The 72,089-nt window shown below is 40.5% G+C and overlaps 1 pseudogene; it reads right to left on the bottom strand.

Moving 5' to 3' along the window:
• Positions 1-60,645: 60,645 nt before the first annotated feature.
• LOC125831884 (uncharacterized) lies at positions 60,646-71,349 on the bottom strand (annotated as a pseudogene).
• Positions 71,350-72,089: the final 740 nt, after the last annotated feature.

Raw genomic sequence — 72,089 nt, 5'->3', positions numbered from 1 at the left:
ATTATCATACTAAAATGCACAATCATCATGAGGAACATATAAATCATGGAAAAACTCATTTTATACAAAACAAGAATCTTTCAAGAGCATGCATAACATGAGTAGATCATGGAAATTTTCTAAAACACACATGACTCCAAAACATAATACATGCCCAAAAAGGAACTTTTGGTCTCAAACTAGAATAGGAAGAGAAAGAAAGAGACAAGAATATCGGAACTCTCAATAACCTTACTATTCAACATACTATCTCCCCCGTAGGAGTAAATCCATACTAAGGCTAACATGAACATAACATAGGGACCTTAACAAGACTTTCAAAACTTATAAGAAACCATCAACATTCCGGTGCTTTTAAACTAGGAAGGTCCTCATTAAGCAAGTCTTGCTCAAAAACAACCTTACCAACACCACTCAAGGTCCCATATTAGTCTACCACCTTGGGTCTAAACTCCTCAAAATCACTACACCTCTTAAGGTGGAAATATCAAGCCAAACAAAATCATTGATATCTAGAACACCCAACTATTCATATCCATCACACAAGGTGACTCTAAACGATGGAGAATTACACTTCTATCCTCTTTTAAATGGGTCTACTCAGTCATCATCTCTAGGCATCATTCGAACACCACCATTCATCAAATCTGTATCACATCATAAAGCTCATTATGGCTAAGTTGGGTTATACTAACATACACACATAACCATAATCAAACCCAAATATACTAAGGACAGTATAAAAGCTCATCATGTCTAATTTATCAAGTCATAAAAGACAACTACTACCGGAATAGAAGTAAGCATGAAACACATACCAGGAGCAACATTAAAAGGACATTCTTGTTCCCCACTAGCTTGAAGATCATCAGACCTAATTTTCTTCCTCTCTCTTACCCTAGCCTTAAGTATCGGGCAATCTCTTATTTTGTGGCCACTTCATCCACAATCATAACAACCTTACATACTGGCTAGACACTAACTATAATGCTTCCTTCCACTTGTTTTACAAGTAGGCTTAAGAAACACCGATTCACTATTGCTTCCTCTTATGGGCTTAGGGTTAGAAACACTCTTTTGGCCAAACTTTGGAGAAGCCTTGGAAGAGCTTGGCCCAAAAAATCTTTATTGAGAGGAATTATGATCACCAATCCCATACCTCTTTGTTCCTCTAGACCGTTCTTCAAGTTTCTCCCTTTCCACCCATTGAGCATGGATCACAAGACAATCAATATCCATATCATTCTTAAGCATAACCATACTACATTCCTTTGCTATCAAGTCAGATACCCTCGACACAAACTTACTCATCTTCATCCTAGGGTTAGCCACTATGGATGGAGCATATCTTGATAACCTAGTGAACACCCGAGCATAATCTTTAACACTCATCCTACCTTTTCGAAGGTTAATAAACTCAATTATCTTAGCTTCTCTAATTTCTAAAGGGCAATACCTATTAATGAACCCATTTTTAAATATTTCCCATTCCATGGGGCTTGCTTCTATCAACCTCGCTCCTTTACATTGACTAAACCATATTAGACCAACATCCTTCAATTGGTAAGCGACCCATTCCGCCTTCTCTACAGGAGTTACTCCTACAATGTTCAACACCCTAGATATCTCATCTATAAACTCTACAGGATCTTCCTCTATCTTTGACCCATAGAATTCCGAAATCTCTATCCCAACTTGGGTCAAAATAGGAAATTATACCTAATCTTCTCATTAAACACATACTCCCCTATAGGGACAATTGGAACTTAGAGAGGAACCTCTTTCTCCAAATTGTCTTCCTCTTTACTTTCAACATGAGTCCTTGATATAGTCATATCCTGATAACCATACGACACACATTAGGAGAAAGATCTAATAAAGCTAAACTCTAGGGCACAACTTAGAGAATGAAGAAGTGAATATTTTCATAACATTCGATAGCCTCATATTCATAAAATGTGGCACGCTTTACATTTATGAACAAGACTATACTAGATGTGGTTTGAGACATCCTAAAATTATCCCAAAACCTTATTCTCTGATACCAAGTTTGTCATGATCCACGAGTACCCCTTAGACGTAACACGGCATACTTGACCCCAAATGGGTCTCGTACAAGCTCTTAGCGAATTATGACATAAGAACATACGGTAAAATGCAGAATATTTAAGACTTTTCTTTACACTCAAAGTCTTTTATAAAATGAGAGAGTCTACACACTATGTCTCAACCCATCTATAACATTTGGATTAAGAACTCTTGAATACAATCCTAGGGACACCGCCCTTTCAAAAAGGCTAAAACATAAAACAAAGACATAAAGGACATATGGTCAAGTCCTCCAATACTAAGAGGACTCACCAATCTTCTTTATGTCGATCTATGATGGTCCTAGCCACAAAGATGGAATCCAATATCTCCAAACCCTACACTTATAGTAAATATAAAAATATGGTGTTAGGACAAAAAGTAATAAGTATGGAAGCCATGCATGAATATCGTTAAAACATGCATAAAAAAGGATATTTTATTTGAAAGCATCCTATATGCCACTTCTGAACATCATCTTTGAAATAGTTGGAGAATTTAACTCATAAGACAACTCACATACAATTCATCATATCATAAGAGATATCATTATAAATACAAGCATAGTCTCCAACATAAGCATAACAGAAATCCCAATCTTCACAAGACATAGTTTATACACAGTCAAATACCAAGATCATTTCATCATAACAGAACCATCACATAAGTAACCCTAAGCTCTACTTGTGCAATCCACAGATAGGACCCCATAATTCTATCTATACTAAGTATCATTTCTAGGCTACCATGATCATCCATAACATACCATGACCTTATCCATATCAAACTACCATATACAAGGAGTCATTCATGCTCATGTCTTGTAGTAAATAAGGTCTCTAATAGCAATAATCCATATCATGCATACATAAGTTCATATATCTTCATAGCATAAGGAACACATACCATAACCCCTTTACCAATCTACTTGGGCAAGGTATAGGTGAAGTCCCATACCCCCACTCACACTAAGTAAAGCTCAGTAAGAAGTCATTAGTATAGTTCATGTTCATAATTCATAAAAAGCATATATTTAACTTATAATTGTCATATCATAAAAGAGACATACCATGCCCACTTTCAAAGCCTACTTGTGCAATGCATGAATGAAGTCCCATACCGCCATTCATAATTAAGTAGAACCTCGTGAGGAACCATAGTACACACTCATGTTCTTTTCATAATTCATATTTTTATCATATAGGGAAATTTAGCCTTTACTGACATAGACCATGTGAGTTACATGGAATCTGGTGTTCAACCCCCCACACCGAAAATAGGTGTCCTATTTGCCTAAGGTAGAACATACATTTTAGCTTTTAGGTGGATCCACTTGATAAAGAACTGTGTGGGCACCTAGTTATGGGATAAGGAGATTGCTACTAGAAACCCTAACTACTAACGTGGAGGTTTCCATCTCATGAGATAACCATATTGGGAACCCAACTACTAGAGTGAAGGAACCCATCTCATACTTATATCCACTCGGTGCTAAGTATAATTCCCTTTAAAAGTCATATTAACTCTTTACTTAAGTTCGTGTTCATGGAAAAATGCACTAGCCATTCAAGCCAACATAATATCATAATAGCTCATAGATTCATTAAGTGAAATGTCCTTTCAACTTTGGAATCATCAACATGTGAGTAAACCTTTCACATCAAATTCATAGTGTGTTCATGAGCATAGCCTTTCAATCAACACAACAACATAATCATAGTCCTAGAAAATTCATACATAATCATGTGTAAGGGTAATAGGAGATTGACCTACCAAGAATTACCTCAATTACACGATAGTCATACGATCTTCACTTTCTAAGTGAATTATGAGTTTATACACAATTCTAATGAACATGTACACACCCTCATAACTTTTCCCTTCAAGGGCCATGAACCACAAGCAAAACCTTAGTGACATCATAATCATATTCATGCATGGGTGTGTGTGTGTGATTGTCCTTCCAATGACACAACAACAACATTATCATAATAGACAATTTATCCTCAAAGTATTCATAAAAATTCATATAATATCATAATCACGCATACACCTCATATCTTGCATTCAAGGGTCATATTGAGTCAACACATCTAGCATTCAGTACATGAAATATAGGTACAACCATGACTCAAGTAATACATTCATGTCATGCGTACACTCATATGATCAGATTATGGGTCATGTGGGTGAAGTCCTTTCACAATAATATCATTTACAATTCAACACACATACTAGCTTCCTTCTTAAATCCTTAACATCCTTAGCTTATTCATTTTAGCTCTTTACCCTTAAGCCCTATGAGTTATCTTCATTCTATAAGCCTTACTCTCAAGCAATGCCTTGCATGATAATCTTGTATACCTAATTCTTAAGGTGACCTAACCACATGCCACATTCTTGATCAATTATAGTCATATAGGAAACATATAAACTCAATCTTAAATTTTACACAACCATGATCCATCATAAGAGACCTGATCAATTAGTTTATGTCCCCAAGATTTACTCATAACCAATTGATGTCTAGGTGATCTATTCTAAGGCAATTCATCAAGAAGTTCATCAATCTTATAAGGTCACATCTAAACTCTCAATTTGCCTCTTTCGTGACATAACCCTAGACTATATCAATTTCATTGTAGGATCTTAGATTAATCAATTATACATGTAGAATTAAACTAAAATCATGCAATCTCATCATAATTTAATCACATCTAATCAATTGGACGAACTTGCGACAATATTCATAATGTGATGAAGAAGCAAAACTAGGATTTGTGGACTCGTGGAATCTTTTAATAATTCTAGTTAAAATCAAATTAAATCATTTATCCATTCATAAACAATCATAATTCAACCTTTAGAAGCAACTTTAAAAGGAATCCATGGGGTTAAGTTGAAACCCTAGCTATTTGGGTTTCTAGATTTGAGATAAAAGCTTTTGAAGACACTCTTTGGGTGATAGCTACCCAAGAATGAGAACTTCCATACCTGAGGTGTAGAATCCAACCAAATTTGTATGAAAAAGACCCCTTCTTCAAGCTCTAACTTGGTCCTCTTCCTTGTTGTTCAATGGAGGTTGTAGAGAGAGAGAAATATTGGGAGGGAGAAGAACTTTTTATTTGATTTGGGTTTTGGAGAATAAAGGAGTAAATGAAGTGTTTTAAGACTTTAAACTATTTATATATGTGATATAAAACAATTAAAAATGACCCCACACAATAATTTATTAAAAGGAAATTACCTAATAACCCTTAACTTGGGTAGCACCCCATCAGGACCTACGACCAACTAAATGACCCTTCATGTGGACCATGGCCCATGGTGGTGTCCGTGGTCCCTTGACCAGTAGCTTCCCTTTGCAAGCCAACCTCCCAGCATGCTAAGGCATGACCACGAGCCTTTCTTTGTATCGTGGTCATGACCATGGGCCGTGAAGTGGCTCATGGTCCCTTAGGCAGTAGCTATGCTCCAAGAAATGACCTCCCAATAGACCAAATGGTCTCCATGGACCCCTTCACGGACCGTGGTCAAGACCAATGGTCGTGAACCCTTGCAGTGCTTGGTCAAGGGTTGGGTAGGCTTGGCTTTTGGCTAGGCTTTGCCCCCCTTGCCTTGGCACATGTCCTTGAAATCCTATAGAAAACCCTAAAAGGTCCTTCAACTACGGAGTCTAACGCGTACCTTGACGTTGACCCTCACGTTAAGGCTCTAGTTCACCTACTAGTTTTCCAGGTCATTACAATTTTCTTGAGTTGTGGGTGAGGATGCCCACAAGCTTTTCACAACTTTCTTGGAGTGACTTCTTAAATTAGGTCTACTGAAGTCCAGAAGAACCAACTTCATTACATATCAGTTTGATGGGCCAGCCATGTAATGGTGGTGTACCGTTACTGAGACCAGGCTAATTGAGCCTTCTCCGGTTACCTAGACCGAGATTTTCTAAGGCTTTCTTTGCAAGGTTCATCCCTCATAGTGGCAGAGTTAATCTCAAGAATTAGTTCTCTATATTAGACCCTATTTGCTTACTGTGTATTAGTATGAGGCAAGATTTCATGAGCTCTCTTGCCATGCTACTTTAATTCTACCTACTGAGCAGGCGAGAGTTTGATAATTTGTCTGTGGGTTAAGACTATAGTTACGGATTGAGACTCAGCCCATGGTTTCTATGGCTCACCTATTTTTAAGATGTTGTTGTCAACTCCTGCACTATTGAGCAGCTCCATCGTGAGGCCAAATGGGGCAATGACAAGAGAGGTAGATATGGTGGTAGATATAGTTTGTCCTATTCCAAGGCTAGAGATGCACTTGATAGGACTCAGCAACGCTTGTAGCCAGGTCTTCCTAATTGATCTGTTCATGCCCTATTAAAAAGTTCAAAGGTTGACTGGTATAGCCAGAGAAACAGTGGCTATAGTAAGAGTCATGAGCCCCAGTCTAGTCGTTCAGGCTGTGGTGGTTGTTATCTTGGGAGAAGATCATCATCGGGTAGTTTTGATTGTGCGGAGTTGGATAATTGGGCCAGATATTGCCCTTTGCATAGATGAATTGCTATAGCTAAACATACAACTCTACCAGCTCCACTAGCACCACCTCTAGTGTCACGACCCGAGAGCACCCCCTAGTTGTAACATGGCGTATTCGATCCCGAAGGGGTCTTATACCATCCACATAGTCATTCATTGCATTCAATAATGAAAATAGTGCAGAATTAAAAACTTATTCAAATCCAAAACATCAAAATACTCATTTAAACATCTTTCAAGGACACAACGGAAGACTAAGTCTCACATGGCCATCTTAACAATGTACTTGAAAACTAAAGTAGGGACACGGCCCATAAAAATCAAAAACACTTGAATTGTCTATTAATTGAATAAAAAAGACACTTGTCCTCGGGCAATGAGGACATACCACTCTTAGCATTGGAGAAGACTCAATCCAAGCTCTTTAATTTAGATGGAAGCAATCACTTGCCGGAACCTACACTTGTAGTTAAAAAGTTAGAAATATGGGTTAGTACAGATAAATATTCTATTAGAAACCATGCATTATGCCACTTTTTAGAAACATCATGTACAATAGCACCAAAGACATACAAGACAAGTAACAACATCATACAAGTCGTAATATCACACCTTGACAATATCAACATGGAAACATTTACCTTCACCTCAAACCTTAACTTTTGAATGACCCTTATGCTATACCTTGTGCAATGCATGGATGTCATCCCATACCACCATCCACACCAAGGCACCGCATTAAGGCCACCAAGAGTGAACTTACCATTCCTTCCTTTTCACCTTTGCACAATATCCATATAAAAGAGACATATCGTATCATAAGGCATGACAATGGAAAATAACTCATACTATAACCAAAGTATAGCATACATATCATATTAAGCATTTCTGAGCCCACATTCTTTAATAACTTCATTTAGGACACATTCATGTCATAGTCATTAGGATTTAGAGAAAATCACTATGACCTTCTCAAATCCTACTCATGCAATGTATAGGTAGCATCCCATACTACTACCTATAGTTTGTAGAACTTATCAAGGAACCACAATGAAATCTCACATGATGGGAAGTAAGCGTTAACCAGCATAGACCATTAGAGCTTCTTATAGAATCCGGTGTCATAAGTTCCCACACCGTAATGAGGTAGTCTACTTGCCTAAGAAAGAACAATTCAGATAGCTTAGGTGGATCTACTAGCTACACCTATGCAGGCACATAGTATATTGGATAAGATAGACGATCATTGAAACTCATGCCGAACTTTGGGGGATTTTCCATCTAAGCATATCCACTCGATGCTTAGCCTACATTTCAATACAATAGTTCATTACTTTGACATTATCACATATCAGAGGTTCCATTGGCCTACCGACTCTAATTCATTCATTAACACATGAAAGGGTGACTTAAGCCTACCGATTAAAGGTACATTTAGGAAAGCTCATTAACTCCTCTTGAAAGGGTTCCATAGGCCTACCGGTTCAAGGCTCATCGTTAACCTTCATTAGTGGAATGATGTCGTAGGCCTACCATTCCCAAGGTTCATTATTAACAGGTGTGGAAGGGTGCTACTAGCCTACCGATCCAAGGATTCAAAGATCAACAATACACTCTTTTATACAAGAAGATGATGCATAAGCTCTACCAATTCGAGATATACCATATATTGAATAACCCTTCATATTCTATAATCAACATTCATAAGTGTCACATTTCGAAAATATCCTTTCAATAATAACACATTTACATTCAAAAGATGACCACAATAGCTTAGTTGAACTCCCACCCATACATACATTATCATGATTACACTTCAACTTATCATACTATGCCTTCAAGGACATGATCACAAGGTAGATAATAAGAAAAAACCTCCACCTTTCAAGTGCTTCAATATACAAGGTAAGTAAACACCTCCCTTTTCAATTGGATCAACAATTCATAAACAATTCTACTTTAACTTGTAATTAGGGTCACAACTTGCCCCTTTCAAGGGAATGATTACAAATCATCAATACACCAACAATTTACCATAATTAAGATATATATAATGATACAATCCAATAACCCAAAACAATAAAGTATATTTCAATCATAAGCTTTCATAATCATCAAACCCACTTCATAAAAGCACAATTTAGGAATTTAGAGTAATAATGGGTTCATGGAGTATCTTCACCAAAAATCATCAATTAAATACAAATATAATCAATTGATGACATTAGAAACCATTTGAAATCATTTGGAAGAAGAACCCATGAGATTGAGTAAAACCCTTGGTTTTCATGAATTTGAAAAGCTTTGAAAACTTCTTTGAAATTGACTCTTGGGTGAAGACTAACCCTGGATGAAGGATCACCATACCTTTTACAAGTATTTAACCAATCAATTTGATGAAGAAATTGAAACGACCCCAAAAATGCCCGAAAATGTGCTTCGGAAACACCTATAATTGTAATTTCCATATATCTCAAAATCCGTGCATGATTTCGGAAATCCGACTTCATATTCTTGTTTAGGGGGTCAAATTGAGTGGGAAATGAGTCTAACCCGAATTTTAGAACAACCGTATCAAAATTCGAAAATCGCAAAAAATGCGATTTTGAGGGTCAACTTTAAAGGGGCATATCTCTCAGCACACAAGGAACTGGAAGGAGCTCAAACTATCAAAATTAAAGCTTTGTGAGTTAGCTTTCCAACGCAATTTGTTTCGCCTCATTCCGAGTTAGGATGAAGGAGTTATAACCATTTTCGTAAAACCTCGCCGGCAGAAAAGTGCCATTTCCAGTAAGCCGAAACACTGTTCACCCGCCCCATTCATTTTTCTAAGTGTTGGACAATTTTTTTTCCAAAAGGGCATATGATATTCCCTATATATCATTAGTTCATTCCAAGTCTCTAAAACATTTCTCAAACATCCAAAAACTCTCTCTAAACCCTCTCCAAAATTCCACCAAGATCATCAACCAAATTCAAGGATCCCAAGCTTTAATTCCGGATTCAAGATTCAATCTCAAGCAATTCTCCATTCCAATCTTCATCAAGAATTCTCCAAAGTTGAGGTATGTGGGTTGATTGTGGAAACCTTCCTTTCCACAAGTCCAACCATTTATCCTCTATTTTACTTCAAGTTTATGGGTCCTTATGATCATTTATGAACTCTTGAATTATGGAATTATTACTACACATCCTATTATGGTCTATTTTTGTATATTATCATGAAATGGAATGATTATATGATGTTTATGGTTTTCATGCCCCCATGATCAAATTATGAAGGTTGTTATATATGTATATATATATGTATGTTGTTGGTGGGCTGTTTTATATGGATTTTGAAATTGGTTGGACTTAGTACTCTTGAAACACATGATTTTATTTACATGAACAAGTAGCCCACCATATGTTTGATAAAATGCCATTTATAGAATTCTTATGAAATGGAAGGTCCAATGTACGTCCTATGAGTCGGATGATTATATAAGTATTGAAATGATGATGAAATGGATACATGTATATGATTTTCTCTATATAGTGTGTGAGTCGACCAAGCCTAGCTCGGGGGGTTGTAGGCCCGGGTAACCGTATCAAGGGGTTGGTACCTTGGTTGCCTAGTACGGGGGGTAGTAGGCCCGTATAACCGTATCGAGGGGTTTGTACCTTGGTTGCCTAGTACGGGGGGTAGTAGGCCCGTATAACCATATCGAGGGGTTGGTACCTTGGTCCCTAGCTCGGGGGGTGGTAGGCCCGGGTAACCACATTGAGGGGTTTGTACCTCTTTCGCCTCTCCAAGGGGGTGGTAGGCCTTGGAAATACTATATTGATGGTCACTCACCACACATGTACTACGTCCCACTAAATATGATTTTTATGTAAGCGTCATTATATACATCATTTCATTTATGTGCTATCTATCGGGTATGATTATGCATTTTTCCTATGATGTCCATCTATTGTAGCATTGCATTGCATCCCACATACTTAGTACATTCAAACGTACTAACACATACTCTATGCCTACATGATGTCACCATGTAGGGACCGGAGCACCGCTTGACCATCCTCCTCCGCGTGGCTAATACGATTTCCTATCAAGGTTATTGGTGAGTCCTCCATTCCGGGGACGTTGCTCATGATCTTTTGCTATGTATAAGACTTTTCTTTTTAGTTATGTTTTGACTATGAGGGTGAGCCCGGTAGTTTGTCTTGGCCCCCGCTAAGTACTCATGTTTAGAGGTGGTGTTGGACAAGTTGTGTATTATGCTTGAGCTTGACTCATCTATGGTATTTATGTACCATTTCTTCTTTTTTTCTCTTGCTCCCTTAGTCCCGATTTCCCCCTTTGATTATGCTTATTGCTTATGGTCATTTTAATTGCTTCCGCGACCAAGGATGTGTAATGATACGCTATGAGGCTTGTTTGGGGTTCCTTCGGGTTCCCCATTCGCCGGTCACGTCTAGGCCCTAGGCTTGGGTCGTGACAAACTTGGTATCAGAGCACTAGGTTGATAGATCCTCGGAGTCCAACACACCGCGTTGATTAGAGTCCGATTCATGGTTGTGTTGTGCACCACAACTATGAGTAGGAGGCTATGAGACGTTTTAGGAAATGTTTCACTTCTTCATTCTCTAAGTCGTGCCATAGATCTATAAGCTCTCTCTCTTATTCCTTGTCTTATGGTGTTTAAAGTTGGACCAGTTGAAGGGTTCTTGCTAGAAGGAGCGAGTGGTTGTAATGCCAATTATGGCTATGTGACTTGTGAGCTTTGATGGAATAGATTATGAAGTTGTATTTTGTGTGATTAATGCTTCATAATTGTCTTTGTGTTGGTTAGAAGAACTTGTGTAGGCTTACTCCAAAGGGGGAGATAGTGTGCCTACCTAGCAAGGTAATTGTGAGGTTATGTTTAGTTGATGGTAGAACCCATATGGTCAAATTGTTGATTCCCAAAGGAGCCTATCCGAGAGTGGGGATGGGAAAAGAAATTATATGCCCTAGGTCGGGATTATGTTGTGTTTTGAAGTTGACTTTGAGGGTTGCATGTACCATCTAGTTAAGGTGAAGAATAAGAAGTATAAGTGTTGACCAACTTCAAAGGGTTAGTTGTTGTATTTTAAGATTGATCTTAAGTATGGTCACTTAAGTAGGGTGCTTAGATAATACCTAGGCATAGTTGGTTGGTAGACCCCACCAAAAGTGGTGATAAGGGTTGACATGGTCTAGAGTTGTCTTAATCCAACTTTAGTGAAAAAGAGAAAGGTTTCTTGGTCAAAATTCCTCTAAGTTCCTCTAAGGTTTAACCAAGAAAGGATGTCTACCCGTAAGTCTCAAAGAGTGAGTGGTAGTGGATCTTAAGGGTTCCGGTATGTGTTTTATGTTTTATTGAATTGCGGAAATTCCATGGGCCAAAGATAGAGGAAGATCCTCTAGAGTTTATAAAGGAGTTATCTAAGGTGATGAACCTTGTAGGAGTAATCTTAGTAATACTTGTCTTTCGTGACTTGATAAAGAGAATATCGTGATTTTTTTTTTTTTTTTGTGTCGTCCTTAATATTCATGGGTTTAGTTATGGCCATATGTGAGTGATTAGTATAACTCAACTTAGTCCTTATGAGTTTTATGATGTGTTGGATTTTGACGAATAGTGATTCTTAAGTGGTACCTAGAGATGTTGAGTGATTAAGCTCCTTTAAAAGAGGGTAGGAGTGAGATCCTCATTGGTTTGAGAATCATGTTGTGTAATGAGATAGTTTAGGCTTACCCCAATGCGGGATAATATGCTTAGATGGTAAGGTTATTGAGTGTCCTTGATGTTTATGAGATAGGTTTGCTTGAATTCTCACCTTATGTGGTTTAGTGAATTGGAGCAATCTAGACCCGAATTGGTAGATTCATATGAGATCTTGAGTGATATCCTAGTGACGGCCTTAGAAAAGGATGCTACTAGGGTTGACTTGGAAGAATTTTTGGGATGAAGGTACCGGTATGTGGTAATTTCATATGAGAGTAAGTGTTATGTTGATTTCCGGTACTACCTTATCTTGTATGATGCCTTATGAGGCTATGAGGCTTAGAGTTCTCCGGATGAGTTAATAGAACCTTTTTCGGATTTTACCCCGGTTAGTGGTTTAAAGTTAGAAAAAAAAAGGAGTTTGTGAAGAATATCTCTTACCTTGTTCCCCTAGGAATACTCTTGTTGACTTAGTGAAACTTGGCATGTTAAGCCTTGATGTGACTCTTAGTATGGATGGGTTGCATACTTGGTGTGTTTTTATTGATGATAGGGCTCGGATGGTTAGAAGAATATGGGGCCCTTGAGTGTGTACTAGTTATCACCTTGTTGAGTAGGATGACATTTGGGTACAATTTCTTCCTATTATGGATTTGGTGTTTGATTGTGTCATATAAGGGTGGTATGGCTAGATGTTGAGGACCATAGACTTTTGCAAAAATGGCAAAATGTGAGTTTGGTTATGTCTTTAGGAGTGCTTGGAAAAAGTTTTCTTGAGGGTTGTAGTGAGGGCTTCCTCCTAAGGAGGGGATGGTGTGCTTAAAAAGCATGATTTGTTGAAATCCCAACATCCTCATCTCTTTCTTCCATTCCTATTCTAGCTTGAGACCAAGAGTTCCTAGATGGGCCTATGTTATGTTTTAGAAGTCATATGTGATTTTTATATTCTGATGATTTCCTTATGAAAGGTATGTTTTTGAGAATTCATGTTTTGAGATAAAAATGAGTTTTCATGTTTCATGCCCCTCATGTTGATAGGCAATTAGAGTAAGTAACCTATGTGATTCATGAGGTGAATGGTTTAAATGTGCTTTTAAGAAGTAATTGCATAATTGGCCGAAGATCATATGATAAGCATGATTTGAGTTGAAGGAGGAAATTCCTCCAATGAAACGGAATATGTCTAAGTTGCATGCATATTGAGTTCGTAGAAGTAGTCCTATTCTCTCATGTTGTATGATGTGTGTTTTAAATGGAGATTTTTTTTCTCCTAAGTTGTGCATTGTGTGTAATATGGCATACTTGACTTGATGATGTGAATTAAATGAACATGCTTGAATGTGTTCTTATGAAATGGAATGTTAGCTCCTTATGTGGTGGAAACTTTCCTAAAGAGTAGAGCAGGTAGTTCCTCCCATGTTTATGTGAATTAATGAGGTTTGCGCATTTCCATAAAAACTTGTGTTTTTGAAGAAAGATGAGTTGTTTCCCTCATGTTGTAGTGCATTGGTTATAAGTGATCTATTGTACTTCATGAAAATAAGGTATGAGCATGTCTTAGTAAGGAGTTGAGAAGTTCCTCCTTGAAAGAGTGCTATTGAACATGGAAACTTGCATATGTGCTTAATGCTGTATGGACTATGTAATGACTAGGAGAAGGTAGTTCCTCCTATGAACATGAGAAATGTTGATGTTGGTGTGTTATGACTAGGAGAAGGTAGTTTCTCCTTGAACATCACTAAACATGATAATGTCATTGCATACATTCATGTTTAAGTTGACAATTGGTTCATTGTGGTTTTACAATTATGTTGAGGTTTTTGAAATAAGGTGTAAGTGCATTGTTGCATCCTTATGTGGGCTGAAATTTCCATGTTTGTGTCTCTCATGTATGTTTCTTTAACATTCGGGGACGAATGTTCCCAAGGGGGAGATATTGAAACGACCCCAAAAATGCCCGAAAATGTGCTTCGGAAACACCTATAATTGTAATTTCCATATATCTCAAAATCCGTGCATGATTTCGGAAATCCGACTTCATATTCTTGTTTAGGGGGTCAAATTGAGTGGGAAATGAGTCTAACCCGAATTTTAGAACAACCGTATCAAAATTCGAAAATCGCAAAAAATGCGATTTTGAGGGTCAACTTTAAAGGGGCATATCTCTCAGCACACAAGGAACTGGAAGGAGCTCAAACTATCAAAATTAAAGCTTTGTGAGTTAGCTTTCCAACGCAATTTGTTTCGCCTCATTCCGAGTTAGGATGAAGGAGTTATAACCATTTTCGTAAAACCTCGCCGGCAGAAAAGTGCCATTTCCAGTAAGCCGAAACACTGTTCACCCGCCCCATTATTTTTCTAAGTGTTGGACAATTTTTTTTCCAAAAGGGCATATGATATTCCCTATATATCATTAGTTCATTCCAAGTCTCTAAAACATTTCTCAAACATCCAAAAACTCTCTCTAAACCCTCTCCAAAATTCCACCAAGATCATCAACCAAATTCAAGGATCCCAAGCTTTAATTCCGGATTCAAGATTCAATCTCAAGCAATTCTCCATTCCAATCTTCATCAAGAATTCTCCAAAGTTGAGGTATGTGGGTTGATTGTGGAAACCTTCCTTTCCACAAGTCCAACCATTTATCCTCTATTTTACTTCAAGTTTATGGGTCCTTATGATCATTTATGAACTCTTGAATTATGGAATTATTACTACACATCCTATTATGGTCTATTTTTGTATATTATCATGAAATGGAATGATTATATGATGTTTATGGTTTTCATGCCCCCATGATCAAATTATGAAGGTTGTTATATATGTATATATATATGTATGTTGTTGGTGGGCTGTTTTATATGGATTTTGAAATTGGTTGGACTTAGTACTCTTGAAACACATGATTTTATTTACATGAACAAGTAGCCCACCATATGTTTGATAAAATGCCATTTATAGAATTCTTATGAAATGGAAGGTCCAATGTACGTCCTATGAGTCGGATGATTATATAAGTATTGAAATGATGATGAAATGGATACATGTATATGATTTTCTCTATATAGTGTGTGAGTCGACCAAGCCTAGCTCGGGGGGTTGTAGGCCCGGGTAACCGTATCAAGGGGTTGGTACCTTGGTTGCCTAGTACGGGGGGTAGTAGGCCCGTATAACCGTATCGAGGGGTTTGTACCTTGGTTGCCTAGTACGGGGGGTAGTAGGCCCGTATAACCATATCGAGGGGTTGGTACCTTGGTCCCTAGCTCGGGGGGTGGTAGGCCCGGGTAACCACATTGAGGGGTTTGTACCTCTTTCGCCTCTCCAAGGGGGTGGTAGGCCTTGGAAATACTATATTGATGGTCACTCACCACACATGTACTACGTCCCACTAAATATGATTTTTATGTAAGCGTCATTATATACATCATTTCATTTATGTGCTATCTATCGGGTATGATTATGCATTTTTCCTATGATGTCCATCTATTGTAGCATTGCATTGCATCCCACATACTTAGTACATTCAAACGTACTAACGCATACTCTATGCCTACATGATGTCACCATGTAGGGACCGGAGCACCGCTTGACCATCCTCCTCCGCGTGGCTAATACGATTTCCTATCAAGGTTATTGGTGAGTCCTCCATTCCGGGGACGTTGCTCATGATCTTTTGCTATGTATAAGACTTTTATTTTTAGTTATGTTTTGACTATGAGGGTGAGCCCGGTAGTTTGTCTTGGCCCCCGCTAAGTACTCATGTTTAGAGGTGGTGTTGGACAAGTTGTGTATTATGCTTGAGCTTGACTCATCTATGGTATTTATGTACCATTTCTTCTTTTTTTCTCTTGCTCCCTTAGTCCCGATTTCCCCCTTTGATTATGCTTATTGCTTATGGTCATTTTAATTGCTTCCGCGACCAAGGATGTGTAATGATACGCTATGAGGCTTGTTTGGGGTTCCTTCGGGTTCCCCATTCGCCGGTCACGTCTAGGCCCTAGGCTTGGGTCGTGACAAACTTGGTATCAGAGCACTAGGTTGATAGATCCTCGGAGTCCAACACACCGCGTTGATTAGAGTCCGATTCATGGTTGTGTTGTGCACCACAACTATGAGTAGGAGGCTATGAGACGTTTTAGGAAATGTTTCACTTCTTCATTCTCTAAGTCGTGCCATAGATCTATAAGCTCTCTCTCTTATTCCTTGTCTTATGGTGTTTAAAGTTGGACCAGTTGAAGGGTTCTTGCTAGAAGGAGCGAGTGGTTGTAATGCCAATTATGGCTATGTGACTTGTGAGCTTTGATGGAATAGATTATGAAGTTGTATTTTGTGTGATTAATGCTTCATAATTGTCTTTGTGTTGGTTAGAAGAACTTGTGTAGGCTTACTCCAAAGGGGGAGATAGTGTGCCTACCTAGCAAGGTAATTGTGAGGTTATGTTTAGTTGATGGTAGAACCCATATGGTCAAATTGTTGATTCCCAAAGGAGCCTATCCGAGAGTGGGGATGGGAAAAGAAATTATATGCCCTAGGTCGGGATTATGTTGTGTTTTGAAGTTGACTTTGAGGGTTGCATGTACCATCTAGTTAAGGTGAAGAATAAGAAGTATAAGTGTTGACCAACTTCAAAGGGTTAGTTGTTGTATTTTAAGATTGATCTTAAGTATGGTCACTTAAGTAGGGTGCTTAGATAATACCTAGGCATAGTTGGTTGGTAGACCCCACCAAAAGTGGTGATAAGGGTTGACATGGTCTAGAGTTGTCTTAATCCAACTTTAGTGAAAAAGAGAAAGGTTTCTTGGTCAAAATTCCTCTAAGTTCCTCTAAGGTTTAACCAAGAAAGGATGTCTACCCGTAAGTCTCAAAGAGTGAGTGGTAGTGGATCTTAAGGGTTCCGGTATGTGTTTTATGTTTTATTGAATTGCGGAAATTCCATGGGCCAAAGATAGAGGAAGATCCTCTAGAGTTTATAAAGGAGTTATCTAAGGTGATGAACCTTGTAGGAGTAATCTTAGTAATACTTGTCTTTCGTGACTTGATAAAGAGAATATCGTGATTTTTTTTTTTTTTTGTGTCGTCCTTAATATTCATGGGTTTAGTTATGGCCATATGTGAGTGATTAGTATAACTCAACTTAGTCCTTATGAGTTTTATGATGTGTTGGATTTTGACGAATAGTGATTCTTAAGTGGTACCTAGAGATGTTGAGTGATTAAGCTCCTTTAAAAGAGGGTAGGAGTGAGATCCTCATTGGTTTGAGAATCATGTTGTGTAATGAGATAGTTTAGGCTTACCCCAATGCGGGATAATATGCTTAGATGGTAAGGTTATTGAGTGTCCTTGATGTTTATGAGATAGGTTTGCTTGAATTCTCACCTTATGTGGTTTAGTGAATTGGAGAAATCTAGACCCGAATTGGTAGATTCATATGAGATCTTGAGTGATATCCTAGTGACGGCCTTAGAAAAGGATGCTACTAGGGTTGACTTGGAAGAATTTTTGGGATGAAGGTACCGGTATGTGGTAATTTCATATGAGAGTAAGTGTTATGTTGATTTCCGGTACTACCTTATCTTGTATGATGCCTTATGAGGCTATGAGGCTTAGAGTTCTCCGGATGAGTTAATAGAACCTTTTTCGGATTTTACCCCGGTTAGTGGTTTAAAGTTAGAAAAAAAAAGGAGTTTGTGAAGAATATCTCTTACCTTGTTCCCCTAGGAATACTCTTGTTGACTTAGTGAAACTTGGCATGTTAAGCCTTGATGTGACTCTTAGTATGGATGGGTTGCATACTTGGTGTGTTTTTATTGATGATAGGGCTCGGATGGTTAGAAGAATATGGGGCCCTTGAGTGTGTACTAGTTATCACCTTGTTGAGTAGGATGACATTTGGGTACAATTTCTTCCTATTATGGATTTGGTGTTTGATTGTGTCATATAAGGGTGGTATGGCTAGATGTTGAGGACCATAGACTTTTGCAAAAATGGCAAAATGTGAGTTTGGTTATGTCTTTAGGAGTGCTTGGAAAAAGTTTTCTTGAGGGTTGTAGTGAGGGCTTCCTCCTAAGGAGGGGATGGTGTGCTTAAAAAGCATGATTTGTTGAAATCCCAACATCCTCATCTCTTTCTTCCATTCCTATTCTAGCTTGAGACCAAGAGTTCCTAGATGGGCCTATGTTATGTTTTAGAAGTCATATGTGATTTTTATATTCTGATGATTTCCTTATGAAAGGTATGTTTTTGAGAATTCATGTTTTGAGATAAAAATGAGTTTTCATGTTTCATGCCCCTCATGTTGATAGGCAATTAGAGTAAGTAACCTATGTGATTCATGAGGTGAATGGTTTAAATGTGCTTTTAAGAAGTAATTGCATAATTGGCCGAAGATCATATGATAAGCATGATTTGAGTTGAAGGAGGAAATTCCTCCAATGAAACGGAATATGTCTAAGTTGCATGCATATTGAGTTCGTAGAAGTAGTCCTATTCTCTCATGTTGTATGATGTGTGTTTTAAATGGAGATTTTTTTTCTCCTAAGTTGTGCATTGTGTGTAATATGGCATACTTGACTTGATGATGTGAATTAAATGAACATGCTTGAATGTGTTCTTATGAAATGGAATGTTAGCTCCTTATGTGGTGGAAACTTTCCTAAAGAGTAGAGGAGGTAGTTCCTCCCATGTTTATGTGAATTAATGAGGTTTGCGCATTTCCATAAAAACTTGTGTTTTTGAAGAAAGATGAGTTGTTTCCCTCATGTTGTAGTGCATTGGTTATAAGTGATCTATTGTACTTCATGAAAATAAGGTATGAGCATGTCTTAGTAAGGAGTTGAGAAGTTCCTCCTTGAAAGAGTGCTATTGAACATGGAAACTTGCATATGTGCTTAATGCTGTATGGACTATGTAATGACTAGGAGAAGGTAGTTCCTCCTATGAACATGAGAAATGTTGATGTTGGTGTGTTATGACTAGGAGAAGGTAGTTTCTCCTTGAACATCACTAAACATGATAATGTCATTGCATACATTCATGTTTAAGTTGACAATTGGTTCATTGTGGTTTTACAATTATGTTGAGGTTTTTGAAATAAGGTGTAAGTGCATTGTTGCATCCTTATGTGGGCTGAAATTTCCATGTTTGTGTCTCTCATGTATGTTTCTTTAACATTCGGGGACGAATGTTCCCAAGGGGGAGATATTGAAACGACCCCAAAAATGCCCGAAAATGTGCTTCGGAAACACCTATAATTGTAATTTCCATATATCTCAAAATCCGTGCATGATTTCGGAAATCCGACTTCATATTCTTGTTTAGGGGGTCAAATTGAGTGGGAAATGAGTCTAACCCGAATTTTAGAACAACCGTATCAAAATTCGAAAATCGCAAAAAATGCGATTTTGAGGGTCAACTTTAAAGGGGCATATCTCTCAGCACACAAGGAACTGGAAGGAGCTCAAACTATCAAAATTAAAGCTTTGTGAGTTAGCTTTCCAACGCAATTTGTTTCGCCTCATTCCGAGTTAGGATGAAGGAGTTATAACCATTTTCGTAAAACCTCGCCGGCAGAAAAGTGCCATTTCCAGTAAGCCGAAACACTGTTCACCCGCCCCATTAATTTTTCTAAGTGTTGGACAATTTTTTTTCCAAAAGGGCATATGATATTCCCTATATATCATTAGTTCATTCCAAGTCTCTAAAACATTTCTCAAACATCCAAAAACTCTCTCTAAACCCTCTCCAAAATTCCACCAAGATCATCAACCAAATTCAAGGATCCCAAGCTTTAATTCCGGATTCAAGATTCAATCTCAAGCAATTCTCCATTCCAATCTTCATCAAGAATTCTCCAAAGTTGAGGTATGTGGGTTGATTGTGGAAACCTTCCTTTCCACAAGTCTAACCATTTATCCTCTATTTTACTTCAAGTTTATGGGTCCTTATGATCATTTATGAACTCTTGAATTATGGAATTATTACTACACATCCTATTATGGTCTATTTTTGTATATTATCATGAAATGGAATGATTATATGATGTTTATGGTTTTCATGCCCCCATGATCAAATTATGAAGGTTGTTATATATGTATATATATATGTATGTTGTTGGTGGGCTGTTTTATATGGATTTTGAAATTGGTTGGACTTAGTACTCTTGAAACACATGATTTTATTTACATGAACAAGTAGCCCACCATATGTTTGATAAAATGCCATTTATAGAATTCTTATGAAATGGAAGGTCCAATGTACGTCCTATGAGTCGGATGATTATATAAGTATTGAAATGATGATGAAATGGATACATGTATATGATTTTCTCTATATAGTGTGTGAGTCGACCAAGCCTAGCTCGGGGGGTTGTAGGCCCGGGTAACCGTATCAAGGGGTTGGTACCTTGGTTGCCTAGTACGGGGGGTAGTAGGCCCGTATAACCGTATCGAGGGGTTTGTACCTTGGTTGCCTAGTACGGGGGGTAGTAGGCCCGTATAACCATATCGAGGGGTTGGTACCTTGGTCCCTAGCTCGGGGGGTGGTAGGCCCGGGTAACCACATTGAGGGGTTTGTACCTCTTTCGCCTCTCCAAGGGGGTGGTAGGCCTTGGAAATACTATATTGATGGTCACTCACCACACATGTACTACGTCCCACTAAATATGATTTTTATGTAAGCGTCATTATATACATCATTTCATTTATGTGCTATCTATCGGGTATGATTATGCATTTTTCCTATGATGTCCATCTATTGTAGCATTGCATTGCATCCCACATACTTAGTACATTCAAACGTACTAACGCATACTCTATGCCTACATGATGTCACCATGTAGGGACCGGAGCACCGCTTGACCATCCTCCTCCGCGTGGCTAATACGATTTCCTATCAAGGTTATTGGTGAGTCCTCCATTCCGGGGACGTTGCTCATGATCTTTTGCTATGTATAAGACTTTTCTTTTTAGTTATGTTTTGACTATGAGGGTGAGCCCGGTAGTTTGTCTTGGCCCCCGCTAAGTACTCATGTTTAGAGGTGGTGTTGGACAAGTTGTGTATTATGCTTGAGCTTGACTCATCTATGGTATTTATGTACCATTTCTTCTTTTTTTCTCTTGCTCCCTTAGTCCCGATTTCCCCCTTTGATTATGCTTATTGCTTATGGTCATTTTAATTGCTTCCGCGACCAAGGATGTGTAATGATACGCTATGAGGCTTGTTTGGGGTTCCTTCGGGTTCCCCATTCGCCGGTCACGTCTAGGCCCTAGGCTTGGGTCGTGACAGAAATATTTGAATCCAAACCCTAGCTCTCACTTCTTCTTCTTCCTTGAGTTTTAGAGAGTAATATAGAGAGAAAAACTTTGGGGAGGGGGGGGGGTTTGATTTTAGGTCTTGGAGAAATAAGGAGTAAATGAAGTGTTTTAAGAGTTAAAACTATTTATATTTATGATATAAATCATTTAAAATCAACCCCACATAAATTAACATTAAAACAAAATTACTTTAAAACCCTTAATTTTGACTCTGTAAGGGACCAAGGGAACTTTGATTGTCCGTGAAGGAGGACCACAGCCGGTGCTCCTCTAGGCAGTAGCTCCATTTTGTGGCCAAGCCTCCACCAGGCCAAGTAACCTTCACCGCCACTTCTACTGACCGTGCTTAAGACCACCAGCCGTGAAGTGGTCCGTGGAACTTGGGCAATAGCTTGCCCAAGCTATCTTGCTTGCCATGCAACCAAGTGACCTTCACGGCCACTTATACGGATCGTGGTCAAGGCCATTGACCGTGAAGTGGTCTGCGGTCATGAGGCAGTGCGTGGACATGGTTGGGCAGCCTTGGCCTTTGGTATACGTATTGTTCCCTTGGCTTGGTACCTGCCCTTACAACCCTTAACCAACATCAAAAGGGGACTTTTAACAACAGAGTCTAACAGGTGCCTTGACTTTGACTCCTAAACCAAAGCTCGAGACAACATTACACCACATCAAACCCCTTTCCAAACTCAAACTCAAACACACACACATTAGGCTCTAGCTTAACCTATAATTTTCCGAGTCGTTAAATTATCACCCACTTAGGAACATTCGTCCTCGAATGACACTTTAAATACATAAAGGGGTAACAACTCAAGACTAGCAGTCGAACAATCAAGACATATCAATATAATGCATATACCATAGGAGGAAACATCAAATCCATATCAATAAGCTCAATGCAATACAAAAAAGTAGGGACTACATCTATAAACTCACTATGCACGAAACATTAGCATTTATCATTTCATTGGAGGAACTTCCTTCTCCGCATCATATCATGCTCATTACCACAATATAAGGCACTTAATACAACTATTTTCAAGAACACATTTAAGCATGTACAACAAGTCAACTCATGAAGCATTTAGGCAACCCATCATAGATACATATCAACATGAGGAATAAAATCATGAAAGCTCATTTTCTAATATGCACATAAATTTCATCAAAATATGCATAACGTAAGGTGACCATGGAAACTCATTTTCATAAAAGACTCTGAAACATGAAACAAGCTACAAGGAACTCTTGGTCTCAAGCTTGAATAGGAATATGAGGAAAGAGATAAAGATATCAAAACTCACCACAACCTAGTATTTAACAAACCATCCCCCACTTAGGAGAACACCCAACTAAGGCTAACATAAAAAACAACATAGGAACCTCATCTAGACATTCATGACCACAAGGAACTATCACTTACCAGTGATTTCATCCGGATTAGCTTATTTGTCCTTGTTAGCTTGAAGAGCACAAAAACGGTTCCTCTTTTGAGCATCAAGATCCGGGCCACTAAGAAAAGCTTGCTTGGCCTCCCTTTCTCTAGCCATAAGAGTAGGACAATCTTTCACCTTGTGATCATTTTTCCCACAACGATAGCACCCATTAGTACCGGCTAGGCACTTCCCAGAGTGCCTCTTGCCACAAGTGGTGCAAGTAGATTTAGTATATTGAGATCCACCACCTTTCTCTTGGTTAAACTTAGGAGCACTTGAAAATTCTTGGTTTGGAGCCCTTTTCTTGAACCTAGGTTGACCTTGCTCATCGTATCTACCTCTCATCAAATCCTTATGCACCCTCTAAAGTTTGGACTCCTCAATGGATTGAGCATAGACCATGAGCCTAGAAATGTTCATGTCATTATGAAGCATTGCCATATAGAACTCGTCCTTGACAAGGTCGGATACACCGGTCACAAACCTACTCATCTGATTTCTATGGTTGAACACCAATGATGGATCATGCTTAGACAATAGGGTAAACTTCAATGAATATCCCTCCACATTCATGCCACCTTGCCTAAGGTTTATAAACTCCTCAACCTTACACTCCCTCTTCTCACGGGGAAAGTACTTACCAAGGAAAGTTCCCTTAAACTCCTCCCATTCTATAGGACCCGCTTCTAAAGGCCTATTGGATTTTCCATTGTGTGAACCTCACTTGGGAAACATCCTTGAGTTGGAAGGAAGCCAACTCCGCTTTCTCCCTAGAGGTTACCCCCATAGAATGGACTATCTTATAAACTTCATCTAGAAACTCTTGGGGATCCTCTCCCACTTTAGAGTCAAGAAAAGTTAGAGGACTCATTCTCACAAAGTCTCTCAACCTTGAGGCCATGGTACTCTCATTAGCATTCACTCTAGGCCCAACATCTCGATTAGCTTGAACCGTCATGTCTTGAGCTAGAGTTAGAAAAGCCTCCCTAATCTCTTCATTGGCCATGTCAAGGGATATCTCGATTAGTTTGAACCGTCATGTCTTGAGCTAGAGTTAGAAAACCCGCCCTAATCTCTTCATTGGCCATGTCTGGGGGAACCACCGGAACTTGATTTCCTTGATTGCCTTGAGGAACTTGGTCACCTTGAAGACCTTGGGGAGGAACTCCCTCGTTCACAATCTCCTCGTCCATCCTTCTTGGGTTAGCCCTTGTATTCATATTCTATAAACACAAGACAATGGTTAGGAAAAGGACATCTATAAAGCTAAACTCTAAGGCAGGACTTTAAGAATATGAAAGAAGTGTAACTTTCTAACGTCTTATAGCCTCTTGCTCATATATGTGTCGCGACTCACACCGATGAACAAAACCCTACTAGACGTGGCTTGTGAGACTTTGATCCTAAAACAATTTACAAAATTTGATGCTCTGATACCATATTTGTCACGACCCGAGAGCACCCACTAGTCGTAACATGGCGTACTCGAAAAGTAGTCATTTAAACATATTTCAAAGATACAGTGGAAGAATAAGTCTCACATGGCCATCTTAACAATGTACTTGAAAAGTAAAGTAGGGACACGACCCATAACAATAAAAAACACTTGAATTGTCTATTACATGAATAAAAAAGGAAACTTCAAAACAACAGTTGTCCTAGGTCAATGAGGACATACCACTCTTAGTCTTGGAGAAGACTCAATTCAAGCTCTTCAATCTAGATGGAAGCAATCAGTTGCGGGAACCTACACTTGTAGTTAAAAAGGTAGAAATATGGGTTAGCAAACAAAAATGTACTAAGTATAATGACCATCCAAAAACATGCTTTAAAATGAACATTTTTGGTTAAACCATGCACTATGCCACTTTTTAGAAATATCATGTCCAATAGCACAAAAGACATACAAGACAAGTAATAATATCATACAAGTCATAATATCACACCTTGACAATATCAACATGGAAACCTTTACCTTCACCTCAGTCCTTCACTTTTAAATGACCCTTATGCTATACCTTGTGCAATGCATGGATGGAATCCCATATCACCATCCACACCAAGGCACCACATTAAGGCCACCAAGAGTGAACTTACCATTCCATCATTTTAACCTTTGCACAATATCCATACAAAAGAGACATATCATATCATAAGGCATGACAAGGGAAAATAACTCACAATATAACCCAAGTATAGCATACATATCATATTAATCATTTAAGAGCCCACATTCTTTAATAAATTCATTTAGGACACATTCATGTCATAGCCATTAGGATTTAGAGAAACTCACTATGACCCTTTCCAAGCCTACTCGTGTAATGTATAGGTAACATCGCATACTACTACATAAACTTTGTAGAACCTATCAAGGAACCACAATGAAATCTCACATGATGGGAAGTAAGCGTTAACCGACATAGACCATGAGAGCTTGTCATGGAATCCAGTGTCATAAGTCCTCACACCGTAAAGACGTGGTATACTTGCCTAAGGAAGACTAGTTCATATAGCTTAGCTGGATCCACTAGCTAGACCTATGGGGGCACATACTTTATTGGATAAGGTAGACGATCACTGAAACTCATGCCTAACTTTGGGGGATATTCCATCTAACAAAATCCACTCGGTGTTTAGCCTACATTCCCATAGAATAGTTCATTACTTTGACATTATCACATATGATAGGTGCCATTGGCCTACTGACTCCAATTAATTAACACATGAAATGGTGCCTTAAGCCTACTGATTCAAGGTACATTTAGGAAAGCTCATTAACTCCTCTTGAAAGAGTGCCATAGGACTACCGGTTAAGGCTCATCATTAACCTTCATTAGTGGAAGGGTACCCTAGGCATACTATTCCCAAGGTTCATTATTGACATGTGTGGAAGGGTGCTACTAGTCTACCGATACAAGGATTCAACAATCAACAATACACTCATTTCTACAAGAAGAGGATGCACAAGCTCTACCAATTCGAGATATACCATATATTGAAGAACCCTTCATATTCTATCATCAGCATTAATAAGTGTCATATTGAGAAAATAGGCTTTCAATAATAACACATTTAAATTTAAAACATGACCACAATAGCTTCATTGAACTCTTATTCATACATACAATATCGTGATAACACCTCAACTTATCATACTATGCCTTCAAAGCCATAATCACAATGTACATAATAAGTAAACACCTCGACCATTCAAGTGGATCAATATCCAAGGTAAGTAAACACCTCCACCTTTCAAGTGGATCAACAATTCATAAACAATTCTACTTTAACTTATAATTAGGTCACAACTTTCCCCTTTCAGGCCATGATTACAAATCCTCAATACACCAACCATTTACCATAATTAAGACATATATAATGATACAATCCAATAACCCAAAGCAATTAAGGCATATTTCAATCATAAGCTTCATAATCATCAAACCCACTTCATAAAAGAACAATTTAGGAATTTAGAGTAATCATGGGTTCATGGAGTATCTTCACCACAAATAATAAATTAAATACAAATACAATCAATAAATGACATTAGAAACCATTTGAAACATTTGGAAGAAGAACCCATGAGATTGAGTAAAACCCTTGGTTTTCATGAATTTGAAAAGCTTTGAAAACTTGTTTGAAATTAATTCTAGGGTGAAGACTAACCCTAGATGAAGGATCACCATACCTTTTACTAAGATTTCAACAAGAAATTTGATGAAGAAAGCTTTGAATCAAAACCCTAGCTCCCACTTCTTCTTCTTCCTTGAGTTTTAGAGAGAAAAATAGAGAGAACAACTTTGGGGGAGGGGGGGTTGATTTTAGGTCTTGGAGAAATAAGGAGTAAATGAAGTGTCTTAAGGGTTAAAACTATTTATATTTATGATATAAACCATTTAAAATCAATCCCACATAAATTAACATTAAAACAAAATTACTTAAAAACCTTTAATTTTGGCAGTCCCATCAGAGACCAAGGGAACATTGACGGTCCATGAAGGAGGTCCACAGCTCGTGGTCCTCTAGGCAGTAGCTCCATTTTGTGGCCAGTCCTCCACCAGGCCAAGAAACCTTCACGCCACTTCTACGAGCCGTGCTCAAGACCACCGGCCGTCAAGTGCCCATGTAACTTGGGCAGTAACTTTCCCAAGCTGCCTTACTTGCCATTCAACTAAGTGACCTGCACGACCACTTCTACCACCGTGGTCTAGGCCACTGACCATGAAGTGGTCCGTGGTCATGAGGCAGTGCTTGGCCATGGTTGGTTAGCCTTGGCCTTTGGCTTAGTTCTTGCTCCCTTGGCTGGCACCTGCCCTAGTATTCCTTAACCAACATCAAAAAGGTCTTTAAACTACAAAGTCTAACACGTGTCTTGACGTTGACTTTTAAACCAAAGCTCGGGACAACATTACAGCACATCAAACTCCTTTCCAAACTCAAACACGCACACATTAGGCTCTAGCTTAACCTATCATTTTCCAAGTCGTTACCTCCAGCTAAGAGTCGAGGTTAGGTTTAGTACCGTTGCATTAGACAACATGGTATTCAAGGTGGTCCCCAGGGAGAAAGGTAACATGGTAGGACTACTGGTTATGATAAAGGTTGATATGGCCATTTCTAAGCAGTCTTTCGAGAGCAGATGTAGAGGATCGACTATGTGATCACATGTAAAATTATTTTATGCCATAACCCCACCTCAACTTTGTTTGACCCAGGCTCTACCTATTCTTGTGTGTTTGTGTTTAATGCTTCTTATATTGGTATGAGTTCGTAACCTGTGGGAGCACTGTTGGATGTGTTAATCCTCATGAGTGAGTCTTTAGTAGTGGATCAAGTGTTTCTATCTTGCTTAGTGGCTAAGATTATATAACTGATAAGAGTTATGATCCTCTCCAGCATTCAATAACTTAAAAAAATACGTTATTCTCTATCATGCCTAAGACCCTAGAATTTCCCTATTTATCAATTTAAATGGCCATCACAGGTGTTGGCCAGCCACCTAGTTCTTGTCCAGTATCGCCACTGTCATCCCAAATTTGTTTCCCAACTCTTCAACATCCCAACACTCCAAAAGTTTTTCCGAATAGTACTAATAATCAGACTTTGAATACCCCTAATGGTTTGCCTAATGATCCTATTTATCCTATTGATGAGTTTGAAAAATTTAAAGAGGGTAGATATGCTTTGTTGCTGAAACCAAATACCCTAAATGCACATTCAAATATAAAAGGCCCTTTTGTTCCACCAATTTCATTTAAAAACAATTGTTTACTAATGGTATTCACTGGGTGATATGAACGGAGGATGAAGTAAAATGTATGTCTAAATTACAAATTTTGCTATATGTTTTGATAGGTATGTTCTGTTATAGATGGAAAAAAAAAGAAGAATTGAGGAGAACACTACCTAAGAAATTCAATATTAAAGGATATATTCAAATTGGTTTACTAAGAAACAAACATATTTTGATATGGCTGGAGCTTTTTGAGGAATTTGTGAATATGATGGAAAAACTATCATACTACATCACTGATGGCGAAGGCTTTTCTTATCTTATGATACCACTAATATATGATGAGAAATTTAGAATTGATGAGGAGACCACACAGGTGATGGCATGGATATCATTCCCAGATCTTTGTCCTACCTTTTTTTTTGGGAAAGGAATCCCTATTTTCATTAGATTCAACTATAGGAAAGCCTACATGGCAATGATCAACAAGACTAGATCTAGTTTTGCCACAGTTAAAAGTTCAAGTTAATTTACGAAGTGATTTACCCAAGTTAATGGAACAAAAAGTGGAGGATACGGTTAAGAACATATCAAGGGTGGAAAAAATAATAGTGGTGTATGATATGCTTCTTAAATACTACAAGAGGTGTAATTAAAGGGATATTATGAGGATGATTGCATGATACTACAGCCAGAGTTGAGAAAGAAAACACACGAGGAAGTGACATAGGAAAAAGGCATTGAGGTTCCTATGCAACGACAAAGATATCACAGAAGAATGACACGCAGTGGAATACTACTAATAAGACGTTCATAAAAAATAATAGTGGTATTGTTGACACATCTCAAATGGACATAGACAGGGAAAATGTGATTACCTCTATTAATATTAATGCATTAAGGGAGAAAGAAAAAAATGGTGGATACATTACTGGCCATCAGGAAGACCGGGTGAACACTAACGAATGGATCACCAATTAATTCTATAATGGAAAAAATCAATCACATGATTATGAGTCCAATATGCATGTAGTAAATAATGAGAGGGACAACAAAGGAAGAGAATCACAACTTACATGGTAGTGTAGAGATACAACTTACTAGTGATCAACTTGAGGAGGTGGTAGAGTTTCACTCACCCCTGCAAATAAAGAATGCAGAAGAGAGTCAAGAATTAGGGGAAGAAATTTCAAACCAAATGGCTAACGTAGTGGTGCAAAAGAGCCCAAAATAAGATAACCAACTTGCCTTGATCGATGTATTACAAGGTCACAATTAAAGGGATTTCTTGCACTAACCCGGTCTCCTTAGAGTAATAAAACCAATTTGATAATTGTTGCTATAGAATAACAAGGTAATAAGTGTATTATAAGAACAAATTTAGTCTATGAAACATAAGCAGTGACACCAAAACAACACTCTTGAAATAAGAATTTCCATGAGTTAGTCTCTCATCAACCGCATATAAAAGAGGAATCAGTAGAGGAAAGGAATGAACATAATGTAATTGAAAATTTTAAGATACAGATGAAGATAGGAATGAAGTGGATATGATGAAAAACATAACACAAGTAGCACATGAGGCTGGGATATCCCCTCGAGGAAAATCGAAGAAGAAAAAAGGGAAAGCCCAAGGAGATAAACCTATGAGGTCAAATCTTGTGAGGAGTTGAAGAACAATATTAAAATGTTGTTTAAAGCCCTAATATGGAACATTAGGTCAGCCATATGTAATCACTCCTTCTATAGAGTACAAATGTTACATAAGGATCACAAATTGGACTATGTGGCAATTATGAAACCATTTATACAGTCTAGGTATATTAAACAACTTAAAAGAAGACTAAGGATGGCTTCTGCAAATCACAATGTAAATGGGAAGATATGGGTTTACTAGGGAAGATATTATGGTGCAGGTGATATCTGAAGAAGAAGAACAACTAAATGTTAAATTTGTGTTTACTAAGAGGGACCAAGTGAATTGTACTTTGATTTATGCAAACTGTTAACAACAGGAAAGACTTGTTTCATGAGAGGATATCTACTCTATCTCTCACAGTATATCTCTCTACTAGCTTGTGGGTGGTTATTTCAATATCATAATGGATGTTGAAGAAAAGATAGGGGGACTACCTATGTACCCAATAAGGTGGAGAACTTTGTTTGTTACATTCATTGTAGTGAGTTGGTGACATTTATTTAAAGGGGTGTCCATTGAACTAGTGGTATGGCATGGCTGATGAGTGGTATCTCTTTCAAAGATTGGATAGCATTATGGTCAATCAAATTTTTCTTGGGGTAATGGGACATGTTTAACTAGAAAATATTGACATATCTGGGTTAGATCATGCATTTATGTTACTGTCATGTGGTGTTCGAATTTCCAATTTCATAAACCATATAAGTTTCTTATCTTCTTTACCGAAACAAAGAATCTCAAGTAGATGGTGTTACAAAATTGGGTTGTAGAGAGTAATGATGTTTTTATAAGGTTTAAAATGAATTTGCAAGAACAAATCAAGCATTATTAAGATGGAGTAGGGAATGCTTTGGGGATGTTTTAAGCAAATTATTAATAGAGAAGATATGGTGTGAATCAAAGAACTATGTGAGAAATTCCCTATTACTGTGAATTGATCTATCATTAATAGAGCTCATGTTGAATAATACAAGTATTGATTTTTTTTTTAAGTTTTGGAGAAAGAAAGATGGTATGCAATGGTTCACGGAAGGAGACAAAAACACCAAATTATTGCACAGTCTTGTGAAGGGGACGAGAATAAAATTGGAAATTTCTTGGATTCAAAAAACTTATGGTTCTTTTGTTAAGGGTAATGAGGTGCTTTGTAAGTTGTGTATTTATACAAAAATCAATTTTCAGGTGGTGCTGAGTAAGATGGAACTTCTCTGATTAATCTTATCCCATCTCTTGTTTAAAAGGTAGACAATTCCATGCTGAATAAGCGCCCTACTTTTTAAGAAGTTAGAAAGGTGGTGTTTGATTTGAAGGTTGAAAGTTCTAGTGGTCTAGATAGCTTTACAGGGGAATTTTATCAGGTTTGCTGGAATATTGTTGGTAAAGACATTATGAGGTGGTGATTTGCTTTCTTTTCTAGTATGACTTTACCTAAATTGTTACTCACACGACTCGGGTCTTAATACCTAAAAATAAAAGGTGATCTTCTTTTTTAATTTAAGAATAATTAGTCTTAATAATTTCATAAATAAAGTCATCTCTAGGATTATTTATGATAGCCTAGAATGACAACTTCCTAAGCTTATCTCTTCTAATTAATCTGGATTTATTAGGGGTAGAAGTTTTACCGAGAATGTCGTTCTTTTGGAAGAGATCATATTGGATATCAGAAAGAGGAGTAAAACAACAAATGTAGTATTTCAACTTGATATGGCTAAGGCTTAGGACAGGGTATATTGGGGCTTCCTAATGAATGTTTCGGTAAGATGGGTTTTGGAAACCATGTTGCCGACAAAATATATAGATTGGTTGCAAACAATTAATATTCAATGTTTATTAATGGATAAAAATGTGGAATTTTTCACTCTCTGATGGGTCAGGGATTTCGAGTCATTAGGGCTTGATATTCGGGAAATTAGTGTCCTCAATCCTTGTTTTTTTCTCATAAAAGATCTTAAAATGTTAATATGCAGCAATCAAGGCAAAAAAGCAAGGCAGGTACACTATGAGGCAAAAAGGAGAGAAAAAAAGCTGAAGAAGTTAAAGGAAAGAAATGTTGGGTCTCACCAAAGCCATTTGGTGAGTCGCCAAGTGGAGCTTTAGCTCGTCTAAAGTTCCAGCATTCATGACCATGAACAAGACAAACATAGTATGCAAGATAGCAGTTTGGTGACACGTAGAAGTATCGGTGATACCGATCTCAATCACTGGTAGTCAGAGAAAGGAGATGGTGAAAAGCCAGCCAAAAAGGTGAGAGAGGGAGCACTCGGCGCTTTGCGTATCAGGTCGACGAGCCTGACCTTTTCGTCGAGTGCCTCCGATGCTGAAATTCTAGGAAAGTATAAATGTTAATTTTCAATAAAAGAATAGAGTTTTGAAAAGTTCTAAAACATTCCCCTATTGTTCATTTTGGGGTTTTTGATAGTTTTACAATTTTTAGCAGGGATTTACAGATTGTGAGACTTTCAGCTTTAATTTGTGCATTTGGAGACTTCTGGATCGTTACCCATTTAAAGGTGTTGCAGATAAGCTCATTCGAGGAGGAATCATTCAACGACCATTTCACATAGAATCTACCCTCATTTATGAGATTACAAAACTAATCGTGCATGGTACACGAGAGAAAATTATGTGTCTCCCTTGAATTTTACCATGTTAGAGGAGCATTTGGAGAAGAATCAAGAGCGAGATGAAAACATGGCCATAATAATGAGCTAAATAGACCTATTGATGAAACATGTCATGGTAAGTGGTACCAAGGATGTGAATGCGGTCGAATTGGCGGAGTTAATCCAGATGGGTCACACTTTGAGGCCATATACAATGAAGAAGTGCTTTTCTCGGCAAATCAAGCAGGGGTGCTCATCCGAACAGTCAATGGCCGGGCAGAAATCAAGGTTGGAACTGGGATAGCGATGATGGTTGGAGACACTAAAATAGGGAATGATGTGACCGTGGTAAAAATTTGAGGAGTGGGATGGGAAGATCGATATGTGCCTACTCATGAGCATCAAAAGACAAAATAGCCAAGGGCTGATCCTGAAAATTTCTACACAGAAGATATGCTTGCTCGTATCCTCAAAAAAGTTGAAGGATCGGACAAAGTGCTAAAGGAAATGAAAGACGACGTCTCTTCTCTGAACCAAACAGTTAGTTCACACTCAGTGTCTATTAAGCAATTGGAAACACATATCGATAAAATCTCGGCTCATTGAATCCCAAGGAAAAAAGGGGGTTTACTGAGTGATACCATATTAACCTAAAGAATGAAGCTTGAAAGAATGTATTTGTCGTGCCATGACGTTAAATAAGACGCTTCTAATGAGGCAACCCAAGTTTTAGTTCTTTTTTGGTATTTGAATAACTGTTGTTGGATGTGCAGTTTGAAAATTTGAAGTGTAGGAGAAAAGGCAATTTGGCGAGCTCAAACCCCATTCAGCGATCCGCCAAGTGGGTCCACGAGCTCGATCTGGATCGCCTTTGTGACCAACAAAAGGGTTGGATTTCAGGTAACTTCGGCGGGCAAAAAGTGCCATTCGGCGTATCGTCAAATTGGTCGGTAACATAAGTTGATATCGCTGATCGATGCACGAACAAAGGGTCAAAAGGCTTCCAACCATTTTAAAAGCAACTGTTTTTCATTTTAGATCATATTCCTTGTCAAATATTTTTGTGGGTATCATCGCGTAATTGGATATTATCGGTTTACTCGCTTCTCCCTTATGCCCACATCATTTAGGTATTTGTTACTAAGGTTGGTGTCCTAAATTTGCTTTCGTTTTTTGCAATACCCTAAGCATGCTCGTATAATTGTTACATCTATTGAATAATCTTGTTTACCTAGTTGATTCTGAATTGTGGGTTGTTGATCGAGCATGTTAGATTACATGTTTAGCCTCTTATAGTTCGAATTCTGTGTTTTAATTGCTTAAAGTTGTGGGTGTGTGATTGTAGCTTGTTGGGGTGCGGGTGAAGTCTAAGTAACTAGAGTCGTAATGATCAACTTAATTTATCCAATGATAGATCGAGTGACGTCGTTCTTAAGGGAAAAAGACATTGATTGGAAGATTTTTAATAAATTGGGGGAAGTATGAGTACCTTGGGGTTGGTAATGATATGGGCTAGGTTTTAATTCAATAGAACAGGGCTTTAATTTGGTTCTCGCAGTCTAGGCATTGAAAGTTGGGGATTAGGGTAAAAATCTAGCATGAGGGTATATTCGTCGAGCATAGTTGAGCTCGCCAATTGATTATGTGGTTCTCCAACTGACCCCTCGCATCACCCTTTTGCTCTAAAAGTTAGCTGTTAGACTCTGTATTATTAGGTGATATGTCATCGCTCACTCGCCGAATGTCCATGTTATCCCCCTTTTCCAAATCAAATTTTTGAAAATCTTTCTATGAAATTCGGCGAGCTACTTTTTGTCACGACACAGGGGTACACCCTAGATGGAACATGGATTACTTGACCCAGAAGGAGTCTCATACAAGCCTTTCGCATATCATAACATAAGATAATAGACAAGTATGGAAAATTTAAAAACTTTTATCCATACAATCGAAGTCATTGTCATAAAAACAAGCAAAAGACTTTTTATACTTTGTCTCAAACATCTAATAAAAGTTTAGAATAGAACTCTTGGGACACAGCCCATACAATAGTCTTAACATGAAAAAAAAAAGGCATAAAGGAACTAGTGGATTTTTTCCTTGAAGATATGATGACTCACAAAATCCTTCTACTCCTTTGCTACTTATAAACCTATCTCCAGGAATAGCACTCAAGTCTCCAGACCATACATTTGATTAGAATGTAGGCAAAGTATGCATTAGTACAAAATGTAGTAAATATGTTAGCTAGCAAAATCATAAGAGCATAAGACAAGGGTTAGTCAACATAAGACATAATCCATATTCATATTAAATACTTTATGAAACATAAACTAGAAGCATAAGAGACAATATCATATAATAAGTAAAGTCTCCAACATAGGCATCATATAAGCTTTACTCAACCTTTAGTCATTCACATCATAAAGGTCTATTCTCAAGTAACCTCAAGGCATAGTTGTGCAATGCATGAATAGCATCCCATAATACCATCCAAGCTAAACACCCATTTTTTGCCATCTTAATCATAGTTTATATGCATGGTCAATCTTAGGCTTTCACTCTATATGAGTACTATAGCCCTATGTAACCTCAAAGCACACTTGTGCAATGTATGAAGGGCATCCCATAATACCATTCATACTAACCTTGACCTTAAAGTCACCATAAGCATACTTACCATTCACTTGGTCTTATTCTTAGCTTTCTTCATATAGACAAGAGAACTATCACGCTAAGTCAATCATCTCATGGAAGGCAACTATAGCAACAATCCATCAAATATACATCATGAGAGAACACCTTATTGAATAACCTTAAGTCGTACTTGTGGATTGCATGGATAGCATCCCATAATACTATTCATGCTAAGTACTACTTTTGGGTCCTCAAACTAAGGCTTCTTGTTTTGGAAACTAGTTCCTCTCTTTAACTTTAGAACACTATGAGGTACTCATTTAAGCACAACTTAGTTTGTTATTAGGTTGAACCTTATGAGACACTTCTTTAAGAATGTCTAAGTTCATTATTAACATGGATCCTATGAGATACTTCCTTAAGCATGTCTAAATCCATGTATACCTTAAATAGTATGAGATACTCCTTTAAGTATGTCTTAGTTCATTAATAAGATATGTAACGACCCAAAGCACCCCCTAGCCGTTACATGGGTATTCGACCTCTCGGAGGTCTTATACAAGCCCTATCATTCATTTTAGCATAGATCATAAAAATCACTAAGAATTTAATACTTTTATTCAATAAAACCATAAGACTTCAAGATTCAACAAAATTTGAAAACATCAATACGGAAGCAGAACATTTAAGTCTCTTTAGCCAATCTTAGACAAGAACTTAAAGCGTACTAAGGGACACGACACTTTAAAATGTATTACAATGACTAAGAAACTTCTAAACATAGTCCTCGAATCTTGAGGGCATATCGAAAACTTTGAAGAGTGAAGCAATCCAAGAAACTCCAAAGCACAATCTCCTCCTAGTTACCACAACCTACACTTGTATTAAAATAGAAGAAAGGGGTTAGTACAACACACGTACTAAGTATAAGGATATGCAAAACATGCTAAAAAGGACACTTGTTTGGAAGTTATGCTTTCATGCCATTTTTATAAAATCTCATGAACATCAACATAATAGGCACCTTACAAGTCACAACTAACAATAAAAAGTCATATGTTTCACAATACCTCGTAAACATACATAACTTATTTACCTTTACCTTCTTGCCTTTGACTTCCACCTTAACTAACCCTTAAGCAATACCTTTGTGCAATGTATGGGCAACGTCCCATACCATCACCCACACTAAGGCACCACCTTAAGGTCACACAAAGTGCACTACCATGCGTACCTCGACCTTCACCAATTGATCACATGAGACATATAAGCACATAAGCCAACAAGTCACTTCATAAAGCTAGAACACTCATCAAATGTCATCCAAAGACTCACCTAAGTAAGACATGGTGAGGCAGCCCATACTACCTCTCCATACCACACCCAAGTGATCCTTAAGGCTACACAAGACAAGCTCCATTCACATCTCAACATAAATAGTTGATTCAACTTAATACATTTAGACAACTTCATTCACTAATGACATAAGATCTTAAACATACATTCCAATTCATTATGACTCACTTTCACATTAGCATACTCAAGACCAACGCTTTCATTAATTAGCCCAAAGAGACTCATTCATTCATTATCATTACTAAGACACACCAAGATCTCCCTTAAATGTCTACTTGTGCAATGTCTAGATGATGTCCCATTCCACCACCTATCCTAAGTAGTACACCCTTAAGAGACCCTAGTTCATTCATTCATTACTGTGGGGGAAGAGCCTTAACCGACATAGACCATGGAGCTTGACATGGAATTCTGGTAGTACCCTTACCGGATGAGGGATCCCCACTTGCCTAAGGTAGGGTCATTGTTTTAGCCTTTACGTGGTAGAGACCACTAGCTAGTCCTATGTGGGCACATAGTTAAGGGATAAAAGGATTGCTTCTAAGTACCCACATCTCAACTAACGAAAGGGCACCCATCTTAAGGGTTGCTACTAAATACTCAAATCTCAACTAGCGAAGGAGTATCCACCCATCTTCATATCCTCTCAGTGCTAGACATTACTCCCCCACGGAGTTGGACATTCATTTCATTCATTCATTTAGGGATAAGGATTGCTACTAAGTACCCTCATCTCAACTCACGAAGGATTACCCATCCTAGCCCAACATTCATTCATTTAGGGATAAGGATTGCTACTAAGTACTCTCATCTCAACATACAAATGAGTACTCATCCTAACCCACATTCATTCATTAAGGAAGCTCTTGGTTTCAAAGATGAGAAAACCTTTCATCTAGGAACCCCATTCATTTAAAGGAGTACTTTATGAGACTATCCTTACAATAGACCCAACTTTCATTCGTTAGCATTAACTCCCATTATTTTCATTCATTCTCACATTATTTCATTCTTTTCATTCATTCTTCACTAGGTGTGAGAGTAGGTAAACATAGTCTATCCTAACCTCACCTTCATTATAAGTCATTCAAAGAAGACAATAATCAAGTATAACACATAAAGTCTCTACACAAGGTTGCCTTTCATGCTCTTAGACCATACAGAAATTCACATCATATCACATTACCTTCACATAATAAACATTACTCAAAATAACAATAATCCAACTTTGCCTACAAGGCTATAATCACAACATGCTTATAAAGTAAACACCTCCCCACTTTCAAAGGGATCAAACATCACAATTCTAATATTTACAACATATATATATATATATATATATTATATATATATATATATATATAAAAACTACTAGAATCAGTAATCTATTCACAATTTCATCATCATAAACCATAGGTCACAATTGCCCATTCAAGGCCAACATCCAATATAACACAATTTACCATCAATTCCTCATAATTCAATATAGAACAATACATAAATCAATACCCATAACAATCTACACATTATTAGCTCATAATCAATAGACCCACTTTAGACCCAAAATTAGGATTTCAAGATATGCAAGGGTTCATGCAATTTTTTTTTATCTTAAAACCATCAATATTAACATAAATTATCATTTGAAATACTTTCATGTAAGAACACAAGCTTAGAATTGAAATTGGGTTTTTTGGTGTTTTTGAAAAACATTGAAATTACTTTGATTTGGCTCTTTGATTGAAAGGAGAATCAAAGATAAAATCCCCATACGTTTATGATTAATTACCTAGTAATTTGAAGGAGAAATCAGTAGGAACCCATCCCCTAGATTGAAGCTTCATCAATGTCTTCCATAGAGTTCTAGAGAGAAAATTTATTTGAGAGGGAAGGTTCAATTTGGATAATGAGGTCTAATTCTAGGTTTTGGGGTTTTAACCACTTAAAATACCCTAAAATAGGTAGAATAACTGTTTATAATAATTCCCCAAAGTACCCAAACTACCCCTCACTTAGTTGGACCTTTTAAACAAGTTAAACTTGAGTTTTATTTTCGCAAATTTCGTCTGGAAACAAGTCCGCGACGTGGAGGTGTTCCAACAAGTTTTTGGAAATTATATTTCGAGGCAGAAGCGTCTGCGACACGTCCACGAAGCGGACCAAACATTTGGCCCTTGGTGGAGATAGTCCGCGATGCGGACATGCTCCCTCCATGAGCAACTTCAAGCTGCATTGGCGGCTTGTTTGGCCAAGGGTTGGGGTCCTCCTTGGGGACCCTTAGGGTGGTCTCGGGGAGTCGTACCTGAACGTTTTGACCCTAAAAATATTTATTAAGACACTAGGGTAACCTCCACTGATTTTAGACTCCAAACAACACATAAAAACCTGAACAACATACTAGAATATACTAACACGTAAAAGGCTTGTTTCTGAACGTCTTGGTCGTCCCTTGACGTTTGACTTCCAAAATCTTTAAAACTAACTAAAAAGGCATTCTTCATTATTTTAACAAGCTATTAATGCATAAAACCCATGTGAGGCTCTACTTTATCCTACTTAATTTTGAGGGGCGTTACAAGATAGACCCTATTAGATACTACCTTAAGCATTTTTAAGTCCATTTATGCTCTTGAACACTATGAGATACTTCTTCAAGCCTGTCGTAGTTCATTAATGCTTTTGAACACTATGAGAAACCTCTTCAAGCTTGTCATAGTTCATGAACATGAAGCAAAACAATGCATATAAGTCATTTCTAACAAGGACTAAGCAGTTTCATGAATATGTAACATATTAGGAAATCATGGAAACACATAAACACACAATAACCTAAGTCTTTCAGAGTCTCCCTTTCCTTTTGTCCTTTTATCTGTTTATAATTATATTTATTTGGGGTAGTTTAATTAAATAAAAAATGATATTTACTTATATAGTTGTCTACTTTTTATCTTCTCGCTATCTCTTTTAAATTTTATTTGTGTTAATTATTTAGTATTATGTTATCACCTAGTTTTGTATGCTTAATAAATAAAATAAATAAACAAATTAATCTTATTTGTTAAATGTTAGTTATCACCTAGCAAACATGCTTAAATTAATTTAACCAAATAATAAATGACGTGACCTTATTTGCTACTTGTAACCCCCACATAAATTGCATGAGATACGGCCAGGACCCACATTTGTGGACCTCGAGGGATGCCTAACACCTTCCTCTCGAGGTAACTTGAACCCTTACCCTGATCTCTAGTTCATTGACCTTAGTTAGAATAGTTAGGTTAGATAGGTGCCCTAACGCGCCTTAATTCGTTAGGTGGCGACTCTTCAAAATCAAGCCAAAATCCAAAAAGAGTTGTTAGGTCGTGCACCAAAACACATTTTGAGAAAAAAAGGGCGCGACATGTGCCTCAGCTGTAGGTTGATCCTGCTGACCCGTTGCGGTGTTGGGGCCTAGTGCATACCCCCAAGAATTCTCAAATGCTGAGTAATGGCTGTCTGGAGCTCTCGATCCATAGCTGGTTCGGGTGGTGGCTGAGCTAGTCCCGTCCCCACCGGCAATCTAGAACATGGGCTGATGAAAAATCCACTAGTTGCTCCACACCCTGCTCTCTAACTATGTAACACCCCGTATCCGAAAATAGAGATTTCAAATTTCTGGTGTTACAGATGGCACTCACGGACACCATCCACGGACCGTAGATGGACTCACGGTCCGTCCTGCAAGTCCGTGGTTCGTGACAGAAAACTTCCCCAGAACTCAGTCAGAAAATTTGGCTAAGTCCCGACTCACGGACAGACCCACGGTCCAGACCACGGTCCGTGGTCAAGACTTCCCTTACCAGCCTCTGACACAAACTACGGTTGACCAGCACGGACCGTCATTCAATCCACGGTCCGTAGGTCTGACCGTAGATGAGGTTAGCAGCTAGTTAGATGAAAAATATTGACGGGTCAACTTCAAATAGTCATAACTTTTAGCACAAAATGAATTATGTGTTCCGTAACCTATGGTTAGATATATAATTGAATTATCTTTCCAACGCCACCGAGTTTGCTAAATTCTGACCTCCGAGTAAAAAGTTATGTCCGTTCTAGTGAAGCCCTGTCGGGCAGAGTCAACCTACGGACCCAATCGATGGACCGTCGATTGATTGACGGACCGTCAGTCCCGTCTGTCAGTCACTCCGATAGCAGCTAATTCGGGGGTCTTTTTGTATTTTCCTATTTCATTTAACCCCTAAGATACGTCGTTTAGACCCTAAATCATGAGGTTTTAATCAGTTTAAGCCTAGAAACATAACTAGAACTTACCTTAGTCAAAATCATTAATCAAAACTTAGAAAATTAGAAGCAAGAGAGGAGAAAAAGGTCAAGAACCTTAGTTCAGGAACGCAACAAGTTTCCTTCAGTTCCAGCCCCGAAATCGAAAGATTTCTCCATGGAATTCGTCACCAGGTATGTGGGATTTCACTAGTGGGTTCCTTTCGCCCATTGGGTCCCTAGAATTCAGTCAGTTTCTTGATTCCCTTATCATGAATAGACCTAGGGTTTCTAGAATTTCAACAGATCATCATGAATTAGTTATTGTAATGTTCCAAATCAGATTATCATATTATTGCTCAGTTTATCGCATGAATTTCAGAACCCTAGCTATGTATTTCTTTAGTTCTTGAATTACACATGCTAGGTCCGATATTTCAGTATTCAGTTTTACATGCCTCAGTTTATGAATGCATCATTATCAGATTAATTGTTGCATTCTCAGTTTGCATGTTCAGTTTCGAGCTATCCAGTATTTAAAGAAATTCAGTCATAACTAGTTAACCACTTAATTCATTGGGAGTAGCATAATACCGAGTTGGACTAGGGTTTCAGCGTACCCATATAGTCCCAAAACTACGAGCCACGTAGGTGTAAGTCCCCTCTGTGGGCAACATTAATTTAGTGATCACGCTAGCATGCCTCTATACCTCTGGCAGGGAATATTGGGTCCTCTCGATGGGGCGTATACATCGGACTCCACATTTAGCTCATGTGGTTTTATGTCGGTTATTATTAGCTCCCACAGTTCAGTCAGATTCTATTGCATTGACCATTTATCAGTATATTCAGTATTTAGTCTCAGCATGTTATAAATTGGTCATTGCATTTAGTTAGCTCAGCATTCAGTATCTATATCATGTTCAGATTATTTCATTGCTTTATTGCTTTGTTCAGTTATATGTTATTTCAGCTTTACTCTATCCTGCATGCTCAGTACCTTTCAAGTACTGACGCATACGTGCGCTACATCTTCTCGTGATGTAGGTTAAGGTTCTCAGTATCCAGATCACGCTTAGATCGGTTCCCGATCTTCAGTTTAGCAGCATCAGTGGTGAGTCCTCATTCTTCGAGGACTAGTAACATGTTTATCCTTACTGCTTTTAGTCTTTAGTTTCAGTTTTTCTAGATCTAGTTGGGGCATGTCCCAACATTTCTAGTCAGTTTAGAGGCTTATTTCAGACATAGTTAGATTCAGCTAAGTGTTTTGAGTTTGATATTTCTTTTGTATTAAACTCTCAGATTTGATATATTCAGTTGTAGTATATGGGTATTCCCCATCTTTTCAGATTCATTTATGATTTAGCTTCCGCATCAGTTTATTATCTTTAGTATGCTCATGATCATGCCAGCAGGGTTAGCTTGGGATCACTTGTGGTCCTAGGTCCCGTGTCCGCGTCTCGGGGATAGCTCAAGGCGTGAAAAACTTGGTATCAGAGCATTAGGTTTAAGAGTCCTAGGATGTCTGAAAAGCTGCACTCACTTTCTTGTTACTCTTATCGTGCGTAAGGTATGATCTAATTCCATTCTAACTCGATGTTCTACGTTTCAGTGATCATACTTCTTCGTAGAGCTTATGCCAGGAATGCAAACGCAGCTCCTTCAGTTCTGGATCAGGAAGTCTCAAATGCTGAATTCAGGAATGCCATTCAGATGTTGGCTCAGAGTGTCGCTAACCAGAACAATCAGCGGGTTCAAGCTCCTGTGAATGCAAATGGTGGATCAACAGCAGCAAGGGTCTGTCCGCCTGAGTTCTTAGGATCACAGACTGGTGAAGATCCCCAGAATTTCTTAGATGAGATCAAGAAGATCTTTGAGGTGATGCAGGTCACTGGGAATGATCGGGTTGAGTTGGCATCTTACCAACTTAAGGATGTGGCTCATAACTGGTATACTCAGTGGAAGGAGAACAGGGGTACAGATGCCGCTCCTACTACTTGGGATTGTTTCAGCGAAACCTTTCTGGACAGGTTTTTCCCCATAGAGAAGCAAGGGCCCAAGAATTTATGAACTTAAGGCAGGGTAACATGATTTTCCAAGAGTATGGGCTCAAGTTTAACCAACTCTCCAGGTATGCTCCTCACATGATTGCTGATTCCAGGGCTCAGATGAATTAGTTTTTGTATGGAGTGTTAGACTTAGTGAAGACAAAGTGCAGGAATGCTATGTTGTTGGGAGACATGAACATCTCTAGGCTCATGACTCATGCTCAGCAGGTTGAGGGTGATAAGCTTAGGGAACACGCTAAGGAGACTAAGAAAGCAAGAACAGGTAACTATAAGTATTCCCAACAGAAATCGGGTGGTGGAAATCGCTCGCAGTTTTAGCAGAAGTCTTTGACTCCAGCACCTTCATCAGCTAGTGTTCCATCCCCAGGTTCTGTAATGATCAGAAAGGTAGGGTGTCAGGCTCTAAGTCTCAAGGTAGTGTTTTAGGCACCAAAAGCTACCCAACTTGCCCGAAATGTAGTAAGAACCATCTGGGCGAGTGCCTTGCAGGTAAGGAAGGATGCTTTGGGTGTGGTCAGTCTGGTCATAGATTGAAGGATTGTCCTTCAAGACAAGGTCAAGGAAGAAATAATGGTAGAGCTCAGTCTACAACTTCAGCAGCACTAGGAGGTCACCCGACTCAGCAGGGTAACTCTTCTGGTACTGGTGGCGGACAGCGCCAAAACAGGCTTTATGCTCTTCAGGCTCGTCAAGATCAAGAAGATTCTTCTGATGTAGTCACTGGTACGTTACGAGTCTTTGATCTTGATGTTTATGCATTGTTAGATCCAGGGGCTACTTTGTCTTTTGTAACTCCTTATATAGCGGTCCAAGGTGAACCAGTTATAGCTAGACGGGTATACAGAAATTGCCCTGTCACAGTCTCTCAGAAAGTCACCTCAGCAGATCTTGTAGAGTTAGAAATGGTAGACTTCGATGTCATTCTATGTATGGATTAGTTACATTCATGTTATGCCTCAGTTGATTGTACAAATAGGATTGTTCGTTTTCAGTTTCCAGACGAACCAATTCTAGAATGGAAGGGTAGTAGCTTAGCGCCTATGGGTCGATTCATTTCTTACATTAAGGCCAGAAAGATGATATCTAAGGGTTGTCTCTATCACCTAGTTCGGGTTAAGGATTCTAGTTCCGAAACCCCAACTCTTGAGTTAGTTCCAGTGGTTAATGAGTTTCCAGAAGTGTTCCCAGAAGATCTTCCTGGAGTTCCTCCCGAAAGGGAAATAGACTTTGGAATTGATCTCCTTCCAGATACCCAGCCTATCTCTATCCCTCCTTACAGAATGGCTCCAGCTGAGCTTAAGGAATTGAAAGAGCAGTTGAAAGACCTTCTAGATAAGGGCTTCATCAGACCTAGTATTTCGCCATGGGGTGCACCAGTGTTGTTCGTGAAGAAGAAAGATGGTTCTCTCAGAATGTGCATTGACTATAGGTAGTTGAACAAGGTCATAATCAAGAATAAATATCCCATCCCCAGGATTGATGACTTGTTTGACCAACTTCGCTAGTCATTTCTCAAAGATAGACCTCAGATCAGGTTATCATCAGCTTAGAGTCAGAGATAGTGACATTCTGAAGACAGCCTTCAGAACTCGGTATGGTCATTATGAATTTGTAGTTATGTCATTTGGACTAACCAATGCTCCTGCAGCTTTCATGGATTTGATGAACAGAGTGTTCAAGCAGTACTTGGACTTGTTCGTTATCGTCTTTATTGATGATATCCTCATTTACTCTAGGAATGAGGAAGAGCATGCAAGTCATTTGAGAGTTGTTCTGCAAACTCTCAAAGATTACCAGTTATTTGCAAAGTTTAACAAGTGCGAGTTTTGGTTACAATCAGTTGCCTTCCTTGGGCATATTGTGTTTAGTGAAGGAATTCGAGTAGATTCCCAGAAGATAGAAGCAGTGAAACAATGGCCCAGACCTACCTCTGCTACAGATATCAGAAGTTTCTTGGGTCTAGCGGGCTATTACAGATGGTTTGTGGAAGGATTTTCATCCATAGCCTCTCCATTGACTAAGTTAACTCAGAAAAAGGTTAAGTTCCAATGGTCAGATGATTGTGAGAAAAGCTTTGCAGAACTGAAAACTAGGTTGACTACAGCTCCTGTCTTGACTCTACCAGAGGGTTCAGATGGTTATGTGATCTATTGTGATGCATCCAGAGTCGGCCTAGGTTGTGTGTTGATGCAGTGAGGTAAGGTTATAGCTTATGCTTCTAGACAGCTTAAGGTACATGAGAAGAATTATCCAACTCATGACCTCAAGCTAGCAGCAGTGATGTTTGCACTTAAGATTTGGAGACATTACTTGTATGGTGTTCACGTAGATGTGTTCACAGACCATAAGAGCCTTCAATAAGTGTTCACCCAGAAAGAGTTGAATTTTCGCCAGAGAAGGTGGCTTGAGTTCCTCAAAGATTATGATATGAGCGTGCATTACCATCCGGGTAAGGCGAATGTAGTAGCAGATGCCCTTAGCAGACTATCCATGGGTAGTGTAGCACATGTTGAGGAAGAAAGAAGAGAGCTAGCAAAGGATGTTCACAGACTTGCTCGCCTAGGAGTTCATCTTATGAGCATATCAGATAGTGGTGTAACGGTTCAGAATGGGGCAAAATCTTATTTGGTAGTAGAGGTTAAGGAAAAGCAAGACAGTGATCCAATCTTGCTTGAACTTAAGGGTGTAGTCCACAATCAGAGAGTGGAGGTTTTCTCCCAAGGGGGAGATGGTGTACTTCGCTATCAAGGTAGATTGTGTGTTCCTGATGTGGGTGAATTGAGACAGCATATTCTCGCAGAAGCCCACAATTCCAGTTATTCTATTCATCCAGGCGCCACTAAGATGTACCGTGATTTGCGGGAAGTCTATTGGTGGACTGGTATGAAAAGAGATATAGCAGACTTTGTGGCTAAGTGCCCCAATTGCCAGCAAGTAAAGGTAGAACATCAGAAACCAGAGGGTATGACTCAAGAGATTGACATTCCTACTTGGAAGTGGGAAGTGATCAACATGGACTTCATCACAGGTTTACCTCGTACTCGCAGACAACATGACTCCATTTGGGTGATTATTGATAGGGTTACTAAGTCTTCTTGCTTTTTGGCGGTCAAGACTACAAATTCGGTGGAGGATTACGCCAAGCTTTACATTAATGAGATTGTGAGGTTGCATGGGGTTCTTTTGTCTATCATCTCAGATAGAGGTCCTCAGTTTACCTCTCATTTCTGGAAGTCATTTCAGAAGGGTCTTGGTACTCAGGTTAACCTTAGCACAGCATTTCATCCACAGACGGATGGTCAGGCAGAACGTACCATTCAGACCTTAGAGGATATATTGAGAGCTTATGTGATCGACTTCAAGGGTATTTGGGACGATCACCTTCCTCTTATTGAGTTTGCCTACAACAATAGTTACCATTCCAGCATTCAGATGGCCCCTTATGAGGCATTGTATGGGCGTAGATGTAGATCTCCAGTTGGTTGGTTTAAAGTAGGTGAAACAGCCTTGATAGGACCAGATTCGGTCCTTGATGCTATGGAGAAAGTGCAACTCATTAGAGATAGACTTAAGACTGCTCGGAGTCGCCAGAAGTCTTATGCAGATGTGAGAAGAAGGGAACTAGAGTTCCAAGTTGATGATTGGGTTTTCCTGAAAGTGTCACCCATCAAAGGGGTGATGAGATTTGGCAAGAAAGGGAAGCTCAGTCCCAGATATGTAGGCCCTTACCGGATCTTGAAAAGGATTGGTAAAGTGTCTTATGAGTTAGAGTTGCCATCAGACTTAGCAGCAGTGCATCCAGTCTTTCACATTTCACTTTTGAAGAAGTGTGTGGGTGATCCAACATCCATAGTGCCATTAGAGAGTGTGGCCCTGAAAGATAGCCTTTCATATGAGGATGTACCAGTTGAGATTCTCGATCGTCAGGTTAGAAGGTTGAGAAACAAAGAAGTCGCTTCAGCCAAGGTTTTGTGGAGGAGTCAGTCTGTAGAGGGAGCTACTTGGGAAGCAGAAGCAGCCATGAAGTCCAAGTATCCTCACCTCTTTCCTTCTGATTCCATTCCAGCTTGAGGTAATAGTTTCTCTTCAGTTTTTCAGTCATTCATGCGAAAATTCAGCCTTAGAATCATGTTCCTTCAGTTTGTACTTGCATTTTCAGCGTATTTGCATGTTCTTGGAACTCAGTTCAGTGAGAAATTCAGTTCTCAGTGTTTAGTGGTAGTGACTGTAACCCTCTCCCTCTATTTCAGCTAGATTAGTCTTTATTCGAGGACGAATAGTCCCAAGGGGGAGATAATGTAACACCCCGTATCCGAAAATAGAGATTTCAGATTTCTAGTGTTACAGATGGCACTCACGGACACCATACACGGACCGTAGATGGACTTACGGTCCGTCCTGCAGGTCCATGGTTCGTGATAGAAAACTTCCCCAGAACTCAGTCAGAAAATTTGGCTAAGTCCCGACTCACGGACAGACCCACGGTCCGTAGATCAGACCACGGTCCGTGGTCTGTGTCTGTGGATCGAGAGTTCCCTTACCAGCCTCTGAGACAAACTACAGTTGACCAGTATGGACCGTCATTCGATCCACGGTGCGTAGGTCTAACCGTAGATGAGGTTAGCAGCTAGTTAGATGAAAAATATTGATGGGTCAACTTCATATGGTCATAACTTTTAGCACAAAACGAATTGTGTGTCCCATGACCGATGGTTAGATAGATAATTGAATTACCTTTCCAACGCCACTGAGTTTGCTAAATTCTGACCTCCGAGTAAAAAGTTATGTCCATTCTAGTGAAGCCTTGTCGGGTAGAGTCAACCTACGGACCCAATCGATGGACCGTCGATTGATTGACGGACCGTCAGTCCCGTCTGTCAGTCACTCCGATAGCAGCTAATTCGGGGGTCTTTTTGTATTTCCCTATTTCATTTAACCCCTAAGATACGTCGTTTAGACCCTAAATCATGAGGTTTTAATCAGTTTAAGCCTAGAAACATAACTAGAACTTACCTTAGTCAAAATCATTAATCAAAACTTAGAAAATTAGAAGCAAGAGAGGAGAAAAAGGTCAAGAACCCTAGTTCAAGAACGCAACAAGTTTCCTTCAGTTCCAGCCCCGAAATCGAAAGATTTCTCCGTGAAATTCGTCACCAGGTATATGAGATTTCACTAGTGGGTTCCTTTCGCCCATTGGGTCCCTAGAATTCAGTCAGTTTCTTGATTCCCTTATCATGAATAGACCTAGGGTTTCTATAATTTCAACAGATCAACATGAATTAGTTATTGTAATGTTCCAAATGAGATTATCATGTTATTGCTCAGTTTATCGCATGAATTTCAGAACCCTAGCTATGTATTTCTTTAGTTCTTGAATTATGATATACCGTGAGTTTACGGTATTTCTAATACATTTCACTTACAAGTTGTGTGTGTCTAGGGCCTTTTAATATTGGTTTTTATGTGTTTTTATCATGTTTTGCAGGAAAGGTGTTCAGGCGCGGAAATATAGAGACAGCTGAAAGAAATGCAGAATCAGGGCATTCAAGGAGGTGATCTACGGACCGTAGGTCCATTCACGGTCCGTAGGTGATGATCGTAGATCAGCAGGCATGGTATTGAGGACAAATCAGGGAAATCTGACTAAGTGTGGAACCACGGTGCCCATTGACGGTCCGTTGATTGATCTACACACCGTATTGTTGATCCGTAGAGTGATACTGTGAGGGTTCCAGTACCTGATTTTTGAAGATTCTAAGTATGGAGCTACGGAGGGGATTGACGGACCGTAGGTCGATCTACGGTCCGTACTGTCGGTCCGTCGTTTGCTTCAGAGAAGCTGATTTTTGGAAGCTGAAATATTTTCTAAGTCCCGATTGACGGAAGGGACTTACGGACAGTAGATCCATCGACGGTCCGTAAGTCGGTCTCGTGGATTGAAGACGCCTACCTGAACAAAACTTTCCCTAATTTGTTTTCTTTTTTATTTAGGATTTGTTTTCTATAAATAGGACATGTAAACCTCGTTTTTGGAGGTTAGACACTATTATTCTAGTTTTACTTTGTAACTTTGGAGATTAATTTGCAACTCTAGCAATTATTGATTTCCCAAGTTCGTTTTGAAGATTTTGGCTATGCAATTCAAGTTAAATTTTTGGGTTTATTATTCTCTTTACGTAAGTTCATGATTTCTTCATCTACAATTATGAATTGTGTTCTTGCCAATATGAATAACTAAATCCACAACTAGGGTTGTGGGAACCATGATCGATTAACAAAGTATGAATAGTAAATAAGCAATTCTTGAATAGTGTGTTGCATGTATTGATAATTCTTTCGTTTAGAAGTCTTTTTAACGGTGGCCAACGTTAGAACTCGCCTTGTTACTACTTGCCGGACCAAGGAGGTAATTAACAAGAAAAGAATTATCAACATAGATTTAGTGTGATACTATCTAATAGGCTAGTGTCGATTGGTGCGAAGTAATAACTGAGCCAAACATCGATTATGATGTCTAATATGAGGTAAAGGTAAGGGTTAGTAAATTATACACACGTAGCCGGACCAAGGTGCGGGGTGAAATTCTCTAGATGCCGGACCAAGGATTTAGAGATAACTAACTTATCACTTTGCATGTAATACACTAGAAAAGGATTGCTATTACTAGGATTACTACGTTATGAGATTGTGGGGAACACGTATACCCTAGTTATTTCTCTTATCTTGATAACAACCAAAGTTGAGTTTGATTATTGATTACTTATTAAGTTCTTACTATTTTTTTCACACAAGCACAACCCCCCTTTTATTACCTGTTTCTGGAAATAATTTGACTAATTGAATATAATTGTTCGTTAAAGTAAAGTCTAAACCATTTTCCTCGTGGGATCGATCCCAACCTACAAGTTGGGTTCTTTACTTGATAATGATCGCTTATACTTCTGTAAGGAGGTGTAATTTGAGCGTATCAAATTTGATCTCAATCACCCCACTCCTTGTTGCTTGTAAGGTAATAGACTTTCCCTTCACTTTGAATTTCGATTCATAGATTGAATATAGACAGTCGGGAGTTGGGTCTTGACCTTAGGTAATTATTAGATGAAAGTGCTAATAAACTTGAATATTACAATGCCCTTGGGACGATAGATAGTGATTGTATAGCATTATTGTATGTGATCGTAAAATCTATATGCTAGTTTCGACTTAGGGTTCCATATCTAGTCTAAATTGTTGGGTATAATAATCGGTTGGAATCTTAAGAATGACGAACTACCATAATTTAAATTTATAAATACATGATGAGGTTGTGTTAATGTTGAAAACTAAGGCCAAAAATGTATGATACCTGGCACTGATGGCTTCCACGATACCCCGTCTACGGACCGTAGATGGGCTTCGTAATTGGATGCACCTGAAAAATTTCACTAAGTGTGAAACCACGGAGGTGGACTACGGTCCGTAGGTCCATCTACGGACCGTTCTGCACTTCCGTGGTTTCCATCTGCGACCTATATGTCAGGACCCCTGATCCACGGAAGAGATCCACGGACCGTAGATCAGTCTACGAACCGTAGGTCTCCTCCGTAAATGACCACTGTAGCATCTGTCAAAAAAAAATTTGTGGACTTAGTTGAGGGTCGTTACCAATTCTAAAAGTTTCTTTTGTTGCATATGGTTAGTGTTGGCACTAATATCGTTATGGCAGGTACGATGGCACCCAAAAAGATGGTCACCTACTCAAAACGGGGCAAGTCCAAATCTATTGCCCCTAGTTTCCGGTTAATTGATGAGGACACCGACACCGACTCTGACCCAGCATATGTGTCTCTCAACCCTAGGGCTTCTCGCGCTGCACCCAGAAGCACCCCTCGGAAGGTGCTCCCCGACGTAGTCACTGTCTACCAGTCTGATGAGGAGCACACACTGATCGGGTCACCAACTGGTGCTGCTTCCAGTTCAAAGGGACCTATGTCCGGGTCCGAGTCTGCCCATGCCTCAGGCTCCCAGTCTGCCCACTCTTCATAATTCGAGTCTGCCCATGCTACAGGGTCCAATGCCAAATCATCCACAGGGTCTGGAGAAAATGACCAAGCAGCCTTGTCTGACGAGGCAACTAGCTCAGAGTCCATACCTGCACCACGGAATGATGAGCCCACTCATGTAGCCGGTGAGCTGAATAGGTGGTGCGTAGAAGGTCAATGGCAGATCTATCGGGATGCTAAGATGGTCAATGACAAACAAAAGATGGCCCAACTAATTACAAAGGAGCGCAGAGTCCTCACGGGGAGCTTGCATACTGTTCCAGATATTCACAGGTTGTTCAACCTTCACAAGTGTGACTGGATGGCTCGAGAACTAGGGACGTATAGCGAGGAGATTGTACGGGAGTTCTATGCTTCCTATGCGGCCACTCTCCGCGGTTTCATTTCTAAGCGGTCAAAGCCACTAGCTCAAGCTCCGCTCAGTTCCACCTTGGTTCAAGGGTGTCCGGTGGACATATCACCCGCCACAATTAGCCGTTTTATCTATGTTCCTACCACGGGCCACTCTTGGCTCCTAACACTTCAGAGTTTGATTACTGCTAGGACATCGTGCGGAGTGGCGCTTTTCAGAGGAATGCTGAGCAGCGACAGGCTGTTATACTATGGTTGGCCAGGTACATTGTTGCGGATGGCGAGCGGGCGGAATGGGTCACTGCTCCACGGTTGGGCATCCGGAAGGCCACGTTAAATTTTGTGGCCAAGTTGTTCTGGCTGCTGATGAGTAACAGAGTGTCGCCTACAAAAGCTGACAATCAAGTCACTTGGGATAGAGGTGATGGTTGCAGCATTGGTAGCAGGAGTAGAGATCGACTTTGCCCGCATGCTATTGGTAGAGATTCACGAGAGAGCTTTCAGGACCTCCACTACTTATCCCTTCCCATGTCTGATTTTTCATTTGTGCAGGGACTCTGGAGTCCGATCTAGCATTGTGACAAGTTAGTCCACCCTACAGGGGCATTGGACATCGGCCTTATTCGAGATGAGGCAAATGTGGCAGCACCTCGCAGAGAGCCCCAGATTGAGGTACCTCCCTTGGGTTCCGATCTTGCAGACACTGTGGGACAGGCACAGGGTGGTGACCCCATTATCCCAGACCACACCGACACTGTCCCAGGCTCCTCTTTTCAGGCAGCTAGTATTGCTCCTAGCTCTTCCCGGTCCACACCACAGTTAGGAGCGACGGTTGTCCCGATGGCCAGAGTACAGAAGTTAGAGGCGCAGATGGCCACACTGCTACATCACATCCAGCCGTGGATGCAAAAGTCGATTGGCGAGTCTGAGGTTAGAATGGAGCGCAGGATGGAGGGGATGATGGACCGGAAGGTCCAGGCTGTTAATAAGCGCCTTGATGCCTTTGAGTTGCGAGTCCTCGAGTGATCAGCTCCGGGCATAGAGCTATCTGCTTTGCAGGCTGACTTAGCCAGCCTCCGGAATGACGTTGATGCCCTTCTTACTGCACCTTCAGTTGAGACTCAGGCTGCTCCCACTGCACTGGCTGATGATACAGTGCTAGAGGCTCTATTTGTGGGACCGCCGAGGAGGGGCCTGCATCGACACATGCCAAGGGCAAGCGACACCGCTCTCATCGCACGGAGGAAGAGAAAGCTCAGAAAAGACAGCATCGGCAGGAGAAAGAGGCTAGGAGGGCCTCGATTGCAGACGAAGAGTTGCGCCAGCAGAGGGTGCGTGAGAGAGCTGCAGGGGCATCGAGCTCTGCCCCAATTGCAGAGGTTCAGCCTATTTTGAGGGACGTTGTGAGCACCACTGATGGTGCAGAACGGTTGATAGAGAGCACTACTGAGGGTACTAGGATTGCTGAGGTGGGCACTACTGAGGGTGCCCCCACTGATGTTCCAGTGAGTTCCGAGAAACCGGACCCCCTGCTTGTTGATGAGTCGTCGGCGCTTTGCGCCACAAGTTTGCTTCACCCAAATCCATTTTCTTTTACTGTTTCTGTATGCATTGTGGACAATTGCATCTATTTTTGTTGGGGGTGGGGTAAATGGATTGTGATTGATAGGGTGAAATCTGAATAACCCAACTCATGAATCCTCTCTTGGGGTTTTCTTGCCTGTGTTCTTTTTCCCCAAGAGACTGTTTAATTTTTGTTGAACCAGCATGTCTTAGGATTGTATGTGTAGAAGCATGATACAGAATGAAGCATGATGGCTTATGAAAAATGATACTCGTCAGTGTCTGGGATGTATGCTAGAAGTAGGCTACGATTAGTTGATTGTGTTGGCTCTGAGTATAACATAGTAACAATCGACTTGATTGCATGACTAGACCTGAAACTTGAACTGGGTAATCTGATAATCTGATAATGAAACTATGTGCCAAGAGTGGGTGAGAATCATTGACTGTTCAAACGGTTTTGTGCAAAACTAGAACTTACCCGGTTAGTCCTGCTAAGACAATTTAATCTAGAGGATAGGAAGTGATCATAGGCCATTGTTCTGAAAAATCCACAAATTGCCTAGAAGGATTCAACCAAATGAAATAACTGTCCTCTTTGATCCAACTTTGAGCCTAAAAATAAACCATTTCTTTCTAAAACCCTGAACTCACTTTCCCATAATCTACTATGTTGGCCCCGGTCCCTCCTTGGACATATGCACTTTGACTTAGGCCAAAAGCCTAAGTTGAGGGTGGCTAATGTAAAAAGTAACTTCAATCTTGGCCCTAACCTGACATCGGGTATTCTGCACCTCAACTAACGGAAAATCTATAAGTTGAGGGTGGCTATGAAAGAGGAAACTGAAATAAAAATGGGTATGAAAAAAAAGAGGGGAAAACGTGAGGAAAGGATGTGACTTGTTAAAAGCTAGAGGAACGGTAAAATAAAAGAAAAATGAGCTACAAAGTCTAAAGTCACATCCGTGGTTGAAGAAAATTAAGGGAATGAAGGTAAAGAGATAATATGACAAAAATAGGGCAAAAAGAGGTTAAAAGCCTAGTGTAATGACAAGGAGGGCAGAAAGTCACTAAGCAGTACCCAAATGTACCACACTTGACCCTGAGCCTACGTTACAAGCCAATAAAGTCCTATAGTGATCCTAGAGTCTAGTTTGGAGAGTCTAAGCAGTGAAAATAAGGGCAAGCTTATGGCAGTAAGCACTAACTGTATTTGAAATTACTTCTGAGCGTGAGTGTTGAATAAATCCTTGTACCATGAATGACATTAAATTTTTGCGAAAAGGGGATTTCGTTTGAAGTAAGGGCACTAGTTACATCGTCGGAAAGTTGGTACATGGGTGACAGTGAGAAGGTGTTTGTTGTGTGTCAGTTGGTTGGTCTGTGTCATGATTTGATCCACATGAATTGGCTTGTCGAGTCTAAGAAAACGAATGTGCACCCGAACAATGAGGAGGTAGAGAGCCATGTGAGTGCTTGAGTTTAGAAATGCTTGCTTCTATACAAGTGTCGTTTAGAGTTGTAGTGCGTCGCTTGAGGACAAACAACGAATTTAAGTTGAGATTGCTGATATACCGTGAGTTTACGGTATTTCTAATACATTTCACTTACAAGTTGTGTGTGTCTAGGGCCTTTTAATATTGGTTTTTATGTGTTTTTATCATGTTTTGCAGGAAAGGTGTTCAGGCGCGGAAATATAGAGACAGCTGAAAGAAATGCAGAATCAGGGCATTCAAGGAGGTGATCTACGGACCGTAGGTCCATTCACGGTCCGTAGGTGATGACCGTAGATCAGCAGGCATGGTATTGAGGACAAATCAGGGAAATCTGACTAAGTGTGGAACCACGGTGCCCATTGACGGTCCGTTGATTGATCTACACACCGTATTGTTGATCCGTAGAGTGATACTGTGAGGGTTCCAGTACCTGATTTTTGAAGATTCTAAGTATGGAGCTACGGAGGGGATTGACGGACCGTAGGTCGATCTACGGTCCGTACTGTCGGTCCGTCGTTTGCTTCAGAGAAGCTGATTTTTGGAAGCTGAAATATTTTCTAAGTCCCGATTGACGGAAGGGACTTACGGACAGTAGATCCATCGACGGTCCGTAAGTCGGTCTCGTGGATTGAAGACGCCTACCTGAACAAAACTTTCCCTAATTTGTTTTCTTTTTTATTTAGGATTTGTTTTCTATAAATAGGACATGTAAACCTCGTTTTTGGAGGTTAGACACTATTATTCTAGTTTTACTTTGTAACTTTGGAGATTAATTTGCAACTCTAGCAATTATTGATTTCCCAAGTTCGTTTGGAAGATTTTGGCTTTGCAATTCAAGTTAAATTTCTGGGTTTATTATTCTCTTTACGTATGTTCATGATTTCTTCATCTACAATTATGAATTGTGTTCTTGCCAATATGAATAACCAAATCCACAACTAGGGTTGTGGGAACCATGATCGATTAACAAAGTATGAATAGTAAATAAGCAATTCTTGAATAGTGTGTTGCATGTATTGATAATTCTTTCGTTTAGAAGTCTTTTTAACGGTGGCCAACGTTAGAACTCGCCTTGTTACTACTTGCCGGACCAAGGAGGTAATTAACAAGAAAAGAATTATCAACATAGATTTAGTGTGATACTATCTAATAGGCTAGTGTCGATTGGTGCGAAGTAATAACTGAGCCAAACATCGATTACGATGTCTAATATGAGGTAAAGGTAAGGGTTAGTAAATTATACACACGTTGCCGGACCAAGTGCGGGGTGAAATTCTCTAGATGTCGGACCAAGGATTTAGAGATACCTAACTTATCACTTTGCATGTAATACACTAGAAAAGGATTGCTATTACTAGGATTACTGCGTTATGAGATTGTGGGGAACACGTATACCCTAGTTATTTCTCTTATCTTGATAACAACCAAAGTTGAGTTTGAATATTGATTACTTATTTAGTTCTTACTATTTGTTTCACACAAGCACAACCCCCCTTTTATTACCTGTTTCTGGAAATAATTTGACTAATTGAATATAATTGTTGGTTAAAGTAAAGTCTAAACCATTTTCCTCGTGGGATCGATCCCAACCTACAAGTTAGGTTCTTTACTTGATAATGATCGCTTATACTTCTATAAAGAGGTGTAATTTGAGCATATCAAATTACACATGCTAGGTCAGATATTTCAGTATTCAGTTTTACATACCTCAGTTTTTGAATGCATCATTATCAGATTAATTGTTGCATTCTCAGTTTGCATGTTCAGTTTCGAGCTATCCAGTATTTACAGAAATTCAGTCATAACTTGTTAACCACTTAATTCATTGAGAGTAGCATAATACCGAGTTGGACTAGGGTTTCAGCGTACCCATATAGTCCCAGAACTACGAGCCATGTAGGTGTAAGTCCCCTCTGTCGGCAACATCAGTTTAGTGATCACGCCAGCATGCCTCTATACCTCTGGTAGGGTATATTGGGTCCTCTCGATGGGGCGTATACATCGGACGCCACATTTAGCTCATGTGGTTTTATGTCAGTTATTAGTAGCTCCCACAGTTCAGTCAGATTCTATTGCATTGACCATTTATCAGTATATTCAGTATTTAGTCTCAGCATGTTATAAATTGGTCATTGCATTCAGTTAGCTCAGCATTCAGTATCTATATCATGTTCAAATTATTTCATTGCTTTATTGCTTTGTTCAGTTATATGTTATTTCAGCTTTACTCTATCCTTCATGCTCAGTACCTTTCAAGTATTGACGCATACGTGCGCTAGATCTTCTCGTGATGTAGGTTCAGGTTCTCAGTATCCAGATCACGCTTAGATCGGTTCTCGATCTTCAGTTCAGCAGCATCAATGCTGAGTCCTCATTCTTCGAGGACTAGTGACATGTTTATCCTTACTGCTTTTAGTCTTTATTTTCAGTTTTGCTAGACCTAGTTGGGGTATGTCCCAACATTTCTTGTCAGTTTATAGGCTTATTTCAGACATAGTTAGATTCAGCTTAGTGTTTTGAGTTTGAAATTTCTTTTGTATTAAACTCTCAGATTTGATATATTCAGCTATAGTATATGGGTATTTCCCATCTTTTCTGATTCATTTATGATTTAGCTTCCGCACCAGTTTATTATCTTTAGTATGCTCATGATCATGCCAGCAGGGTTAGCTTGGGATAACTTGTTGTCCTAGGTCCCGTGTCCGCGTCCCGGGGGTAGCTCGGGGCGTGACAAACTAGGGTGGTGTTGTACCACTCTCTGGAAAGAGAGGTCGACCCATACCCCGACCCACCTCACGGCGCATGTGAGCCATCTGTGAAAAGAGTGAAACAAGTGAGATTTCAAAAAACCAATAACACACAGGTTGCACGAAAGCGATACAAAAGAGTAATATTTCTAAAAACATCGTTTAGTCTCCCAAAGATAAGACATGTACGTCTTTACACTAATCTGTAGGACTCTACTAGGTATAAGCTATGTACAAGTGAGACTAGTGAACCTAAGGCTTTGATATCAACTTATCATGACCTGAATCCCCGATCCATGATGGCACCTACTAAAATCCACCAGTAGGTCAATTGATCCTTACGCAGAACGAAAAGTAGTGAGTACAAGGGTAGAACTAAACAAAAAATAATATAAACAATAAGAAAAGGTAGAAACGGAAAGCAAACCCAAAACTATACAGGATAGATATCCTCCTAGAACTTGGAAGTCATAAATACAGAGCTGTCTAAAAAATATACAAGTTCCAAAAGTGGACCACAACAATCCGTCTCAAAGGATAAAGATAAACTAACATATGTACAGAAGGAGACAAGTTGATTCAAGACGCCAAGTGGTTACCCTCGTCTCTAATATCCCCAAGTTGCAAAAGATGGCACGAACTATCATCGCTGGTAGCTGGTACTAAGACCTGCATCATGAGAGTATAGCATAAGTACCAAAACAAGGTACTCAATAGGCATCATAGGCCGACCAACAAAGAAAGGTAAAGACAATCAGAAAAAATATATTCTAGACACAAACAGAGACCAAGAGGATATGAAAAGAAGGCACACGACCATACCGAAAGTAAATCTAAGTACAACTAAAATAAATATAACTGGACCCCATAACCCCTGAAGCTACACTCATGCGCATGTTTGAATAAAACCCGAATGGACCCCATAAGCTCAATAAGTACACAAAATAAATAAGTCTACAGGAAAGAAGAGTAATCCAGATCCAAATTCAATAACCAATCAACTCCGAGACCAACTAGCAAGAGTAACAATCAACTCAACCAAACAACTCCCAACCCAACTAGCAAGAGTGACTATCAACCCAGGCCGCCCAGCCCTACAATCAAGTCTAGGGGCATCAACCTCATAACTAGCTAGAGTGTCTCAGGGTCGTGTCAACTCCATAGAGGATCACAGATATCTAGGCCGCTGAGCCTACTCCCAAGGGCTTCAGTCGACTAGTTAGCAAGAGTGTCTAGGGGAATATCCACTACGAAGAGGATCACAAGTATGCTCCAAGCCACTGTTGATCGACGTCCACTCCCGACGATATTAGAAAAGGCTCCAAGACAGAAGCACTCCAATCCCAAGAAAGCACAACATCTATGATAATACATCAGAGGCACAAAAATGGGGAGAGCAGACAAAAAGGCTAACAAGTAGCTAAAATGCCCAAGCTAAGGCTCATACTATCAGACGCTAGTCTACTATTCCAGTATACAGGGCTCTAGTCCATCAGAAATGACATCGGAGGCATACCATAGTCACAAGATGAATGGGTGTAAGGGAACACTAGTCTATCCTAGACTAAGGCCAAAACATGCTCCAAAAACAAGTAAATCACATAGCATACTACAACACACATACAACCCTCCACCAACATAGTAATATCCTATAAACATTATTAATCAACTCTAGATCCTGGTTTCCAAGAAGAAATAAATAGGTACCCACCCCAAATTTACACTCATCGTCATAAATTTACAAATTCATGCTCAGTCTAATATGAGCCAACATTGTAGGATAATCGTGCGCTCTCCAAATGACAAGGCCAGAGATTTTTCCTTCAGAACGACCTCTGAGAGATTGTAATGACCCTTCTGGTCATTTCTGTGTTTTTCCTTCTGTGTGTCATTTAGAGCGTTCCTGTAGCGACCCCACTTGCAAGGACTGACAGTTCGGTCACCTGGTCGTTCGTTTGGCTTTTGTGCGAGTTTTATGTTTTTGGAGCTTATGAACCTTGAACAATCATTTTCGATCAAAAGTACAAGAACATGACATCAGAATTTAATTCTGTCAATTCCATCAGATCCGAAAGATTCAGTTTAGGCTAGTAGCATGGTCGGCATGACTCCCGAGGTTTTCAGTGTGAGTCAGTGCGATTAGGCGTTTTAACTTTAAGTTTAAGCCTAAGTTTGACTTTAGTCAACATTCTGAATAAACGCGCTCGGATGAGAATTTTGTTAGTGCAGTTAGCTCTGTAATGTCGAGTTTGGTCTGGATTGGCCAAGTCAGCACATTTCCTTCTTATTCAGTCTTCATTTAGCCCCGAGAGGTTGGCTCGTATCTACATTCGGGAGGTGGTTCGACTTCATGGGGTGCCAGTTTCTATTATATCAGATAGAGGTTCTCAGTTTACGTCTAGCTTTTGGAGGACCTTTCAGGATGAGTTGGGCTCTCGGGTTGACCTTAGCACAGCTTTCCACCCGCAGACTGATGGTCAGTTGGAGTGTACTATTCAGGTCATTGAGGACATGTTGCGGGCTTGTGTTTCGGAGTTTGGTGGTCATTGGGACTAGTTCTTGCCTTTGGCGGAGTTTGCGTATAATAACAGCTACCATTCTAGCATTCAGATGGCCCCGTTCGAGGCATTGTATAGTAGGAGTTGTCGCTCTCTGGTGGGTTGGTTTGAGCATACAGAGCCTAGGTCACGGGGTACGAATTTGATTCAGAAGGCTTTGGACAAGTTGAGAGTGGTTCAGGATAGACTCAGGACGGCTCAGAGTAGGCACCAGAGTTATGCGAATCGGAGGCGTCGGCCTTTGAGATTCTCTATTGGTGATCGGGTATTCCTCTGTGTGTCGCCCATGAATGGCGTGATGAGGTTTGGGAGGCGGGGCAAGCTTAGCTCCAGGTACATTAGGCCTTTTGAGATACTCCGGACAATTGGGGAGGTTGCTTATGAGTTGGCCCTACCTCCAGTATTTTCAGCCATCCACCCGGTTTTCCATGTCTCGATGTTGCGATGGTATGTTCCTGATGAGTCCCATGTGTTCCAGTATGATGCAGTCGAGTTGGATGACCGTTTGACATTTGTAGAGGAGCCAGTTGCCATTCTAGACACAGAGAGGTCAAAGAGGATACAAAAAGAAAGCACACGAGCACACCAGAAATAAACTAAGTACAACTAAACTAAATCTAACTGGACCCCCATAAGCCGAGAAGATACAATCGTGCACAATTTCAAATAAAACCTGAACGGACCCCCATAAGCCCGACAGGAACACAGAAAAGCTAAGTCTACTGAGGAAAACGAAAATCGGGCTCCCAGCCCAAAGTAACTAAGATAATCCATCAGACTCCACCCAGCCAGCAGTACACACCCAGCCCAGCTAGAAAGAGTGACCCCAGGGGGCACCCAACCAAACAGTCTTCTCCCAGCCTAGCTAGAAAGAGGGACCTATGAGTGAGGTAGATATCGTGAGTCCTCCTACCATGCAGTCAGCTCCCAGCCCAGCTAGAAAGAGCGACCCGGGGACACCCAGCGAGCAGCACACTCCCAGCCTAGCTAGAAAGAGAGGCCTGGGGGCGATCGCCGATATCACTGAATCTACCCAGCCAGGGATACGCTCCCAACCCAGCTAGAAAGAATGACCCTGGTGGTTATGGTATCTCTAATAGGATCCAATCCAACAACAACCACCGTGGATCACTGTCCACTCTAAGAATCACATAAAAGGCTCCAAGCCTATACTATCTCAATCCCGCGCCTCTAGTGATGCACTGGACCTTCGAGAATGTGTCGGCACTGCAGAATGAGGGGGAGAAGATACATAAGTACAACAAGCAGCAATAACGCCCAATCTAATGCTCAAACTATCAGACTCAAGTCTGCCACTCCAATCTACAAGGACCTAAGTCATCCGATCGACGTCGGCAGAAAGTCAAGGCATCTTGCCCACACGGGTCATAAGTCTAAGGCAATGCTAGTCTAACCTAGACTAAGGACATCATGCTTACGGTTAAGTATGAACAAGGCATACAACACATAGCATAGAAGCATACCATAGAATTTAGCAAATAAGCATGCACCTCTACTAAACCGGTTAACATGATACTATACCCGAAATATGGCCAATCGATCCTAACATGAGGTATCTAATCAAAGTAAGGTAGGAAAATGGTACCCACCCCCAATTCACTCTAATCAACATGTTTTTACACAATTAAGCTCAATCTAAAAGAAAGGAAGTCGTAGCCTACCTTAAGGCAGATCGCGCGCGCTCCAAATCACTGTACGGAGCTTTTCCTTCCCGAACGACCCTTGAATGTTGTCACTCTATCAAATATAGGATCATAACATTAGTACGGTCGTTTAGACACCAAAATCACAACAAACGGAGACGGGTCAATTTTGGAGTCACAACAAAAATCGTGGGATCCGCACCGAACGATTTGAAATTGACTCCGTCAAGAGACCCTAAACAGCACCCCCAAACTTGTGTTCTAAAATGGAACACAATTCAAGGCTTAAAACACAGCAAAAACCAACACACAAGAAAACCACACTTTAATCAACTTAAAAGAAAACAGCAGCAGTCTAAACTCGGAATTAACGAGAATCAAAAAGTTCCCAGCACTCCATGAACACTCTACGAGGTAGCCACGATAATTCCCAACATTTGGGACGTCGAATCACCCAAAACCGAGCTAAAATGAGTGAGATATGACCAAAACAAGAATGTCAAAAACAAAGGCACAAAAAAGGGTACAGCAGTCAGGTTAATCACAAAATTACCTCGAACTACGCTCACCCGACAACTTCCGAACACTCTAAAGCAAAGCCACCGAGAATACAAAGCTCCTGCACTTCGAATCACCTAAATCGGTTGACAGATGAGAGAGAGATGAGGGTTTTAAGTTTGGAAAAGTTGATTGATATATCTGCATTTATAGCAGATATTTCTGCAAAAATTTTCCAAAACATAAAACCACCGACGAGGTGCTCTGAACTCGTTCGAAACCCTGTGCACGCAAACGAGATATGCAACCATACCAAATTTGATATTTCAGACTCAATGGCGCAGTCGAAATTTCCATACGAGGTCATTTTTAGAAAAAGTGGGGCCCACACCCAAATGTCATTTTAAGTCAAAAACCACAAAAGGGCTGGGAAAAATATCAAAAACCTCGAGACACAAAAGAAGGGTCAGTCTAGACCAAACTCGACATTCTGGAGCTAGCCGTACTGATGGAATTGTCAATGTTGACTAAAGTCAAACTTAGGCATAAACTTAAAGTTACAACGCCTAATCGCACCGACTCACACTGAAAACCTCGGGAGTCATGTCGACCATGCTACTAGCCTAAAATGACCCTTTCGGAGCTGATGGAATCGTCAGAATTGGATTCTGATGTCATCTTCTAGAACTTTTGATCGAAAATGATTGTTCAAGGTTCATAAGCTCCAAAAACACTAAAACTCGCACAAAAGCCAAACGAACGACTAGGTGACCGAACTGTCAGTCCCAGCAAGTAATAAATGAATTGGGGTCGCTACAGGAACGCTCTAAATGACACACAGAAGGTAAAACACAGAAATGACTAGAAGGGTCATTACAATATCCACTACTAAAAAGGACTTTCGTCCGCGAAAGTAATGGTCAAGAAGTACCTGAAGGCTCAAACAAGCCGGGAAACTACTCTCGCATCTCCTACTCAGTCTCCCAGGTAGCCTCCTCGATTGGACGATGCCTCCAACAAACCTTAACAACAGGAATGGCTCTCGTGCACAATCTCCTCACATCTCTGGCTAGAATGGCAACTAGCTCCTCTACAAATGTCAAACGGTCATCCAACTCGACTGAATAATATTGGAGCACATGGGACTCATCAGGAACATACCGTCGCAACATCGAGACATGGAAACCTTGGTGGATGGCTGAAAATACTGGAGGTAGGGCCAACTCATAAGCAACCTCCCCAATTGTCCGGAGTATCTCAAAAGGCCCAATGTACCTGGGGCTAAGCTTGCCCCGCCTCTCAAACCTCATCACACCCTTCACGGGTGACACACGGAGGAATACCCGATCACCAACAGAGAATCTCAAAGGCCGACTCCTCCGCTACCCATAACTCTGGTGCCTACTCTGAGTCGTCCTAAGTCTATCCTGAATCACTCTCACCTGCTCCAAAGCCTCCTGAATCAAATCCAAACCCCGCAGCCTAGGCTCTGTAGACTTAAACCAACCCACCGGAGAGCGACAACGCCTACCATACAATGCCTCGAACGGGGCCATCTGAATGCTAGAATGGTAGTTGTTGTTATACGCAAACTCTGCCAAAGGCAAAAACTGGTCCCAATGACCACCAAACTCCAAAACACAAGCCCGTAACATGTCCTTAAGGACCTTAATAGTACACTCGGACTGACTATCAGTCTGCGGGTGGAAAGTTGTGCTAAGGTCAAGCCGATTGCCCAACTCATCATGAAAGGTCCTTCAAAAGCTAGACGTGAACAGAGAACCTCGATCTGATATAATAGAAATTGGCACCCCATGAAGTCGAACCACCTCCCGAATGTAGACAAGAGCCAACCTATCGGCGCTAAATGAAGACTGAATAGGAAGGAAATGTGTTGACTTGATCAATCGATCAACAATGACCCAAATTCTAATCAACACCTCTAGAAGTCCGCAATAGGCCAGCCACAAAATCCATAGTAATGCGATCCCACTTCCACTTCGAAATTGGTAATCTCTGAAACTCACCACCAAGCCTCAAATGCTCGGCTTTTACCTGCTTGCAGCACAAGCAACGGGAAACAAAGTCAGTAATATCTCTCTTCATGCCACTCCACCAGCAATGCTGCCTTAAATCACGATACATCTTCGTTGTGCCCGGATGGATAGAGTATCTAGACTCATGACCCTCAGAAAGTATCAACTGTATCAAATCCCCATCTCTCGAAAAACTCTCAAAACACAGATGCGGTCGGAGAATCTCAACACTGCATCAGGATATAAGGTAGCCTGACCACCATCACCCGCTAATACTCGATCTCTAAGGGCCACCAAGGCCTCATCCTCAAACTAACAACCACGGAACCTATCAAGCAAAGAAGATTGACCTCCCATATAGGCCAAGACGCGTCTAGAATCTGAGATATCCAACCGAACCATGCTATTAGCTAAGAACTGAATGTCCAAAGCCAAGGGTCGTTCCTCAACAGATAAGAAGGCTAGACTACCCATACTAACCGCCTTCCGGCTCAAGGCGTCCGCTACCATATTCGCCTTGCCTTAATGATAGAGACTAGAGAGGTCGTAGTCCTTCAGAAGCTCAATCCAGCGACGCTGCCTTGAATTAAAGTCCTTCTGGCTCATGACGTACTGAAAACTCCTATGATCGGTACAGATCTCACATCGAACTCCATACAAGTAGTGCCTCCAAATCTTAAGTACGAAAACTACCGCCGCCAACTCTAAGTCATGAGTGGGGTAGTTGCGCTCATGGACCTTAAGCTGCCTCAACGCATAAGCAATAACCTTGCCCTGCTGCATCAATACACTATCCAAACCAACGCCTGATGCATCACAATAAACCGTGAAGCCCTCGCCCCCAATTGGAAGAGTCAATATAGGAGCGGTGGTCAATAACTCCTTGAGCCTCAAAAAGCTCGCCTCACGCTCCTCTGACCAAATAAAGGGAACATCAACATGAGTCAACCAGGTTAGAGTTGCTGCCAAGATAGAGAAACCCTCCACAAATCGTCTGTAGTAGCCTACTAGTCCGATGAAGCTCTGAATCTAAGTAACTGAGGTGGGCCCAGCCCAATCACGAATAGCCTCAATTTTCGTCGGATCTACCATAATGCTCTCCTTGGATACAACGTGCCCCAAGAACGCTACAGAGTCTAACCAAAACTGGAACTTTGAGAACTTGGCATAAAGTCGTTTATCTCTCAAAGTTTGGAGCACAACTCTCAAATGTTGCTCATGATCACCTATACTCCGCGAGTATATCAAAATGTCATCAATGAAAACTATGACGAAGGAATCAAGATGAGGCCTGAACACGCGCACCATCAAGTCCATAAAGGCAACAGTGGGATTAGTCAACCCAAATGACATCACCAAGAACTCATAATGGCCATAACGGGTCCTAAATACAGTCTTAGGGATGTCCGCTTCCCTAATCCTCGACTGGTGGTAACCGGACCTCAAATCAATATTAGAGAACATTGAAGCTCCCTGTAGCTGATCAAATAGGTCAACAATCCTAGGCAGAGGATATCGATTCTTCACTGTCACCTTATTCAACTGCATATAGTCAATGCACATACGCATCGTATCGTCCTTCTTCTTAACAAAAAGAACAGGAGAACCCCAAGGTGATACACTAGGTCTGATAAATCCCTTACCCAAGAGATCCTGAAGCTGAACACTGAGCTCATTGAGCTTTACAGGAGCCATCCGATATGGCGGAATAGAAATAGGCCGAGTACCCAGCTCAAGCTCAATCAAAAAATCAATATCACGCTCTGGGGGTAGGCCAGGTAGGTCGGTAGGAAACACATCTAAGAAGTCAAGAACAATAAGAACTGAATCAACCGAAGGGATCTCCCTACTCACATCACGCACGAAGGCTAAATATGATAAGCATCCGCTAGCCACTAGCCTCCTAGCCCGAATAAAAGAGATAAGACCAACTGGTGTGCTACCAAGAGATCCCTGCCACACCACCGGAGGAATACCAGGAATGGCTAAGGTAACGGTCTTAGAGAAGCAATCTAAAACAACGCGATAAAGGGATAACCAGTCCATGCCTAGAATCACATCAAAATCAACCATGTCAAGCAATATAAGGTCAGCCCTGGTGTCACTCCCCTAGATAGTAACTATGCAAGATTGAAATACATGATCCACTACTAAAGACTCACCCACGGGGGTCGACACATGCAACGGCGCTACCAGAGGCTCATACATCATACTCAAGTGAGAGGCATAGTAAACAGAAACATACGAAAAAGTAGAGCCAGGATCAAATAAAGCCAAGGCGGGCTACTGGCATAAAAGAATCGTACATGTGATCACATCGTCTGATGCCTAAGCCTCCTCCCTCGTTGGAGCTGCATAAAAATGGCTATGTCTTCCTCTGCCCTCACCATCAAACCTACCACCCGATCTGCCTCTTTGGGGATCACCCCGTATACCCCGATGACCACCTCTACGATCCTAACCCTGACCACGGCCTCTAGCTGGAGGTACTGGTAAAGTTAGGGGAGTTGCCTGAGGAGCGGAAACAATCTGACTATGATGAGGGTAGTCCCTGGCCCAATGACCCATCTCACCACACTCATAGCAACCCTGTCAAAGGCGACTCCCAAAAGAACGACCAACATGGCCTGAAAAACCTGACTAAAACACCTCACGTCCCTGACTCAAACTGGTCTCGCTTCGACCACCATCTGATGCCTGAAGAGTGGCATGTGTAGGTCTGCTAGACTAACCATGTCGAAACTGTCGCCCACACCCTGCTCTCTAATTAGGGTGGTATTGTACCACTATCTGGAAAGAGAGGTCGACCCACACCCCGATCTACCTCACGGCGCGTATGAGCCATCTGTTAAAAGAGTGAAACAAGTGAGATTTCAAAAAACCAATAACACACAGGTTGCACAAAAGTGATACAAAAGAGAAATATTTCTAAAGACACCGTTTAGTCTCCCAAAGATAAGACATGTACGCCTTTACACTAATCTGTAGGACTCTACTAGGTATAAGCTCTGTACAAGCGAGACTAGTGAACCTAAGGCTTTGATACCAACTTATCATGACCTGAATCCCCGAGCCATGATGGCACCTACTAAAATCCACCAATAGGTAAGTTGATCCGTACGCAAAATGAAAAGTAGTGAGTACAAGGGTAGAACTAAACAAAAAATAATATTAACAATAAGAAACGGTAGAAACGGAAAGCAAACCCAAAACTATACAGTATAGATATCCTCCTAGAACTTGGAAGTTATAAATATAGAGCTGTTTAAAAAAATAAAGTTCTAAAAGTGGACCACAACAATCCATCTCAAAGGATAAAGATAAGTTAACATATGTACAGAAGGAGACAAGTTGATTCAGGACGCCAAGTGGTTACCCTCGTCTATAATATCCCCAGGTTGCAAAAGATGGCACGAACTATCATCGCTGGTAGCTGGTACTAAGACCTGCATCATGAAAGTATAGGATAAGTACCAAAACAAGGTACTCAATAGGCATCATAGGTAAACAGAGAAAGAAAGGTAAAGACAATCAGAAAAAATTGAGTCTAGACACAAACAGAGACCAAGAGGATATGAAAAGAAGGCACACGAGCATACCGAAAGTAAATATAAGTACAACTAAAATAAACCTAACTGGACCCCATAACCCTTGAAGGTACACTCATGCGCATGTTTAAATAAAACCCGAACAGACCCCATAAGCTCGATAAGTACACAAAATAACTAAGTCTACAAGAAAGAAGAGTAATCCAAATCCAAATTCAATAACCAATCAACTCCGAGACCAACTAGCAAGAGTAAAAATAAACTCAACCAAACAACTCCCAACCCAGCTAGCAAGAGTGACTATCAACCCATGCCGCCCAATTCTACAATCAACTCTAGGGGCATCAACCTCCTAACTAGCTAGAGTGCCTCAGGGTCATGTCAACTCCATAGAGGATCACAGATATCTTGGCCGCCCAGCCTACTCCCAAGGGCGTCCGTTGGTTAGTTAGCAAGAGTGTCTAGGGGAATATCCACTACGAAGAGGATCTCAAGTATTCTTCAAGCCACCGTTGATCGACGTCCACTCCTGACGATATTAGAAAAGGCTCCAAGCCAGAAGCACTCCAATCCCGATTAAGCACAAACTCTATGGTAATACATCAAAGACACAAAAATGGGGAGAGTAGACAAAAAGGCTAACAAGTAGCTAAAATGCCCAAGCTAAGGCTTATACTATCAGACCCTAGTCTACTATTCCAGTATACAAGGCTTTATTCCATCAGAAATGACATTGGAAACATACCATAGTCACAAGGTGAATGGGTGTAGGGGAACACTAGTCTATCCTAGACTAAGGCCAAAACATGCTCCAAAAACAAGTAATCAAACAAGTAAATCACATAGCATACTACAACACACATACAACCCTCCACCAACATAGTACTACCCTCAAAACAATATTAATCAACTCTAGATCCTGGTTTCCAAGAAGAAAGAAGAAATAAATAGGTACCCACCGCCAGTTTACACTCATCATCATGAATTTACAAATACATGCTTAGTCTAATTAGAAAGGAAGTCGTGGCCAACTTGTAGGATGATCGCGCGCTCTCCAAATAACAAGGCCAGAGATTTTTCCTACAGAACGACCTCTGAAAGATTGTAATGACCCTTCTGGTCATTTTTGTGTTTTTTCTTCTGTGTGTCATTTAGAGTGTTCCTGTAGTGACCCTAAGTCATTTATGACTTGCTGGGACTAACAGTTCGGTCACCTGGTCATTCGTTTGGCTTTTGTGCGAGTTTTAGTGTTTTTAGAGCTTATAAACCTTGACCAATCATTTTCGATCAAAAGTTCAAGAAGATGACATCAGAATCCAATTCTGACAATTCTATCACCTCCAGAAGGGTCATTTTAGGCCAGTAGCATGGTCGGCATGACTCTCGAGGTTTTCAGTGTGAGTCGGTGCGATTAGGCGTTTTAACTTTAAGTTTAAGCCAAAGTTTGACTTTAGTCAACATTCTGAGTAAACGCGCTCGGATGAGAATTATGTCGGTGCAGTTAGGTCTAAAATGTCGAGTTTGGTCTTGATTGACCAAGTCAGCACATTTCATTTTTATTCAGTCTTCATTTAGCACCGAGAGGTTGGCTCGTATCTACATTCGGGAGGTGGTTCAACTTCATGGGATGCCAGTTTCTATTATATCAGATCGAGGTTCTCATTTCACGTCTAGCTTTTGGAGGACCTTTCAGGATGAGTTGGGCACTCGGTTGACCTTAGCACATCTTTCCACCCGCAGACTGATGGTCAGTTGGAGTGTACTATTCAGGTCATTGAGGACATGTTGCGGGCTTGTGTTTTGGAGTTTGGTGGTCATTGGGACCAGTTCTTGCCTTTGGCGGAGTTTGCATATAAGCTACCATTCTAGCATTCAGATGGTCCCGTTCGAGGCATTGCATGGTAAGCGTTGTCGCTCTCCAGTGAGTTGGTTTGATTTTACAGAGCCTAGGCCGTGGGTTTTGGATTTGATTCAGGAGGCTTTGGACCAGGTAATAGTGATTTAGGATAGACTCAGGACAGCTCAGAGTAGGCACCAGAGTTATGCGGATCGGAGGCGTCGGCCTTTGAGATTCTCTGTTGGTGATCCGATATTCCTCCGTGTGTCACCCATGAAGGGTCTGATGAGGTTTGGGAGGCGGAGCAAGCTTAGCCCCAGGTACATTGGGCCTTTTGAGATACTCCGGACGATTGCGGAGGTTGCTTATGAGTTGGCCCTACCTCCAGTACTTTCAGCGATCCACCCGGTTTTCCATGTCTCGATGTTGTGACGGTATGTTCCTGATGAGTCCCTTGTGCTGCAGTATGATGCAGTCGAGTTGGATGACCGTTTGACATTTGTAGAGGAGCCAGTTGTCATTCTAGACACAGAGAGGTCAAAGCGGATACAAAAAAGAAAGCACACGAGCATACCAGAAATAAACTAAGTACAACTAAACTAAACCTAACTGGACCCCCATAAGCTCAGAAGGTACACTCGTGCGCAAGTTCAATCAAAACCTGAACGGACCCCATAAGCCCGATAGGTACACAGAAAAGTTTAGTCTACTGAGAAAAAAGAAAACCGGCCTCCAAGCCCAAAGTAACTAAGATAATCCATCAGAATCCACCCAGCCAACAGTGCACTCCCCGCCCAGCTAGAAAGAGTGACCCCAGGGGACACCCAACCAAACAGTCCACTCCCAGCACAGCTAGAAAGAGGGACCCGTGAGTGAGGTAAATATCCCGAGTCGTCCTACCATGTAGTCAGCTCCCAGTCCAGCTAGAAATAGCGACCCGAGGACACCCAGCCAGCAGCACACTCCCAGCACAGCTAGAATGAGAGTCCCAGAGGCGATCGCCGATATCACTGAGTCTACTCAGCCAGTGATACGCTCCCATCCCAACTAGAAAGAACGACCTTGGGGGTGATGGTATCTCCAATAGGATCCAATCCAACAACAACCACCGTGGATCACCGTCCACTCTAAGAATCACATAAAAGGCTTCAAGCCTATACTATCTCAATCGCGCGCCTCTAGTGATGCACCGGACCTTCGAGAATACGTCGAAACCACAGAATGAGAGGGAGAAGATAAATAAGTACAACAAGCAACGATTTTGTTTTTTCTCAGTAGACTTAGCTTTTCTGTGTACCTATCGGGCTTATGAGGGTCCGTTCAGGTTTTATTTGAACTTACGCACGAGTGTACCTTCTGAGCTTATGGGGGTCCAGTTAGGTTAAGTTTAGTTGTACTTAGTTTATTTCTGGTATGCTCGTGTGCTTTCTTTTCGTATCCGTTTTGACCTCTCTGTATCTAGAATGGCAATTGGCTCCTCTACAAATGTCAAACGATCATCGAACTCGACTGCATCATACTGCAGCACATGGGACTCATCAGGAACATACCGTTGCAACATCGAGACATGGAAAACCAGGTGGATGGATGAAAATACTGGAGGTAGGGCCAACTCATAAGTAACCTCCCCAACTGTCCGGAGTATCTCAAAAGGCCAAATGTACCTGGGGCAAAGCTTGCCCCACCTCCCAAACCTCATCACGCCTTTCATGGTTGACACACGAAGAAATACCCGATCAGCAACAGAGAATCTCAAAGGCTGACTCCTCCAATCCGCATAACTTTGGTGCCTACTCTAAGTCGTCCTGAGTCTATCCTGAATCACTCTCACCTGCTCCAAAGCCTCCTGAATCATATCCAAACCCCGCGGGCTAGGCTCTGTAGACTCAAACCGACCCACCGGAGAGCGACAATGCCTACAATACAATGCCTCGAACGAGGCCATCTGAATGCTAGAATGGTAGCTAATGTTATACGCAAACTCCGCCAAAGCCAAGAACTGGTCCCAATGACCACCAAACTCCAAAACACAAGCCCGCATCATGTCCTCAAGGACCTAACTAGTACACTCCAACTGAGCATCAGTATGTGGGTGGAAAGTTGTGCTAAGGTCAACCCGAGTGCCCAACTCATCCCGAAAGGTCCTCCAAAAGCAAGACGTGAACTGAGAACCTTGATCGGATATAATAGAAACTAGCACCCCATCAAGTCGAACCACCTCCCGAATGTAGATACGAGGAAACATCTCGGCGCTAAATGAAGACTGAATAGGAAGGAAATGTGCTGACTTGGTCAATCGATCAACAATGACCCAAATGCTATCAACACCTCTAGAAGTCCGCGGTAGGCCAGTCATAAAATCCATTATAATGTGATCCCACTTCCACTCCGGAATGGGTAATCTCTAAAACTCACCACCAGGCCTCAAATGCTCGGACATTACCTGCTGGCAGCACAAACAACAGGAAACAAAGTCATTAATATCTCTCTTCATACCACTCCACCAGTAATGCTACCTTAAATCACGATACAATTTCATTGTGCCTGGATGGATAGAGTATTTACACTCAAGACCCTTAGAAAGTATCAACTGTATCAAATCCCCAACTCTCGGAAACACAGATGCGGCCGGAGAATCTCAAAACTCCATCAGGATCTAAGGTAGCTGACCACCATCACCTCTAATACTCGATCTCTAAGGGCCACCAAGGCCTCATCCTCAAACTAACAACCACGGACCTATCAACAAAGAAGACTGAACTCCCATATAGGCCAAGACGC

This window comes from Solanum verrucosum, unplaced genomic scaffold, assembly GCF_900185275.1.
Source record: "Solanum verrucosum unplaced genomic scaffold, falcon-dt-bn FXZP01000018.1, whole genome shotgun sequence".
Taxonomy (NCBI): domain Eukaryota; kingdom Viridiplantae; phylum Streptophyta; class Magnoliopsida; order Solanales; family Solanaceae; genus Solanum; species Solanum verrucosum.
Note: the sequence above shows the minus strand (reverse complement) of the source record. Positions and strands in the feature narration are given on the sequence as shown.